Genomic DNA, 72,089 nt, shown 5'->3' with positions numbered 1-72,089 from the left:
GTGAGGGCAGGCCTCTGGTCTGTTTTGATCGCTGCTGGAACCTCAGTGTCTAGAACAGTAGTTCCTAGCACATAGCAAGCACGCAGTGTGTATTTATTGCTCAAGTGGCTGTGGCTCAATCTGTTGGTGACATATTTTTGCTTTGGCACACAAATTTTAAAAATCTATTTCAAGAGATAATAAGAAAAAATATCTGTGGATCATTTTTGAAACTACAAAGCCATTTGACATTTACCTATTTTATGTTTTACAGAAATCTTGTGATAAGGCTGAGGGAATATACTGTTAAATCTCCATTTTAGAAATGTGAAAACTGAGACTCAGTGGGCAATTAATTAGTCCAATTTCTTCACCTGAATTTGATTTCAGCTTCTCTTAAATTCTTAACTTACAGACTTTGCTTCATCTATAATCTCTCAGCTTTGTCTCTCATAACTGTCCTTTGCTTTCATTTTCCACCCTCTCAATACCTTACTATCTCTTGTCTGGACAACTGGGATTGTACCTTCCTGTTTCCAATCATACCGAAAATCTGTTTTAAAGTTCTGCTAGAATTATCTTCAAACTACAAATCTGAGGTCATTCCTTTCTTAAAAACTACTATTGCCCTCCCAGAAGATTTTATCCTTGACCAGACATCATAATACAGAAGCCAGAATGAAAGTTTCCACAATCCAGACTGAAGAGCAGAGAAAAATTAAGTTGGTATATACACAATTTTCAATTGGCCTTCAGGGAGTAGGTAGTACGATTTCAATCTTGAAAGTACTATGTTATTTCTCAGCATAATTCTTTAAAAGAGGCACACTTCAAATACCATTCCCTCAGTAGTTTATGGTTTACAAGCTTACCTCAGGAAACAAGAAAAATCTCAGATAAACAACTTAACCTTATACCTAAAGCAACTAGAGAAAGGAGAACAAACAAAACCCAACGTTAGGAGAAGGAAAGAAATCATATAGATCAGAGCAGAAATGATTGAAATAGAGACAGGAAAAACAATAGAAACGATCAGTGAAACTAAAAGCTGGTTCTTTGAAAAAAGTAAACAAAATTGATAAACCTTTAGCCAGACGCATCAAGAAGGGAGAGGAGCCAGATCAGTAAAATGAGAAATGAAAAAGGAGAAGTTACGACTGACATGACAGAAACACAAGGGATCATAGGAGACTATTAGGAACAACTCTATGCCTATAAATGGACAACTTAGAAGAAACGGACAAATTCTTAGGAAGGTACAACCTCCCAAGACTGAACCAGGAAGAAACAGAAAATATGAACAGACCAGTTACCAGTAATGAAATTGAATCGGTAATTTAAAAACTCTCAACAAACAAAAGTCCAGGGCCAGGTGGCTTCATGGGTGAATTCTACAAAACTAAACTCTTCTCTAAATGAGAAGAGCTAACACCTATCCTGAAACTATGCCAAAAATTTGCAGAGGAAGGAATACTTCTGAACTTTTTCTATGAGGCCAGCACCACTTTAATACCAAATCCAGACAAAGATATCACAAGTAGCATTCCCTTATATGTGTATAGAGGTATTAACGTAACAACAGCAAATACATCTGTCTATAAGATATAGTCGGTTTAGTTCTGGTGTGTCAGGCTAAAGGCAATAGTTCTTATTCAGTATTGTTCTTATATTAAAAATTAACATTCATCACACACACATTATGTGCTAGAATGGTCTTGGATGACCCATCAGGCTGAGCCACCTTCTAAATAATAATTCCTAGACCTCGTGGAAATAAAACTCAAATGTTTTATTCCTTCAGAGTCTGAAGTGAAGTTCTAGAGAAGCAGACTAACAGGAGTGGGGTCACAGCATTCCTTGACGCAACGTTAGCACACCGTGCTGAGTTCTCACCATGTTACTGCAAGGCCAGCGTGGCCCGTCCTGTCTCCTGTGAACTCACTGGGTCCAGCTGTCAAGGAACTCAAGCTTTGTAGGAGAGCCTTTTATTTAGCTTTACTATTTTATATTTAAAAACTCCATTCTCTTTTTCTGATAGACTTTTTAAAAACAGATAACTGGACATGGTAGTTTGAAGATAAATGCTGGGAACCCTCTTAACTAAGTTGATTCAGTTCAGCATTGTGCAAAATGCTATGTATTCCTGTTATTTTGGTAAACTTTTAAACTTCTAAGGACTCTTCCTAAAAGGAATGAGAATAAAAGATGTGAAGTCACTACCTGATGTTTTCTATTGATTACGGTGGCTTCGCTTCCAATTCAGGGACCTACTGAAACGCTGCTGGCTGCCAAAGTATTCAGCTTTACCAGGGCAAGATCGCAAGCTGGCTGTATGTCTGCTTAGAAACTCAATGCTCTGTAAACATGTGTGTTTGCACTTCCTGTGTGTTATGTTTAGAGAAAGATAAATGATTCTGCAATAGAACAAAAGCATCTATACAGGGCGGCGATGTCGAGCAGTTGACCTTCGTGGCATTTAATGAATACACTTTGCTCCTACACAGTGATAGCTGAGTACTGAGCAAGCTGTACTCGAGGCGAGGCAGGCAGAACACTTCATTCTTCCCCCACTGGCTCGTTAAGCCCTCTCTGTGGACTTGTTTCTCCTTGCTTCTTGGATGCAATCTTGGGCAGCTTCTAGAGCTTTTCTGGTCACTCTTAAGGCACTTAAACCTCCAGTTTAATAACTGAGTCTAACGCAGTGCAACGGTCAAAATCCAGACTCTCATCCAACCGGAAGTGCCTCCCCTTCCGGGACTCAGCCAGCTTCAGGTCTGCGGGTCTGCAGTGGGGTGGCAGAGGCCCGGGGGGGGGGGTGTGTCGCGCCCCTCCTCCTTTTCTCCCCCCGTCTCCCCAGCTTGCTGTGAACGTCTGTTTCTCTCCCCTCCGAGCCCGGGCCAGGGAGAGGGAGACCCCCCCCCCAAGGTGGGCAGCTGCGCTCTGCCATCAGGGCCCTCTGGACGGCGGATGTGAGGGGTTGACTCTTGCACTCACACTGCCTGAAGAAGCGGGCTCTGCCATCGGCTGCTGGGGTGGCTCTGAGGGCCTGCCAGCCAGATGCTCACGTCACCGAGCCGTTGGTCGGTGGGGCAGGCGGGAACAAGGGGCATGCTAGGTCCTGCCCTAGAATGTCCTGAGGGGCATCTGAATGCTCCTGTCCAGCAGCATGTCACTCATGACATGCTGTGTAAATCCATTCTTTATTATTTGGTGATACTTCTTAAAGTCTGCTATAAACCCTTCAACGGCAATTAACTCCAACTCCAGGGATTGTAGGTCAAACTCCTGAGTGGTCCCCGGGAAGCCTCTTTCCCGCCTAGAAACTGCACAGCACCCCAGTCACCCCCAAAGGACCCCCACTCTGGGGTACTTGGCTCCCTGCAACTCCTCGGGGCCCTGCTCCAAGCACCCCTGCTCCCCAGGCAGTAGTCCCTGCAGCTCCTGCCTCTTTCTCAGCAGCCTCAGCGCAACCCCTGAGAACGGAGTCCAGTTTACCACCCTGTGGCATGACTGCATTACAGAGAACACAGAAACTCAACCAAGAGGCAGTTAATAAGTTTACCTTTAAAGCACTGAGTAACTTAGTTTTATCCAACAAGGTAACTAACAAAAATGAGTCACTGATTAACTTAATTGCCAAAATTACTTTTGAAATGAGTTTTTTTTTAAGGTTAGTAACAGCATCCGAAAGAGTGTATCTTATTGATTCATCTTATTAAAAAAGTGATCAGATACTAGAAATTTAGGAAAACCAAAGTCATAGGAAAGCATGAAAATTGGTTGACACAAAAATATTACTAGGTATATGAAAAAGTAAACAAGGCGTTGGTCATTTGGGCAAGCACTGTTCATACACTACAAGTGTGAATGTATGAGTTGAGGTGAATTATAAGAATGGGTACCGGCAAACCAAGGGGTCAGAAAACTAAGGAAAACAATTAAATGAAGTGAGCTTGATGCAATAGCTTTGTTGAAGTTTAAGCCAGACGAATGTTGGCTAATCCGTCCTTGGTTTTGTTCATGTGGTGGACATTTGTTGATGCCCACGATGTGGATCCGAAAATTCAAATGTAAAGCGTATCTCGGTCCTCAGGGAGCTCACAGTCTAGTGGGAGAAACTGGCTGATGAACAGTGATACCACCACATGATGGGGGCTGAATCTGAGGTAACATAGTGCCAGCAATGGACCTTTGGCCCTGGGACTGAGCAGGCTATGCTCACTCTGCCAGGATGACAGGGACGCCACTGGAGAATGCTTGAGGGCAACACTGCTGACCTCAGAGAGCCCATTCTCATGGCATCGCTGTGCCCACTGCTGGGGAGAATGGCCACTGACCAACTGATCCCTGTGACTACACGTGACACTTATCCAGAGAAGCCGGCCCCAGTGTGAGTGAGCAACCTTCCTGTGATGGTGGAATATTCCGGTGGAATATAGGAGACACCACAATTGCTCAAGTGGCTTCATTCTTGGCTGGGGGTAACTGAGCTGACAACAGTGATAGCGATCTGTTAGCTGTGCTTAGCCAAAGAGCCAGTGAGATTTTCCAAGGCAGAAAGACCCAGCAGGTTGGCCTGCTTCCTTGGCCAGGGTGGTTCTGGATAAGAGGATCACTCCTGACATTGTGCTGTCTGCCTAAGGGTGTGCCTGTCTGCCCACTGGCCAGCACGTCATGCTGAATATGGATCGACCCAGCAGTGAGTTAGAACAGTCAGTCTCCCACCTGTAAGAATGAGAAGGACACTTGTTTCCGACGTTCCAGGGAACACCCTGGACAGGACTGGCTACGTTAGCTTGCGGCTGCAATGCAAAATAAAAATGTGGCGCCCCTGTGCAAAAACTATTAAAAATTTCAAGATAGTGACAACAGGGCATTAAATCAAGCTCGAGCCCCTATAAAAGCAATGGGACACAGGTGCCACAGCCATGATGCTGGCTCTGATCTTGTGACCTGTCTTCTTGCCTGGATCTGGACCTTACGGCCTCTAGTCTGTTCTGCAATGCCTCTTTAGAGTATGTCAAGGACTGGCGTCTCAGTCCTCGTGAGTGAAATGGCATGAGATGCTGATGGAACAAGGAATGAGGCAGCTTTTGGATGTAGGAAGGTGAACTGGGGTAGGGGTCAACCTATCCAGGACTCCACCTCTGCAGAATTGGCCTTTCAGAGATAGAGTTGGCTTTCCATGGAGACCACTGGGATCTTCAATCTGCGCTAAGGAAACTGGCCACAGCTGAGTGCTTAAGGCAGTGCAGTCAGTCCTGATGGAATGCCGAGTGGCAGATCAGAGCTGGAAATCACGGATCCACCACGTTATACAGCCGCAGCTATAAGGCCTGGATCTCAGACCCTGATCATGCTGGGGGAGGGCCTAATACTTACCCTATTATGCAACTGATCAGATGCATGTCGTAACACAGGGCTGAGGTTTCTCTCCTGGAGTCTAATTCCAGCCCTGCTCAATCCCTGTCAGCTCCCCGATTGTGATGGAGAATGGGGAAACTCTGCACTTCACTACTCCTGTTTCTAAGTTTTTCTCCCATAAGTACTATTCAGGCTGGTATGTGTGCTGCCAGAACGCTACAGTCCTAAGGCAGAGGCTTCATGAAGTGGGGACACTTTAGCTGAGTATTTAGGGATGAGAAGTTTGCTAAACAGGCAAATGGTGTGTGTGTATGTGTGCGCATGTGTGTGCGTGGCAGTGGTTGGGGGAGGTTTATAGGCAAGAGGAACAACACGTGCAAAAGCAGAGAAGCAAACCAGAGGAAATAAAAATCAGGAAATCATTAGTAATTTGATTTGGTGAGAACAAAGGGTTATGTGTGCGAGAGTCATGGGAAATGTGCCTGGAAAGATAGGAAGAGGCCAGATCACAGAGGGCCTGCATGTCCTATTAAGGAGTTTGGACTTTATACTTTGTACACTATGGTTAAGACAATGAAGGGTTTTCAGGAGGAAAGTGACACGATCAGATCTAAAGTTCTGATGGATTGCCAGACTAGAAGTGAGAGGACGCTAAGACTGAGGCAGGTGGTCGCAATGGTCTAGAAGAAAATGACGGGAGAGGGAACGCTGTCGAGTTGAATGACTGCACATGTGATTAAGCCAAAGAGACCCTGAAACCACAGGATTGTGGAGCCACAAAACAGGAACAGCCTGGATATTTGATTTACTTTTTTGTGAGGGAGATTCTCAGGAGAGTCGCCATCCCAGGAACATCTGAACTGGGTTTTACATAAAAGTAATGTAAAGTTTTATTGGGTTTAAGCCATTGAGATTTTTGGATTTCTTTTTAAGTATTTCAGCTTTCAGCCTATACTGATGTACAGAAGTAAGGAAATCAATGGTGGGTTGTACCATTAATTCAATACAGCGAAGACAGAAAGGAACCAATTCAGAAGATGATGATGAATTTCTTTAACTATGTCTTGCATTTGAGAGGCCGGTGTGAAAGCAAAATGGAACTTGTAAAGAAACAGTTCTCTGTGAGTCACCTGAGTTTCTGTGCATCCTGAGAGCAAGTCATGGACTGCCCTCTGTTTCAGACTCTATCTTTTCAGGGGTGTTTAGATAGCAAATAACCTTTGAAGAAAACCTGAACAACATTTTTTTTTTAAGATTTTTTTTTTTTATGTGGACTGTTCTGAATTTGTTACAATATTGCTTCTCTTTTATGGTTTGGGTTTTTGGCCGCAAGGCATGTGGGATCTTAGCTCCCCAAACAGGGATCAAACCTGCACCCCCTGCATTGGAAGGTGAAGTCCTAACCACTGAACTGCCAGGGAAGTCCCAAAACACTTGAACAACTTTTGAAGAAAATGATAGTGTCTCGTCTGGAGCAAAGAGCAGGCATGCTTGCTGCCCACTATAGAAGACTGGAGTTCTCTAAGCTCACGTTCCTCTCCCATAAGGCCACTCACCGCATGTGCAAGTTCCATCTGGCCTTCATTTTGCCTTGTGGGAACTAGAGCTCCAGAACCAGCACAAAAACGCTGATATTCTGGGTACAACTCTTGCTGTGGGTAACATATCACCCTATGTCTCCAACTCAGGAGTCTTATGTCAAAATTTACCAGCATCCATGAATCTCTGGCAGGCTAATTTGATAACTTGGAAGTAGTTCATAGTTCTGGACAGAGCTATCTAGAGATGGTTAGAGATATAGATTTGGAGCTTAGGCCCGAGGTCTCATCAGAGTGTAGGTGGGTTGAAGTCGTGGGTGTTGATGAGATTACCTGGGATTTGGGGAGTAGAAGCACTAAGTGAGAGATGAGAGAGAAGAGAACCTTGAAGAACACTGACTACTAGCAGAGAAAGGAAGGGAGAAGCGCACATGGGACAGACCAAGACAGAGACACATGGGAATTAGCTTCAGCTTCACACAGGAGGGTTTAGGAATGTTAATTATTGTGAAAGTCAGTAAAATAAGCAAGTCTGTATCTGAAACTTGAGAAATCACTGGAGACTTTAGGATGACCAGTTTCAGGGGAGTGATGAAGACAAAATCCAGATTGCCATGGGTTTGAAAACAGTAGGAGGTAAGAATGCGAGGACAAGTGCAGTCCCTGTTTCAGGAAGTGGGTGTGAAGGAAAGAGAGAGGATTGATTATACTAGTGAGGTGTCTAAGGTCTGGAAAAGTGCCTCTGATATGATTTTATATACATATATATATAAAATACACACACACACACACACACACACACACAGACACAGACACAGACACAGACACATGGCTATACCTTATACTTATATCCAAGCTTTTCCAGCCTGGCTCTAATTTACTTTTCTTTTTTCTTTTTTTTGGCGTGGCTTGCAGGATCTTAGTTCCCTGACCAGGGATTTGAACCTGCGTTCTCGGCAGTGAAAGCACAGAGTCCTAACCACTGGACAGCCAGGGGATTCCCTCCAATTTGCTTTTCTAAACCAATTTCATACTGGTTTCCACCATGAAATGCCAGTGTAAGTCTAGTAGGCTTCCTAACCCCATACTTCCTTCCCAAGTATTTTGCTTATTCCTACCTTAATGCCAATACAAACCCTAACCATTGTTCAAGGCCCTGTTAAAATCTCCCCCTCTTCATTAAAGGTTTCCCTGTTTCTCTGCAGTCCACATTGACCTCTCCTCCCACTAGCACTGCAGGCTCTGGTCTCTATCTCTCTTCTGGCATTTCGTATTTCCAGATGTGTCGCATACCTTATAGTCCAAATAGATGGGAGGCAGCTCCGTATAGGGAGTTGAGAGCCTGGGCTTGAGGATCAGGCAGAACTGGAATCAGGTACTGGCTCTGCTGTGAACGAGCAGGCCAGCCACAGGCAAGTCACCTAAGTTCTCACAGTCTCAGTTTCCTCTAATGTAAAATGGGAATTCTTATCTTATAGGACTGTTGTGATAATTAAATTGATGCATGCAAAAAGGCTTGATATGGTGCCTGGCATATATTAAGTATGCAATTTTGTTCTCAAAGGTACTCATAAACCTTTGCTGAGTAAACATTTAATTATTATCAAGGACAATTTTTATAATTTTTGCTTTAAACAGCTATAAGACTTATACTGTATAAAGAATTTAAAAGTGGAAAAAGCAAAAAGCTGTAAGATTTATACTGTATAAAGAATTTAAAAGTGGAAAATCATATTTTACATGTCTCAATATTTATCCTTTCTCATCCTCTTTATTATTTTTTGAGGATCCAACTTTCTATCTGGTATCATTTCCCTTCAGCCTGAAGAACTTCTGTTAGCATTTCTTGAAATGTAGGTTTCTTGGTGATAAATTGTCTTCTTTGGTCTAAAAATGTCTTTATTTCACCTTTATTCTTGAAGGGTATATATTTCCAGGTCATTTGTTTCTTTCACACTTTAAAGATGTTGGTCCATTCTCTTCTGGCCTGAATAGTTTCTGATTTGAACTCATTTGTTAATCAAATCATTTTTCCCCAGTATGTAATGTGTCATTTTCCTCTTATGACTTTCAACATTTGCTATTTATTTTTGGCTTTCAACAGTCTGACTATGATGTGCCCTGGTGTGAAATTTTTCCTGTTTATTCTGCTTGGTGTTCACTGACAATCTGATATCTTTCGCTTTTTTCTCTGTTCTTCACACTGAATAATTTCTATTGATTTCTCTTCAAGTATACTATTTATTCTGTCATCTCCATTTGTCTGATAAGTCCATCCAATAATTTAAAAACTTCAGAAATTGTATTTTTCAGTTCTAGAATGTCATTTTGTTCTTTCTTTAATCATTTCTACTTTTCTCCTGATATTTCCTAGGTTTTACTTACTGAAAGCATATTTTATTTTACTTCATTGAAGAAGACAGCAGTTTAAAATCACTGTCTTCTAGTCCCAGTATCTGGAACATCCTGGTGTTGGACTCAGTTGATTTTCTTTTACCTTGAGAATGTGTTCCATTCTCTTGGTTCTTTATATGACAAGTAGGTATCGACTGTATCCCAGTAATGATAAATACTAAATTGGGGAAATTCTGGATTCTTTTATTTTTCTCACATGATTGTTTCTTTTGTTTAAGCAGGCAACTATCTTGTCTGTGCTTGAATTGTAAAATCTATTTTTTGGGTGACAGTTCCAGTCTCAGTTCAGATATTTTGTCCTTAGATGAGCTGCTCAGTTTGGTTTATATATACATGGTTCAGAGGTCACTCAGATGTGAGTAGACACATTTGGTGGAACCCTTTCTTGCTCTTTCCCTTCCAAGATTCCTCTACTCTCTTCAGTGGCCATGATTCTCTGGCCAAAGAGATTGCTGTTTTCAATTAGCACCTCCTCCAAGACGATGCACTACTCATCGACCACGTTTAACCCCAGAATAGAAGCCATAAAACAGGGAACTTACTTTGTGCAGCTCCCTCCTCTCCTACTCTGAGCTTGTCCTTTCCACCAAATTCTGTCTGCTCTGTTCACTCTCCAATTCATTGAGATAGTTGCTTTTTGTATTATGTCTAGGGCTTACAGTTGCTTTCTGTGGGGAGTTCTCCAGTCAGGTTTTATTCTGTCATTACTGGAGGCTGAGATTCCTATTTGCCTTTTAGCTTAAAGGTGATTTATTTCAAGAAGGTAAAAATATAACATCCAAATTACACTGACCTTGATGGGAGGGTAAAAAGCTGGGGCAGGGCTTCCCTCGTGGCGCAGTGCTTGAGAGTCCGCCTGCCGATGCAGGGGACGCGGGTTTGTGCCCTGGTCCGGGAAGATCCCACATGTCGCGGAGCAGCTGGGCCCGTGAGCCATGGCCGCTGAGCCTGCGCGTCCGGAGCCTGTGCTCCGCAACGGGAGAGGCCACAACAGTGAGAGGCCTGCGTACCGCAAAAAAAAAAAAAAAAAAAAAGCTGGGGCAATCTTTCTGGAAAGCAGTTAACATCAATATGTATTGAGCCTAAAGTTCTTCAAGGACCAACAGTAGGACATCGTTAAACCAGTAATTGCACTTTAGGTACTGTTTGTAAAGAATACTGAATAAAGTGTGAAATGCAAAAGCGATTAAATGATAACAGCAGAAAATGAAACTATATTCAACATGATCCCAATTTGGTGGAATTATAAACATACACATTCATGTTAAAAAAAAAAAAGACTGGAAGAAAATATTACAGGTGATAACTCCTATTAGCTTTTGGTGGTGAGACTATAGGTGATCTTTTTCCTTTTTAGTAATGTTTAATAACTTCCAAATAGTCTCAATGAAATAAAATAATGGAATAAACAACAGCAAACTGGGGCTTCTCTGGTGGCGCAGTGGTTGGGAGTCTGCCTGCCGATGCGGGGTACGCGGGTTTGTGCCCCGGTCCGGGAGAATCCCACATGCCGCGGAGCAGCTGGGCCCGTGAGCCATGGCTGCTGGGCCTGCGCGTCCGGAGCCTGTGCTCCACAGTGGGAGGGGCTGCAGCCGTGAGAGGCCCATGTACCGCAAAACAAAACAAAACAAAACAAACAAACAAAAAAACCTCCCAGCTAACAAAAGTCCAGAACTGGATGGCTTCACAGGGGAATTCTACCAAACATATTAAGAAGAGCTAATACCTATCCCTCTCAAACTATTTCAAAATATTGAAGAGGAGGGAACATTCCCAAATTTATTCTATAAGGCCACCATTACTCTGATAACTAAAATCAGACAAAGACACAACAAAAAAAGAAAATTACAGATCAATATCTGTGATGAATACAGATGCAAAAATCTTCAACAAAATATTAGCAAACAGAATTCAACAAGATTTAAAAAGGATCATATACCATGATTAAGTGGGATTTAATTCCAGGGATGCAAGGATGGTTCAATATCCACAAATCAATTAATCTGACACACCATATGAACAAAATGAAGGATAAAAATCACAGGATCATCTCAATAGATGCAGAAAAAGCATTTGGTAAAATTCAACATTATAAAAATTCTTATCAAAGTTGGTATAGAGGGAACATATCTTAACATAATAAGGGCCATTTATGACAAATCCACAGCCAACATTGTACTCAATGGTGAAAAGCTGAAACCTTTTCTTCTAAAATCAAGAATAAGACAAGGATATCCACTCTTGCCACTTCTATTTGACATGTTATTGGAAGTCCTAGCCACAGTGCTCAGACAAGAAAAAGAAAAGTCATCCAGATTGGAAGGGAAGAAGTAAAACTGTCATGTATTTGCAGATGACATGATACCTTATATAGAAAACCCTGAAGTCTCCAAGTCTCCACCAAAAAACTATTAGAATTTAGTAAAGTTGCAGGATACAAAATTAATATACAGAAATCTGTTGCATTTCTGTACACTATAATGAACTATCAAAAAGAAAAAGCAATAAAATGATTCTGTTTAAAATTACATCAAAAAGAATAAAATACCTAGGAATAAACTTAACCAAGGAGGTGAAAGGCCTATACTCTGAAAACTACAAAACACTGATAAAGGAGACTGAAGATGATACAAAAAAATGGAAAGATATCCCATGTTTATGTATTGGAAGAATTAATATTGTTAAAATGTCCATACTACCCAAAGCAATCTACAGATTTAATGCAATCCCTATCAAACTTTTCATAGAACTAGAACAAATAATCCTAAAATTTATATGGAACCAGAAAAGATCCTGAAGAGACAAAGCAATCTTGAGAAAAAAGAACAAAGGTGGAGGTATCACATGCCCTGACTTCAGACTATACTACAAAGCAACAGTACTCAAAAAGTAATGGTACTGGCACAAAAACAGATATGCAGATCAATGAAACAAAATAGAGAGCTCAGAAATAAACCCACACAATTATGGTCAATTAACTCATGACAAAGGAGGCAAGAATATACAGTGGAGAAAAGACAGTCTCTTCAATAACTGGTGCTGGGGACACTGGAAAGTGAATGAAATTTGAACATTTTCTCACACCACATACAAAAATAAACTCAAAATGGATTAAAGACCTAAGTGTATGACCTGAAACCACAGAAGAAAACACAGGCAGAACACTCTTTAACATAACTCATAGCAATATCTTTCTGGATCTGTCTGCTCAGGCAAAGGAAACAAAAGCAAAAATAAACAAATAGGACCTAATTAAACTTAAAAACCTTTACACAGCAAAGGAAATCATTGACAAAATGAAAGACAACCTACGGAAAGGGGGAAAATATGAAAATATTTGCAAATGGTATGACTGATGAGGCGTTAATATCCAAAATATATAAACAGCTCATAAAACTCAATATAGAAAAAACAAACAACCCAATTAAAGAACAGGCAGAAGACCTTAATAGGCATTTTTCCAAAGAAGACATACTGATGGCCAATAGACACATGAAAAGATGCTCAACATCACTAATAACCAGGGAAAAGCAAATCAAAACCATAATGAATATCACCTCACACCCGTCAGAATGACTTTTGTCAAAAAGACCACATATAACAAATGTTGGCAAGGATGTGAAGAAAAGGGAACCCTAGTGCACTGTTGATGGGAATGCAAGTTGGTGCAGCCATTATAGAAAACAGTATGGAGGTTCCTTAAAAAACTAAAAATAGAGCTACCATATGACCTAGCAATTCCAATCCTGGGTATATATATCCAAAAACCCCACAAAAACACTAATTTGAAAAGATACATGCACCCCAATGTTCATAGAGCATTATTTACAATAGCCAAGATATGAAAGCAACCTAAGTGTCCATCAACAGATGACTGGATAAAGAAGATCTGGTATATATATGATGGAGTATTATTCCGACATAAAAAAGAATGAAATTTTGCCATTTGCAACAACATGGATGTACCTGGAGGGTATTATGCTTAGTGAAATAAGTCAGAGAAAGACAAATACTGTGTGTTATCACTTATATGTGGAATCTAAAAAATAAAACGAATGAACATACCACAACAGAAACAGACCCACAGATATAGAGAACTAATCAGTGGTTACCAGTGTGGAGAAGAATGGGGAGGGGAGGGGCAAGGTACGGATAGGGGATTAAGAGGTACGAACTGCTATGCATAAAATAAATAAGCTACAAGGACATATTGTACAGCACAGGGGATATAGCTAATATTTTATAATAACTTTAAATGAATTACAATCTATAAAAATATTGAATCATTACGTTGTACACCTGAAACTAATATAATATTGTAAATCAATTACATTTCAATAAAAAAGTCTATAGGGGCTTCCCTGGTGGCGCAGTGGTTGAGAGTCCACCTGCTGATGCAGGGGACACGGGTTTGTGACCCGGTCCGGGAAGATCCCACATGCCGCGGAGTGGCTAGGCCCGTGAGCCATGGCCGCTGAGCCTGCGCGTCCGGAGCCTGTGCTCCGCAACGGGAGAGGCCACAACAGTGAGAGGCCCGCGTACCACAAAAAAAAAAGTCTATAGATCTTGAAAGTGATAATAGAAAGTAAAATTTCAATCCTCCTCTAACTCCCAATAAAAAGAATTTTTGCTAGTTTCATTTATAGGATAGGAATTGTCATGAGTTATTAATATAGGTACCCTACTCAAGAGATGAGGGAGGTCTGGACAAATATTCCTACATTTTTAGATTCCACAAACTCATAACTTTTAAAAAACAAGTTTAAGAATGCACATGTAGAGGGAAAAATCCCAAGCAACTACCGTCTGTTACCTTTATTTCAATTTCTTTCATCATCCCCTTCCCAAATATAATCTCAGAATTAAAGATCTTTAAATAAAAAACTCATAGCATTGTCCTTATTTTTCGACGTTTGCCATGCTTAATGAAGAGTTTTTGTGGACTGAATCGAATTTTGAGATCCACAGGATTAGAAAGGTTCTCAAGTCTCTTTCTGTACTATGATTAGATGGTCTTCAACTCATTTTTAGGGCCTGAAATCCATACATAACCAATGTCCTGCCATAAATCATTAACTTTATTTGCTTGCTGAATTTTGATGGCTACGAAAATTCTTTCACCTTGAAATGCAGAAATTCTTCTGGTAGACTCACAGTGAACTCATAGTAGAATGGGTTAGAAACCATAATGTGGCAAGAAGGATTGACTTGTAAGTAAATTGGTATTGTATCTCAGCCATCTCTAGGGTTTAAAACTTTAAGTTTTTCTGGAATTTAAAAAATATTTACTATTCTGACAGTTGGAATTTCCTAATGGATTTAAATATTTCCTAAATGACTAAGATATAGTCATATACCCTAAGTCAGCAAAGAATATTTGCAAAAAAACAATTCCACTTGTAGAAAATTAAAAGCAGTATGTTTGCTGGGTTTTTCCCCTATGTATATTTTGTTGTTTTGAAGGGGAAAGCTTTTTAGTTATTGGTTACTTATTGGGTGGTGGAAACCTGCTCTTCTGAAATTCTTTCATGGAACTCTTTATCCTAAGATAGGTATATCTGAAGGAGCAACAATTCAAAAGACTGAGAATATGGTGCTCTTTCTTTGTGCGACAGCAAAAACTAGTTTATCTATAGGAAGCCTCAATTACTGAACATATTTGGGGCAGAAAAACAGTCTTTCATCTATCCAGGAAGACTGAAGAATAAATTATTGTGGACAGCAAAATTGTGCAGTTGTCTGATCTTCAATTTTTTTCTATAGAGCATTACACACTAAGAATCTTACATGGAATGCACTGAACATAATTTCACTAATTTTTTGATGCTTCAAGGTCATCTTTATAAACATTAACTTTTTTATGCCAGCTGTATGGAGACATAACTTACATATAATAAAACTCATCCATTTAAAGTGTACCACTCGGTGCAACTATGACCACTATTTGGAGCATTTTCATTACTTAATACCGATTAGCAGGCATTCCAGTTACACCCTCTACAGCCTCTGGCAACCATAAATTTACTTTCTGCCTCTAGGATTTGCCTATGCTGGACATTTCATATAAATAGAATGACATAATGCGACTTATGACTGGCTTCTTTCTGCAGTATAATTTATTTTCAACCTTTATCCATGTTATAGCATATAAATAGCACTTCATTCTTTTTACTGCCAAATAATATTGCATTGTTTGGATATACTACTTTTTGTTTATCTATTCATTGATGGATACTTAGATTCTTTCCATTTTTTGGCTTTTATGAAAAATGCTGCTATGGACATTCATGTACACATTTCTGTGTGGATATGTTTTTATTTCTCCTGGGTGGAGAAATGGAATACTTAGGAGTGGATTGCAGGGTCATACGTAACTCTATGTTTAACACTTTAAGAAACCGCCAGACTGTTTTCCAAAGTGGCTGCACCATGTTACAATTCCAGCAGCAAATGAGCTTTCCAATTTCTCTTTATCTTCATCATCTCTTGCTGTTGTCTGGCTTTGATTTTAGCCACCTTAGTGGGTATGAAGTAGTATAAAAATGTGATTTTGATTTGTATTTCCTTGTTGACTAATGACATTGAACCCCTTTCATGTGCTCATTGCTCATCTGTTTAAATTCTTTGGAAAAATGTCTAAGAGTTCTTCGTATATTTTGGATATAAGTTCCTTATTAGGTATACAGTTTGAACATGTTTTCTCCCATTCTGTGGTTTGTCTTTTTGCTTTCTTGATGGTGTCCTTTGAAGAACAACATTTAAAATTTTGATGAAATCAAATTTATCTATTTTTTTCTTCTGTCATTTATGCTTTTGATGTCATATATAAGAAACCATTTTCTAACCCATGGTCACACAATTATACTCCTATGTTTTATTCCAAGAGTTTTAAAGTTTTAGCTTTTTACATTTAGGTCTTTGAGCTAAATCCATATGAGTTCATCCATTTTGAGCTAATTTTTGCATATGGTGTGAAGTAGGGGTCAAACTTCATTCTTTTACATGTGGATATCCAGTTGTCCCAGCACTACTTGTTGAAAAGACTATTCTTTCTCCATTGAATAGTTTTGAACACTTGTTAAAATGAATTGGCCATAAATGTATGGGTTTATTTTGACTCTCTGTTGATCTATACATCTATCTTTATCCCACAGTACACTGTTTTCATTACTGTAGCTTTGTAGTAAGTTTTGAAATTGGGAAGTGTGAGTCCTATGACTTTGCTCTTCTTTTTCAAGATTGTTTAGGTTTTTTTTTTGGTTCTCCTGAAATTCCATATGAATTGTAGGATAGGCTTTTCCATTTCTGAAAAAAAGACTGTTGGGATTTTGACTGGTATTGCATTGAATTTGCGGCTCACTTTGGGGAGCACTGCCATCTTTCCAATATTGTCTTCCAACATGAACATACAATGCTTTCTATTTATTTAGGTCTTTAATTTCATCAGTTTTGTTGTTTTCATTATGTATGTTCTGCATCTCTTTGGTTAAGTTTATACTGGAGTATTTTATTCCTTTTGATGCTATTATAAATAAAATAGCTTTCTTAATTCCCTTTCAGATTGTTCACTGCTAGTGTATAGCAATACAATTGACTTTTGCCTACTATTGATTTCATAGGCTGAAAACTTGCTGAACTCATTTATTAGTTCTAGTAGTCTTTTCGTAGATTCCTTAAAATTTCTGTACACAAGACCATGTCTTCTGCAATTTGAGATAGTTTTACTTTTCCTTTCCAATCTGGATGCTAGATGCCTTTTATTTATTTTTTCCCGCCTAACTGCCATTGCCAGAACTTTCAGTACAATGTTGAATAGAAGCGGCAAGAGTAGACATTTTTGTCTTGCTCCTGATCTTAGGGGGAAAAAGCATTCAGTCTTTCACATTACATTATAATGTTAGCTGTGGGGTTTTCCTAAATGCCTTTTATAGGGCTGAGGGAGGTCTCCTCTATTCCCAGTATTGTTGGCTGCTTTAATTAAAAAAATTGAATTTTGTCAAATGCTGTTTCTGCATCTATAGAGATGATCAGGTTTTGTACTTTATTTTATTAATATGGTATATGACATCGATTGATTTTCAGATTTCACAACTTTGCATCCTTGGGATAAATCCCACTTGGTCATGATACATAATCCTTTTTTTTTTTTTTTTTTTTTTTTTTTGTGCGGTACGCGGGCATCTCATTGTTGTGGCCTCTCTCGTTGCGGAGCACAGGCTCCGGACGCGCAGCCTCAGTGGCCATGGCTCACGGGCCCAGCCACTCCGCAGCATGTGGGATCTTCCTGGACTGGGGCACGAACCTGTGTCCCCTGCATCGGCAGGCAGACTCTCAACCACTGCACCACCAGGGAAGCCCCATAATACTTTTTATATGTTGCTGGATTCAATTTGCTAGTATTTTGTTGAGGATTTTTGCAACTATGACTTTAAAGGATGTTGATCTGTAGTTTTCTTTTGACGTCTTTGGTATCAAGGTAAACTAGCCTCATACAATGAATTGGGAAGTATTCCCTCTTCTATGTTTTGAAGAGTTTGTGAGGGATTCGTATCACTTTTTCTTTAAATGCTTATTAGAATTCACCTGTAAAGCTACCCTAGCCTGGGTTTCTGTGAAAAGTTTTAAAAATTATCAGCTCAATCTTTTTATTTGTTATAGGTATATTCAGGTTTTCTATTTCTTAAGTCAGTTTTGGTAATCTGTGTCTTTCTGGGAATTTGTCCCTTTCACCAAAGGTTATTTAACTTTGTAGCATACAGCTGTTCATAACATTCTCATAATAATCCTTTCTATTACTGTAGAGTTGGTAGTGATATCCTCTCTTTCATTTGTAATTTTAGTAATTTGAGTCTTTTTGGTCAGTCTAGCTAAGGGTTGTCAATTTTGTTGATATTTGCAAAGAACCAACTTGTGGCTTTATTGATTCTATTGTTTTTCTATTCTCCGTTTATTTCTACTCCAACCTTTATTATTTTCTTCCTTCTGCTTCCTCTGAGTTTATTTCACTCTTCATCATCTAATTTCCTAGGTGAAGGTTAGGTTACTGACTTAAGATCTTTTAAACAAAGGGAAATCCCTGGTGGTCCAGTGGTTAGGACTCCACGCTTTCACTGCTGAGGGTACAGGTTCGATCCCTGGTTGGGGAACTAAGATCCCGTAAGCTGTGTAGCATGGCCCAAAACAAACAAACAAACAAACAAAAAAAGTAGGTGCATCCCATAAATTTTGGTAGTTTATATATATATATATATATATATATATATATATATATATATATATATATATATATATATATATATATAGTATGTGTGTGTGTGTGTGTGTGTGTGTATGTGGTACACGGGCCTCTCACTGTTGTGGCCTCTCCCGTTGTGGAGCACAGGCTCCGGACACACAGGCTCAGTGGCCATGGTTCACGGGCCCAGCCGCTCCGCAGCATGTGGGATCTTCCCAAACCAGGGCACAAACCCATGTCCCCTGCATCGGCAGGTGGACTCTCAACCACTGCACCACCAGGGAAGCCCCCTATAATTCTTTTTATACGTTGTTGAATTCAATTTGCTAATATTTTCCTGCAGATTTTTGCAACTAGGTTCATGAGAGATATTGGTCTGTAGTTTTCTTGTAATGTCTATGTCTGATTCTGGTATTAGAGTAATGCTGGTCTCATAGAGTAGGTTAGGAAATATTCCCTCTGCTTTTATTATGTGAAAGAAATTGTAGAGAATTGGTATAATGTGTTAAATGTTTGGTAGAATTCACCAGTGAACTCATGTGGGCCTGGTGTTTTGTTTTGTAAGGTTATTAACTATTGATTCAATTTATTTAATAGATATAGGCTTATTCAGATTGCCTACTTCCTCCACTTTTTTTTTTTTTTTTTTTTTTTGTGGTACGCAGGCCTCTCACTGTTGTGGCCTCTCCCGTTGAGGAGCACAGGCTCTGGATGTGCAGGCTCAGCGGCCATGGCTCACGGGCCCAGTCGCTCCGCGGCATGTGGGATCTTCCCGGATCGGGGCACGAACCCGTGTCCCCTGCATCAGCAGGCAGACTCCCAACCACTGCGCCACCAGGGAAGCCCCCTCCTTCATTTTTTAAGAGCAGTTTTGTTGGATATAAAATTCCTGAATGGCAGCCTTTTTCTTCTGGCACTTTTGAGTACATCATTCTACTGCTTTCTGACCTCCATGGTAACTGAATAAAAATAAGCTGTTAATATTGAGGAGCCCTTGTATATGATGAGTTATTTTTGTCTTTATGCTGTTAAGGCCCAGAGCATGCTGCCCCCAAATATGTCTCAGTGGCATATTGATTATTTTGAATTAAAGTTACTTGAGAAACAGTGAAAAAAATGATATAAAAAACCCACTATGGGGCTTCCCTGGCGGCGCTGTCTCAGAATTGTCTTTGTCTCTGTCTCTTGGCAGTTGGACTATGATGTGTGCAATTGTGGATCTCTTTGAGTTTATTATACATGGAGTTTACTGAGCTTCTTGGATGTAAATATTAACATTTTTTTTCCATCAAATTGAGGATGTTTTCAGCCATGGTTTCTTCAAGTGTTCTTTCTGCCCCTTTCTCTCTTCCCTCTCCTTCTGGGATTCCTACTATGTGTCTGTCAGCGTTCTTATAGTGTCCCACACGTCTCTGAGGCTCTATTCAGTTTTCTTCATTCATTTTTCTTTCTGTTCCTCAGAATGGATAATATCAATTGATTTAACTTCAATTTCATGGCTTCTTTCTTCTAACAGTTCACATCTGAGGCCCTCTGGTTAATTTTTCATTTCAGTTATTGTACTTTTCAACACCAGAATTTCTATTTGATTCCTTTTTATGATTTGTACCTCTTGATATTCACTCTTGGGTGAGAATCATTCTCATACTTTAAGTCTTTAGACATGGTTTCCTTTAGTTCTTTGAACATATTTATAATCGCTGATTAATGTCTTTGTTAAATAGGTTCAAAATTTGGACTTTCTCAGGGATAGTTTCTATCGACTGCTTTGTCTTTTCTTCTGCATGGGCCATACTTTCTTATTCTTTGCATGTCGTGTATTTTTTGTTGAAATTTGAACATTTTATTTTACTTATTTATCTTTGGCCGCGTTGGGTTTTTATTGCTGCGCGTGGGCTTCTCCCTAGTTGCGGTGAGCGGGGGCTACTCTTCGTTGCGGTGCGTGGGCTTCTCACTGCAGTGGCTTCTCTTGTTGCAGAGCATGGGCTCTAGGTGCACGGGCTTCAGTAGTTGTGGCATGCAGGCTCAGTAGTTGTGCTTCGTGGGCTTAGTTGTTCCACGGCACGTGGGATCTTCCCGGACCAGGGCTCGAACCTGTGTCCCCTGCATTGGCAGGTGGATTCTTAACCACTGTGCTACCAGAGAGGCCCTGAACATTTTAAAGAATTAAAATGTGGTAACTCTGGACATCAGATTCTTGCTCTACCCCTTCAACCTGGGTTTTTGGTTGGTGTTTGTCTGTTTAATGGCCTTCCTGAACAAATTCTGTAAAGTCTGTATTCTTTGTGTTGCCACTGAAGTCTGCTCAGTTAGCTTAGTGTCCAGCTAATGATTAGAGGGATTTCTTAAGTGCCCTGAACCAATAAGTCTTCCACCCTTTGCTGAGGAGCTCTGTGTGTGTCGAGACACACCCTCAGTATTTCAGCAGTTTACAACTCTGACTTAGCTTTTAACTCCTGCTTGTGTAGATCCTCAAGGTCAGCCAGGGATGAGAGATAAAGGCCTTCCCAGGTCTTTCCTGGGCATGCAAACGGCCCTACAAAGCACCCTATACATACAGATTCCCAGGAATATGTTGAAGCTTTTCAAAACCTCCTGTGGACGTCACATTCCTCAGATTTCCTTTTCAAGTTTTTTGGCCAGCCTCCTGTTTGCTCCAACTGGCATTTCCAGCTCAGGCAGCTGTGATGTTAGACAATTACTGCTGATTATTTATTTATTTTTAAACAAATGCCCTGGTGTTGGGACCTTCCTCACCGAGCAAGCTCTGAGTCAGGTCAAATAAAGATAAGCCCTGTAAAAGGACTTATCCAGGGAGCTAGCCCCCAGACAGGTCAAATACTGACAGTTTTCTGGGGATATGGCTTTTCCGGAGAGCTCTAGGGCATGTTTTGCTCCCTCCAGTGGCTGATAGGCTGCTTGTTTTCTCAGTTACCGTGGTTTTGAGTCTGTTGGTTTTCAAGGCTACTGTGGAGCTGGGAAGAATGAGATGGGAATAGGGCAAGTTAAAATGCCACAAAGCTTACTCTTCTGTGATTCAGCTACTTTTCTTGAATAAATACTCTTCATTGTTGCAAGCCTTTGGTTAATTTCCAGAGTTCTGAAAATGTTATTTTTTTGACCATTTTTGCCTGTGTTCTCATTGCTTTTATGGAGGAGCTGAGTTTCAGAGGTCCTTACTCCACCGTTCCAGAAGTGCTTCCTCCATAATCATTAATTTCTGTACCGTGCTGTAATGTAATCGTGTACTCAAGAGCTGATGAGGAATATTCAGTTTTGGCCCCAGACTGCTGTGCCTTTTGAGCTATCTATTGTTTCCTGCCTTTCTTCTACCTTTTTTTTCTTACAAATGTTAGCCCACGGTCTTCCCAGAGCAGTCCCTCTCTCCTTGTCAATATGCTACTTCTAATACGCTGTGGGGTTAATAAACAGCCAAATTGGGTAGCAGTGCTAGAATAGCTTTAGATGGTCCATGGCAAAATACGTGGACTCGGACACTGTGACTGATCAGAAGTCACTTTGGCTTTCTTTCTCTTATGCTCTAAAAATGAGGTTTCTAGATATATGAATTTAGAAGAAGGGAGTTGGTGATGTCCAAATCATAGGAGATAATAGTCCCACAATACTCCTTGCTGAGTCAGATTATATCTATAGTAGTATACCTAATTTTGGGAAACATGTTTTAAGATGACTTTGACCAAATAGGAATTTCAAGGTAACAGTAACCAGGATGGAGAGTGAGTAGTTCTAAAACTATGCCATACAAGGAATAATTGGGAACAGTGGTGGTACTTCATTGGGAGAAAGAAAAACTTGGAAAAAAGAAAAAACTATTGGAGTACAGGACAGTGCTGGTATGGTAATAAAATTATTCTGTCTCCCTCCACCATAATCATGACAATTGATTACAGGTTATAAACGAAAAAGAATAGGTTATAATGGGACAGATTTTGACTCAGTGTAGAAGAGATTTCTAATAATGAGAACTGTCAAACAATGTAATTGACTAAGTATTTACCATAGCTTGAGCCTGGGGAGACAAAACTAAATAAGATAGAATCACTATTCTAGGGCAGCTCATAATGGGAAAGCCCCATCCTTAGGGATTAAACAAAGACTAAGTGACCACCTGTTAAGGATGCTGTATTGGATAGAAGACTGGAGTACATACAGCTAACGTCCATTCTAACACTACCATTTTAAGGGTCTGAGGTACAGGGTGGAGTCTGCTGCAGTCCCTGCAGAGCTGGCAGATGACTTTAGGGCAAGATAAAATATTCAGTGTGAGTCTAGAGCAGCAGTCCCCAACTTTTTTGGCACCAGGGACTGGTTTCATGGAAGACAATTTTTCCAGGGATGGGGGAGGTGTGAGATGGTTCAGGCGGTAATGTGAGCTACGGGGAGCAGCAGATGAAGCTTTGCTTGCTGGCCCGCTGCCCACCTCCCGCTGTGCGGCCACCTCCTGACAGCCTGAGGACCGGTAGTGGTCCACGGCCCAGGAGTTGGGGACCCCTGGTCTAGAGTCTCCAAGGAGTACAATATATTTTTGAACTCTTTGTCTACCAAGGTCTCTTTAGGGTCATTAAATTATGTATGACGTTGGAGGCAAGTCAACTTTACTTTAGGGATTTACTGACACCTAGTGGTAAAAATAGACATCAATATAATCCAAAATGTTAGAAGACCATACACACAAGTTCATTATAAAAATGAAGATGTATAACAACAAAATGTATAATTTACAAAAATTATAAATGCACACTGTGATAAAAATGTATTAATGTTTCAAATTCTATTTTCAAAAAGAATTTTAAATTCTTTAAATGTTATATTTTTATACTGAAATTTCAAACTTCAATACCTTGATTGATTTTATTTATAAACAAACCTATAACACCATTACTGTATCTTTTAACTCACATATTTCATTTATGCTATTTTCATGGTTTATAAAAAACAGAAAAACATCACCTAAGCTATCAATTTATTAAATTTTAATCTGTAAGTTGAAAGCACTAAAACAGAAAGGTTAATATGCTCTAATTCAAAGGGAGAATTAGAGACATCAATCCAATACCATTAATAGTAGTTTTTCATGATAGTGACACCTGATCTGTAACATTTTTGTTTGGGTCTCTGTGAACAAACTTGGAGAAGCTTGGAGAAGGTTGGTTCTGGTTAGACCTAGGAGCTATGGCTAAAAAACAACAGGTGTTAATTGGGCTAAGGGGAAATCAAACCCATATTTGGGCCTCTTCAGAATGCCTTTATGCTAAATAAACTGAGATAAATGGCTATGGCTATTGAGCTATAGAATACATAATAAAACTTGCTGTGATTCACCTACAAACAAAAGAGAAAAGTAGAATGTAACAGATTTTGCCTAGTAAATAAAACATATGAAAACTAAAATTATAGATAAAAAATTTAGCTGATGTGGTTAATATGTTTTAACAACATGACAAGAAAATGAAAGTTTTTTAGGTTAGAAGAAATGAGTACCATTAACATTCGGATGGTTATGGTACCATAACATTTTGATATGATATGCAAAATGCCACTTCTCCCACGCCCATTATGAGTTTTAAAGGAACTATCATGTCCAAATACTTTTTCCTTTTGCAAAACCTCCACTCTCCTACATGTTTTCAAAATAAACCACAGTCTGATACAACAGTTCTCTTTCCCAACTACAGAGGCAAACCCCTCATGCATGGTGAAGAGCTCAGGACCAGGCAGTCCGGCTCTGGCATCTGCTTTCAGTCACCGCCGTGCAATGCTGAGCGACTTCTCAGCCCACGCCAATATTCCCCAGCTCGACGGAAGTCAGAATGGCTTAAACACCATGATACCTACACTAGAGAAAACCGCTTCTACCTTTTAGATCTATTTCGCTGATATGGGAATTTTTGTCAGGGATGACAATCTCTATAAAGTTATTACATATTATCCGTTTTATCACTATTTAGCTTCCGTTAGCTTAGTGTTGGTTGAAAATAGAAAGGAACAGAACTCGTAAGAAGAGTATTAGCAAATGTGAGCATAGCCAATTTAAAGTTTCCGTTCAGTATTTTTTTTCTACAGATAATATATAACCGGCTTCACGGGACAGTGCCCTAACTTCTCAACTATTTTTTTTTCTCTTTAGGATAGAACAGGATGGCAGTTAAGCTTAACCAACTTCAGTGTGGGGTCTACAGATGTAGGTATATTTAATAAACTGAATTAACTTATGGAATTATAGAGCTCAGAACTGGATGTTTAGCAAAACATCTGCAAAGTGTTTAACGGACTGGCTTACTATAAAGGAAGGTTAGAATTGTAGAAGATAATCAACCTCAAATCCATCTAGAAAGCATTCTTAAAATTGTGGGTGTTTAACAATCCATAATAAAAGTGATCCACAACAACCCCAATTAAAAAAAATTTCCTGGTCTTACTACCAAAATTAGTACTTTGTAAATTTTAGGAGTATCATAAAGACTGTTTAACAAGATGGAACTAACCCAGCAATGAATAACAGAAGTGATTCCAATTTTTAAAATGCTGTTAATGCAATAATTTATTTGAAGTTATTCTTTGCACCTCACAAAGGTTCAAGGTTGTTCAGAAGAAAGTATAGTAGATTAGAAGGAAGGAGATTTGGGCTCCAGCTTTCATCCCATTACTTACTAGGCTTGTCACTTAAGGCAAATCACTTAAAACCCCTGAGCTGTGGTTTCCTCATTTTACCCCTGCTTCACTCAGCTCCACTGCTAGGCTGTATCTGCAGCCTCCTCAAGGTGCTCCACACCCAGAAGGCACTCAGTGAATGTTTGCTGGCTGAACAAACCAAAGATTGATTGAAAATGAAAATAAAAATATTGTCACATACACTGCAGAAGTCGCTCTGAGGTTAAAATGATGTGGGGTTATAATATGTGGGCAATTAGCTTGAGAATCATGAAAAATGCTATAGAGACGTACAGTGCAGTTGTTTTTACAAATTGAGAAAGATGTTCTTATATATTTTTAATACCTAATTTAAAAAGAAACTAAGGTTGGGACTTCTCTGGCAGTCCAGTGGTTAAGACTTCGCTTTCCAATGCAAGGGGTGCAGGTTTGATCCCTTTTCGGGGAGCTAAGACGATACATGGTTTGTTGTCAAAAAACCAAAACACATAAAGCAGAAGCAATATTGTAACAAATTCAATAAAGACCTTAAAAATGGTCCACATCAAAAAAAATCTTTAGGGCTTCCCTGGTGGCGCAGTGGTTGAGAGTCCGCCTGCCGATGCAGGGGACATGGGTTCGTGCCCCGGTCCGGGAAGATCCCACATGCCGCGGCAGCGGCTGGGCCCGTGAGCCATGGCCGCTGAGCCTGCGCGTCCAGAGCCTGTGCTCCACAACGGGAGAGGCCACAGCAGTGAGAGGCCCGCGTATCGCAAAAAAAAAAAAAAAAAAAAAAAAAAAAATCTTTAAAAGGAAAAAGAAACTAAGGTAAGTGTGTTAATAACTGCAAGCTATTTCAAATAGCTTATATATTTATAAATATTTTTATATATTTATAAATATTATATATTTATAAATATTCGGAGAAAAACAGACTATATCTACCTAAAGCTTCAGAAGACTTCAGTGATTAAAGATTAACATAACTTCAGAAATAAAATATCTGTGATTTTCAATAGTGCAGGTAAATTCACCAGAGAAGTTCAGATTAAAAAGTCAAATGGTAATTCCCTATAACACAGTCATACTAGGTAATATCTTACCATATTTTAAAAAGAGATTTATATGTACTAATGTTGAAAGGTCTAAGATATACTGTTAGGTGAAAAATGCAAATAATACATTCCATATATTTCCAGGTGTTCAAATCTATATCTATAAAAATATCTTGAAAAAGGCCTGGAAGGTACACACCTGATGGATGACAGTGGTCGTCTCTGAGGAGGGACTTTTAGCTTTATTGGCATTGCCTGAAATTTTTTAATAGCAGGAATGTGAAAAACTAGATGAGAGCATATTACTAATTCATAGAATCCCTTGAGCATTACTTGAAGATTTAAGATTGAAGGGGTAACTATCTGTTTAATTTTATACAAATATGGGTATACTTCTTGGTCTTTGCAAGGAGAGAGCACGATAGCTTTCAGTTACCCAACATTTAGGGATTCTTGGTTAGAGTAAGTTAAACAGTTTTTCTGCAGAGAAGAAAAGCTCAATGGCTGACAGCACTGATATCTAACATTATATAGCATACTTACTAAAAAAACAACGAAACCACAAAACTAAGGAAAAATATATTAGCTATACATAGTGGTAATGGGAAGAGTAAGTAAAAATATATTAGTTACACAGTGGCGATGGAAGGGCTAAGGAAAAATACATTCATTAGTTATATATACTGGTAATGGGAAGCTTGTAATTAGACATAATTCTCATTAGAGTTATAATATAGCTTCTAAATAGTCTACTATTAAATAAAGTTTCATTTTAAAAATTAGTTTTATTATTTCAACGTATTTGATTTGCTCAGTCCATCAGACAAGAAGACACGTTGACTAAACACAACCTAGTGCCTAACCTGAGGGGACTCACGCATCGTTACCTGATTGCTCGCAAAGCTGACTGGCTGCTGATGGGTTCCACGGCTCCGAAGCTACCCTCTATTGCAACAGTTCTTCACTCCTGAAGGACTTCCTCATTTGTTTGCTCATCCTCTTCTTCCATAAGCTTCCTGTCTTGGGATGACACTCTCTCCATATACCTTGCATCATACGGTGTTCTTTGCAGGGAGTCTGTGTCTGGAAGTGGCCTCTGTGCCTGTGATGCACCGTGATCCTGGAACTCGTAGCCCACCGGTGGGTCTCTCATTCCTCCAGGACCACTGAGCCCATCCTCAGGTTTCAGAGAAGAGTGCCTGTCCTCCTTACGCTCATACAGACTCAGTCGTTTTCCAACCACCTCACGAATCAACACTGAGAAATTATAGGTGCAGAAATCACTGTGATTTTTCGTATTTCGGTAGTTATAATGCTGACTTACAGATGAGTACAAAATATTCACCAGCCCTCGTCCCTTCCCTGTATCATGACCTTTTATATAAAGTCAACATACTTACCTTCTGTGCCACTTAATGCGCTAAATATGCATTATATTCAATGCCCGTTTTAACAGAATATAATTTATAAAGTAATGACAGAAGATATTAATTCTGATCAAATTATAAAATAACCAAAATTAATATTGAGGGTAAAAATATGTACCTTTGTTAATATAATTGATATACTGAAAATTTAAGAACCAAAACTTTAAAATATCTTTCTTCTATATATTCTTTCTACTGAAAAATTTCAGAGATGACTTTCAAATAATAAAATAAAAGAACTTACTGTCAACCACTGTTCTTCCAACCATGCTGCACTCCATGGTTTTGTCAACTTCATTCATTAGCCATGGAAGGAATCCTACCTCAATATCTGTAATTTAAAAAGTTAACTTCATTAAGTGATTTTTAGGAATCATTATAGATTGGAAGAATCTGTGCTTTCCCCTAATGTTACAGACACATCAATATTGTTTTCTTATTATAAAATGTCAAATAGACTCATACAGCATCACTTTTGTTGTTACCACATTCTCTGTATATCTTCTGGTCTATTTCCGTTCAATTGCAGTAGAAACAGTATTTTTAGAACTATGAGGCCTTCCTTGGAGTCAAAGGTGTTAGAACTGACTTTATAGGTGCAACGTGAGATGAATCAAGGAGGCGGGGGGGGGGTGGAAGCAGGGGGTGTGGAACTGGGAGCAGAACTCCAATCCAAATGCAATGCAAAGCCAGGACTGAGCATTGCTGGCACCTCCATCTGAAGCTCAGCTGAAGCCTGGGGACGACAGAAGCTGACCAAGATTCAGAGGTAAGGGTCAGAGGGCATCTAAGAAGGCCATGTAGAAATGGGTCGGAAACGAGGTGTTTCCATTAGTGATAAATTTGTTCAAATTGAAATGGAAATCTACTCTATGGTGTAAGCCTTTAAAAAATATGGTCCCTGGGCTTCCCTGGTGGCGCAGTGGCTGAGAGTCTGCCTGCTGATGCAGGGGACGCGGGTTCGTGCCCCGGTCTGGGAAGATCCCACATGCCGCGGAGCGGCTGGGCCCGTGAGCCACAGCCGCTGAGCCTGCGCGTCCGGAGCCTGTGCTCCGCAACGGGAGAGGCCACAACAGTGAGAGGCCCGTGTACCGCAAAAAAAAAAAAAAAAGGCCCCTTACAATATACATTTTAATGTTTTAAAATGGCTTTTTGGGGGGACTTTTCTGGAGGTGCAGTGGTTAAGACTCTGCACTTAAACTGCAGGGGGCACAGGTTCGACCCCTGGTTGGGGAACTATGATCCCACATACCGTGCGGCATGGCCAAAAAAAAAGGCTTTTTTTGGGGGCAGGCACCTAATTATTTTTCAATGGGTGACAAGAGAGAGTGTGATAGAATATATATTCACTACTATAAATAGTCTTAATCTGAAGCATGAATCTCCTTTGCAAGCTTTTAAATGATCTATAACTGACTTTTCCAGCAACCCATGAACGCAGAAAAGGTTGCTGGCCTCTGTGACTAACAGCAAGAGGCCCAGCTGGACCCCGGGAAGCTGGCAACATGGCAAGGGCACTGGACGTGGAGTCAGAGTCCCAGTCAGTGCAGACCTAAGCACCCCCCGAGTGTCCAAGAGCAATTCAAGTTCTCTGAGCTTCAGTTTCTACTTCTGAAAAATGGGACTTAATCTGCCATACTCCCTCCCTCACAGCCCTTTCGGATGGGCCAAATGGTATCATGTGTGAAAAACACGACAAAAATTGCAAAGTACAATAGAAATGTAAACTAATAATATTTGTCTGTAACCTGACCCTTATGTATTGAATTCAGTGTGTCATCGGTGAAAACTGACATGGCTAATATCTGCCCTCAGACAGTATTAGCCATTTGAAATAGGACCTGTGTACAAAGCAACATGGATGTAAGTGCTTTTGAACCCGAGGAAGGAGGGCGGCAGTGAAAAAGTGCCAACTCTTCCCCTCCGTTTGGCCACACCAAGCTGAGGAGAGTGGCTCTGAGGGGATGCTGGGAGATGGCTAACAGGTGCGGGTTCTATCAAGGCCGAGATCAGGTTGATTTGGTTGTTGTTGAAGCCTCCAACACTTAATACAATGCCTGGGATAGTATAAACACCTCATTACATAACCTCACTAGCTGTCCCCAAAGAGATTTTGATTGGAATAGGAAGCCTACTGAGAAAAACTTAGCGACAACTACTTACACATATAGATTACATATACAACTGACCCTTGAAGGACATGGCGGTTGGGGCTGCTGACTGCAGGCACAGCCAAACATCTGCGTATGACTTCACAGGCAGACCTCTGTATCTGCAGGTCTGCATCTGCGGCTTCAACCAACCACGGGCTGTACTATGCTGTAGTACGTATTGGGTGAAAAAGTCCGCGTTTAGGTTTTATTTACATTAAGACGTTTAGCTCCTAAATAATCCTCGTGTCACACAGGAGGAGACTGAAGGTCATAGAGCTTAGTTAATGATAAAACAGGGATTCAAGCTCAAGTTTTTGACATCAAGTCCGTATTTCTTTCTACTATCCAATGTTGTTTCTCAATGAAAGTAAACATCCTAAAATCAAGATCTTTATAATGCACCGCTTACTAGTGACAGTTCTTTCTTAAAACAACTGTAATTGATTTTAAAATTTGTTTCAGACATAGAAAGATTCCAATTCAAAATAAAAATGGGCACGCGATAAATCTGAACCATGAAGAGGATGCTTATTGTTAGACAGTTAATCTAACGAAGACCTCCACAGACCTCTTTCAACAGGATCATAAAAGTAGCCTCCATCCCTGAGGCTGCTGAAAACAGAAGGGAGAAGGTCGGCCAGGTAACGCTGTGCAAACGCTTGGGCGGCGATTTTCTGTGCAGTCTCATTGTGCTTGTGAACCACCTGCCACTGCTGCTGCTTACGACGTTCCTGCCCAGAGAAAAACGCCGCCACAGGTGGTTATTCAGCTATTACGTCTTCCCCAAATGCTGACTCTAGTGAGCGGAAGAATTTGGACTCATATTTGTATCCAAAAATGAACAGAGAGGTGTCTATTACCAGTTCATGTTTTTCATCAAGATTTGAATGAATTTCAACAGCTAGGTAGGTACTGAATTCAGAGGAGATGACGCTTAAGGTAAAATTTGTTTCCTGATCCATTTTCAAGTAAAATAATTTCAAGATATACATGTTTGACTGTGTGGCTGATATCAAAGAATAATAATAGTTATATGTATTTTTAATTAGTATTTTAAAGTATTGCTGATATGAAAATTACAGTTGCTTAGATATCTTTGATTAAAAACTTGGGCCAATAAATTATCTCATTTGTAATGATTCTTTGAGTTCATAAAGTTCAGAAAATTATAAAACCTCTTTTTGTTGTTGTTGCTTCTTGTAGCTCATATGAAACCTGTGAAGCTAATGAACTATTCTCTACTCCTATGTACAAGTGGGAACATTAATATATTTTCTAATTAAATCTATTTTCAAAGTTTAAGCAAATATAAATCTAGATGATTTGTAGACTTCATTTTTAAAAATATATTTCCTAACAGTAAATAAACAAATTTAACTTTTTTTTGATAGTCTTCGCCAATTATTTCAACAAAGCTAATTCTGTCGGTGTTCATTTTGTAATTGTGAACAAATAATCGTGCATTTGCACAATCTTTACCATCAGCCCTATGCTCTTTACACAATTAATTATTCACGTTGGAGGAGAACTGAAAGTCCATTTGACTAGGTTTTGGGTAGAATGTCCCGACAACTAAGCTATTCTGAGTGGTAAGCTAGACTCTTTGAGCCCTTTCAGGTGTTTGGGAACTCCTTCCTCATTTATCCAGCCAGTGTTTAATACAGGGTGACAGTTATTGCCAAACCCAGACAGACTCTTATCTAAAGATTACCGAGCCTCGTGCTTCCTAACTAGAGGTTTCTGGCATATTTTAAAAATTGGATTCTAAAACTTTTCTTATTAAAGGTTCTAAAAACCTATAATCTAGAGAAATATTCTATAAAGACCCAAGTATAAATATTTTATAAAGACCCAAGTAGTAGACTCTACAGATGTGGAGCAAGGCTCACCACAGAGAAGAAGATGCAGAATTCTAGGCAGATCTTCTGCTTCTTACCACCCACCTACCCAAAGATACTCCACTTTTTCCTGCCACCTTCTCTGCCACTGACTTGGGGCAAATTGACGTTATTTCTTTCTCTAGCATTCTTGATATTTAAGAGTGCCTTTCACTGGAACATATGTAATTTAAATTCTTACATTTAGGAACTTTGGGAACTCCGTGTAGGTACATTTATGTAAACTGGAATTTAAAAACGTAATTCAGTCCAGGAAAGATCTGTGATCTACAGGAGAGACCTAAGCAACAGTTACTACAGGTCTTTTCTATATGTTTGCAAAGATCTTGAGCTCTGTTCATACTACATGTGATTTTGAACATAGTCTATTAAATAACCAAAATCTAAGAGAGAAACTAAAATTCTATACCTTTTCCTCTCGGTGTCGCCTCTCCCGCTCTTCAAGTCGCTGAACTTCCGCAAGCTCGACGTGGCGTAACTCCTCACGTGCGCGCTGATGGGCCCGCAGGTTCGCCAACTCTTCTTCTTCCATTACTTCCAGAAGAGACTGCTCGATGGTCTTTCCCACCAAAACTTCTAACATTGGTTTAACTTCAAGATCAAAGTCAAAGAGCTTAAACACACAAAACAAAGCAAGTTTAAAATTGTAATCATGAACCAAAGGCTCAGTGAAAAAATATCCGGAAGAGTAGCAATAACAGGATACTATTTATTGAGTGTCTTCTGTGTGCCAGACACCGTGCTGGTGTTTTATTTATGGTTTCTGATCCTCAAAATAGCCTGAAGGGCACACAGGCTGTTTACAAGCAAAAAATGATTGAGTCTAAGTTATAAAAAGACCTATGCAATCATCAGAATGAACCTCGATACTCAACAATTTTCAGATAAAACTCTGAAACCCAAGGGAAATATCCGTCTTTCTTGTTCTCTGCCTTTTCTGCTCAGTTTTTACTGGTCGTTTTGATAACGGTTCGAAGAACAAAGGAACAAGAATAATGGATATTTTGGTGATTCATCTCTAGGATTTTGAGGCAAATATACCCTTCTATGTAGATTATGAAAACTTACTTTATTTCCCAATTTCAACGACAGTACTTTCAAATTCCTTCGAATCTTAAATCTCACTGAAGTCATTATGTACATAAGGATTGCCTTCTCATCTTCAATTTCATAAACTGGCCTATTTATGCATTCCACACTGATATGAAAATGTAATTATTTTAGGATTATTTTCCTAACATAGATTATCTTCATAAAATTTATGTAATCTACAAGGAACTAACAGTGGAACTTTTTATACCAGAGATATTACTTTTATTTGGTACAAATCTACCTTATATTAATATATTAAGCAAGTATGCAAACACACAAAAATTAAATATGTAAATATTCTAAAAACATTTCTAAAAATTTTTATTTCTGAACAGCAAAGAGGGAAAATGAGATCATGGTATTTAAAAACATGCAGACCTACTAGAGAATGGACTTGAGGATACGGGAAGGGGGAAGGGTAACCTGGGACAAAGCGAGAGAGTGGCATGGACATATATACACTACCAAACGTAGAATAGATAGCTAGTGGGAAGCAGCCGCATAGCACAGGGAGATCAGCTCAGTGCTTTGTGACCACCTAGAGGGGTAGGATAGGGAGGGTGGGAGGGAGGGAGATGCAAGAAGGGGTAGGATTGGGAGGGAGATGCAAGAAGAGATATGGGGACATATGTATATGTATAACTGATTCACTTTGTTATAAAGCAGAAACTGACACACCATTGTAAAGCAATTATACTCTAAAAAAGATGTTAAAAAATAATTAAAAAAAAACATTTCTGGGTAGCTCAGGATAAAACTATTATAGATAAATTTGGAAAGAAATGCAGTAAGTAGAATCTTCTTGACTGTGAAGTGGTTTGTATTCATGTTAAGCTTTTAAGTAAACCTAACTTTAACTATTTATAAAGAAGATAGAGGGAAGTCCAATAATGTACTATACCTCTCCTTCTAGAATTTGGGTGGCCACATCTTTGCCAGTTTTGGCAGGAATAAAGAGCGGTGTTGGTGGTTTGTCCAAAAATGCATCTGTTTGGCATTCCATATCAACTTCTATTATGCGGTCAGCAATTTCTTCAAGGTATAATTCTAAGAGAACACCATATACATTGAGTTTGAAATTCTGGTCTATTTCAAGTATTTGAAACTACAGTCCCTTCAAAATAGAATTGAATGCATCAGAAAACAAGTCTTGGAATAAAAGTACTCAAATGTGGGGTTCAATTCACATAGTGTACTAAGCGTTTTTATAATATTTGGAAGACTATAGAGTCACTCAGGCTAGAACATTAATTAAATGTTGAGAAAGCACTGTGCTTTGTATTTCAAAACAGAACTAAAGAAGAGCATGAAACCATAGATGTACGTAAGACACAAAGTATAACACAGGATGCAAAGTTAACAATCCATTTATTTAACGAATCCTAAGATAGTCAACTTACAAAGATTTGAAAATTCCTGGATATTTAAAAAAGCTATGCACCATGTCACTGTGTTACCTAATGTTCCCTCTAGCCTACATATTATAAACAGACATATGAAACCAAATTTCACCTTAGGAATAATTTATATGAGGCAAGGGCAGTATGGTATCACACAAAGAACATGAGAATCGGAGTCAGATGTTGAACACAGAACCTAGCCAAATTACACCCTCTTTGGGCCTCAGTTTCTTTATGCGTAAAAGGGATCATAATTATCAGTCACATGGAGTCTTTGTAATAATAAAGGAGATACATAGGAAAAGGACCTGGTATAGTCTCTGAGATATAAGAAATACTCAACAAAAAGTACCTGCTATTCCATCACTTAATATTCTGATGGTATAAATAAACACTAAAATTTAGCTCTCTCAGAATTACAACTATGTTGGCTAATCACAGACATATACGCATTCTAGACTTGGCCTCAACGTAGGGAAAAAACACGGAATGGTCCTCTTCCTTTCATCCTTATTATCCAGAAGTATCTCAGATGAATCCACTCACCATCTTGGCAGGGTACAAGGTGAATGCCGAGTAGTTACACTGGTCCAAGGAGAACACCAAGTACTGTTTGACTATCAAGATTCTGTCAACAACACAGCTAGACCCTATAGGTATAGGTAAGCCTCCACAGCTGACAACAGTCAAACAAGCAGGAAAAGCCTGGCACTAGCCTAGGAGAGCCCAAATGGCCCTGGGGAGTATGCAAAGCGAATGGAGAACAAAAGGAGAGACAAGAAGAGGCCATGGTGAGAGAAGTGGGGGACTCAGATCTAAATGGGTTTACTCCCCTCAAAAGACAAAACACCAAAATAAAACTAGATTGCTGTCCTCTCCTATTGGTCTAACACTGATTCATGCTGGGCTATAAAAAGTAAGAAATAATGCCAGTTTGAGAATAGAATATGTGAAAAGGGCTAAGAGAGAACTTAATTTGGTCATTAAATTCTTTTTTCAAAAACCCCATCTCATACTTTCAGCCATACCCAATATAATAATAATATATAGTCTATGAGTTTGTTTAATGAAGGGACTTCTCCTACCATGTGACTGGGGAAGTACTGGACAGCATAACAGATACATAAATAATATAAAGGCCAAATAAAATGAACTGACTTAGAAAACCAAGCACACCCAGGAGCCACCATGCCAATGGCGGGCCCACATACCTGTCTGTACATCTACATGCTTTCTGCCTTCCACGGGTTCGGGCGTTCGTGGTCTGAGCTGTTCTTGGGCTCGTTTTTTGGCAAGAGCCCTCCTCTTAGCCTCCTGCTGTCTCTGAATCTCTGCAGGATCGGGCTGCCCAGGCTGAGTGACAGAAAAGGCTTCTAAAATTTAGAAAATATTTCTCAAAACATATAGGACTGCTTTTCCAAAAGTGATTCCTGGATGGTATAAAAGCCTCTGTCATAGAATGCCTCCTGATTACCATCAGTGACTTGATGATTAAAAATTTATTTGAACTTTGTCTGGTAATTACAAAGGTATGTGACAAAACATATAAAGTAACTTCAATTTATGACTGTTAATTAAAATGGGTGCAGAATCCCATCTAATAAATTGCTTTTCCTCATTCAAGGATTTTTACCATGAACTCCTCTGGGGCCTAGTAAACCGATACAACCATTCAGTCACAGTAAATTTCAATGTGTAGTTAAGAAATTGAAAAGCGCTCGAATTTTTTAAAAATCTGATTTCATGGACAGAATTTCCTTAAAAAATATATTAGCTCACAAAGAAAATATCCTCAGTCCAAACGAAGCCTGTCCAAGTGCACAAAATAATAGCTGACTAAGGGATTAAAAGTATAATTATTCACAGTAGTCCTGCAACATGTGGCGGTCCTTGATTTCATATTCATATCTAATTTTGCAGTCCTTCTCTATAGCTAACTTGTCTTATCTCAAGGTAAATATGAAAAGAAAAGGAGAAATATAAAAGTACTTTACATGAAAATTTTTAATATTTAAAATTAGACTTCTAAAAATATTTTAATTGAAATTGTAGTTTTTTTAAAAAGAAAAAAGAAAATTACCTATAATCCCATCTTCCTAATACAATGGCTATTGCTATTTAAATGCACAGTGTTTTTGAAGGTGTGGTGATACCATACATTTTATACTGTTTTCCTAACTTAACACTACCTATCGTAAATGTTCCCCATATTCACGTTATATAGTGGAAAGAAGAGCATTGGCTCTGAAGCTCAAATTCCAACTCCTTAATTTATTAATTACTAGGATTAGTAAAGCTTGGACTAATAACCCACATTTTCAGATATTCAGTTTTCTCATCTGTACAATGGGAATAACATCTGTTAAGTTTTAGATTATAAGGAACAAATCGGACGGTAATGTAACAAGTCTAACACAATACCTGTCATAGAATAGCTCTTCCCTTACATAGTTATCATTTCCTTTTATTATAAAATAACCACCAAAAAGAAAGAAATACCTTTACCAAAAAGAAAGAAATATCACCTACAGTTTTGTTTTTCTAATACAATTACTAATATCATTTTGGGATTCTTCAATGGAGGGCTTTTCCTTTGTATAATGTGTATATTCTACATTATTATAAATATCATGCTTGATTTATTTCTATTTTTTAATGTAATAGAATTATAAATGTCAGCCTTAAAAGATTTAGGGTAACAGAAATACAACAAGTTCATTTTAGAAATGCATTGCCTAACTTAACTGTTTCAGATCTAGTTATAATCTCTTTTTAAAAAAGTTTTATTTGGAAATAATTCACAGAAATTTGCAAAAACTGTACATAGCATCCTGTGTATGCTTCACTCAGCTTCTTTCAATGGTGACATTTTATATAATTATAACAAAATCAGGAAATTAACATGTAAGATATTAACAGATCTTACTCGGTTTTCACGATTTTTACAGGCATTGATTTGTGTCTGTGTATATTATTCTATGTGATTTTATATGTAGATTTGTGTAACCACTACCACAATAAGGATAGAGACCTATCTCATTGCCCCAAAGAAGCCTCTTTTATATTTCTCCAAGTCCCACCTTCAATTCTGTTCTCCATCTCTAGATTTTGTCTTTTTAAGAATGTTATATACAAGGAATCATTCAGAATGTAACCTTTTGAGATTGCCTTTTTTTCACTAAGCATAATGTCCTTGAGGTCCGCCCAGGTTGTTACCTGATCAATAGTTCATTCGTTTTTTTAAAAAATTTATGTATTTAATTTATTTATTTTTGGCTGGGTTAGGTCTTCACTGCTGCACTCTGGCTTTCTCTGGTTGCTGCGAGCAGGGGCTACTCTTTGTTGTGGTGCACAGGCTTCTCATTGCGGTGGCTTCTCTTGTTGCAGAGCATGGGCTCTAGGCGCATGGGCTTCGGTAGTTGCAGCACATGGGCTCAGTCGTTGTGGCTCACGGGCTCTAGAGCGCAGGCTCAGTAGTTGTGGTGCACGGGCTTAGTTGCTCTGCGGTATGTGGGACCTTCCCAGACCAGGGCTTGAACCTGTGTCCCCTGCATTGGCAGGATTCTTAACCACTGCACCACCAGGGAAGCCCTCATGGCTTTTTGTTAGTAGTACTTGATTGCATGGATGTACCAGGTTTGTTTAACCATTTACCTATTGAAAGACACTTGGTATTTTTCAGTTTTTTGGCTATTATGAATAAAGCTGCTATGAATGTTCATTTGTGAACAGGTTAATATGTGAACATATGTTCCCATTTCTCTGGGATAAATGTCTAAAAGCTAAATTGTGGACTTGAATGGTAAGTGCTTGTTAGTTTTTATAAGCAGCCACTTAACAATTTTCTAGGGTCAATGTACCATTTTACATTTCAAACTGCAATCTACCAGAGTTCCAGTTGCTCTACATCCTCACAAGCACTTCATCTTACTATTATTTTAAAATTTTAGCTTTTCTAACAGGTGTGTAGTTACATCATTGTGGTTTTAATTTGTATTTCTCTAATTTGTATTTCCCTAATCTTGGTTTCAAGACTTTTTTTGTTTTTTGCTTTTGGAAGTTTGATTTTGATGTGTCTTGGTGAAAATTTGTAGGTTTATGCCTTTTGTCAAACTTGTGGAATTTTCAGGCACTATTTCTTTGAGTATTTTTTCAAATCCCATACTTTTCCTCCTTTCCTGGGACTGAATTTAGATATTTTGTTATTGTTCCTCAGATCTCTGAGGCTTTTTTGGGGGCAGGGGTCTATTTTCTACCTGTTCTTCAGACCAGGTAATTCCATTGATTTGTTTCTGTATTGACTGATTGTTTCCTATGTCATCTCCAATAAGTCTTATCTGAGAGGTTTTTATTTTGGTTACTGTATTTTTCAGTTCTATATTTTCCATTTGGTTCATTTTAATCTTGTCTGTTTCTTTGCAAAGGTTTTCTATTTTTTTCCATGTTTCAAGAAAGTTCATAATTGTTCATTTTTGATTGAAGCATTTTTATGATGACTGCTTTAAAAGTCTTGTCTGGTTACTCCTACATCTGAGACATCTTGGTGTTATCATCTCTTGATTGATTTTTCTCATTCAAGTTGTGACTGTCCTGGTTCTTGGTACAATTGAGTGAGTTTTAAATTGTATTCTGGACATGTTGGGTATTATGTTGTGAGACTATGGGTCTTAATCGTATTAGCAGGAAGTCATCCCTTTTGTTTTAGTGCACAGGTGTGAGTGGAGAGGGAAGTTTACCACCATGCAGTGAAAGCAGGGTGCCAACCTGCATCACCTCACTGGTGCCAGGTGGGGGTGACAGTTCAGCTCCTTGCTATGCTCCACTGACACTAGCGTTGGAGTGTAGGGGAGTTGAGTTCTGGCTAGCACTGCCTCTTACTACCTTGTTCCTCCTTGTTGCTGTCAGGTAGGGTTGAAAATTCAGCTCCCTCCTGGCTCGGCTGATGCCACCCCAGAAAAAGTAGGAGATCCATTTATACCATCTCTTACCACCTCACTGCCCCTGGGTGAGGGTGGCACTTCAGCCTCCTGTTCTGCCCTTGTTGACACCAACTCCATGGATAAATCAGAGGACTGATTCGTATTGTTGCTGTCACGTGGAGATCACGTGATGTTAAAAGGTCCAGCTCTCCACCTTAGCCTCACCAATGGTCATGCGGAGGGGCAGGGCGGTTTATCCATTGGTGTGTGGCTGGAGGAGGGCTACTATGGTAAGAAGGTTTCTGTTTCACGAGGCCACCCTCTACCTTTGGATAGAGGGAGCAGGCTTTTCTTAGGGTGTGCCAGGTTCCAGGGTGCTCATGGTTGCAGGTTGCAGCCTTTTCTGGCACTCTGGGATAAGTGAGAGGCAAAAAAAACCCCCATGGACTCATTGCCATGTTGTTCAAGTCCAGAGGTCCCTAGCCAGTCCACTTTCTTCTTTCCACCTTTCAGAATCTTCCTTTGTTTGTTTGTGATGCTACATCCAGGGTTTTTTAGTTGTAAGAGGAGGAATAGGAAGGAACTGGTGAATTCCTACTTGTCTGGAACTGGAAGTCTGAGTATACTTTTAAAGTGAGGTGTTGATGAACTGACTAAAGAACTAAAAAAAGTGTACCAAATCATCATAATATTAATTTTTTTAAAAAGGACTAAAAAAGCAGTGATTCTTCATTCTACTCTTGTTTGAGGTCTGGCAGTACTCATTGCTACTGCCACAAGAAAATGCTGGAACATGTCTGTATCACATGTTTGAGCTATTGTTTCTAAATGCTGGCCCCTGAACTGGCTGTACCAGAATGGCCCAGGGAAGTTTATTGATACTACATACCCCTGTGTCCAACTTTTGGAGGTTCTAATGCAGTAGATGCATGGTATGCTGAAGCATATATATATTTGAGTTTTCTAGGTGATCTTGATATATGCTGATTCAGAATGTCTAACATCCCATACATCCCATGTGGTGTTAAGCATTTATATGTCAAATAGTGTTTACAAGTTAACTATACTTTATTTCTGTGCCGAGAAATTATTTTTTTAAATTTAATTTTTTAATACAGCACGTTCTTATTAGTTATCTATTTTATACATATTAGTGCACATATGTCAATCCCCAAGAAATCATTTTAATATCACACTACATCTTACTCATCTCTGTATCCTACATACCCAGCACAGGACTTAAAACTCAATAAATATTTGTTGAGTGAACTAAAGAAAAGAAGCATAATTCAGATTTTTTGATTAAATAATGATAACAGTATTGGAGCATGAGATAATTTAAACAAACCTAAATATATTAGACCAGTGTTACTGAAAGTGGTCCTCAGACTCGTGTTGTCTGTGAGCTATTTGAACTGGTCTATAACAATTTAATTACAGAAATTGAGAGTAAACATTTGCAAACTTTTAGAATAGATCTCCACAGTTCTATTAACCTAGTAAAATACTGGGGTTTGGGCTTCCCTGGTGGGGCGGTGGTTGGGAGTCCGCCTGCCGATGCGGGGGACGCGGGTTTGTGCCCCGGTGCGGGAAGATCCCACATGCCGCGGAGCGGCTGGGCCCGTGAGCCATGGCCGTTGAGCCTGCGCGTCCGGAGCCTGTGCGCCGCAACGGGAGAGGCCACAACAGTGAGGGCCCTGGGTACCGCAAAAAAAAAAAAAAAAAAAAAAAAAAAAATTGGGGTTTGTATTTTTTAAAATATTCTAATTGTGGTAAAATACAAATAACATAAAATTTACCATCTTAACCATTTTTTTTTTTTTGGTACGCGGGCCTCTCACTGTTGTGGCCTCTCCCGTTGCGGAGCACAGGATCTAGACGCGCAGGTTCAGCGGCCATGGCTCACGCGACTAGCTGCTCCGCGGCATGTGGGATCTTCCCGGACTGGGGCACGAACTCGTGTCCCCTGCATCGGCAGGCATACTCTCAACCACTGCGCCACCAGGGAAGCCCCATCTTAACCATTTTTAAGTGCACAGTTCAGTGGCATTTAACTACATTCACATTGTGCAACCGTCACCACCATCCATCTCCAGAACTCTTTTCATCTTGTAAAACTGAAACTCCATACCCAGTAAATAACTACTCCCTATTCCCCCATCCCTGGCAACCACTATCTGGCTTGTATTTTGCATGTCTTTGTTGTTTTTTTCATTTCATTTTTCTGGCAATTCATCTTTATTTCATAAATGTGTTAGTCTATAACAGATTAGAAATTAAAAGAAACAAAAATTGGTCCTTCACCACATGAACGCTCTGTGTTAGACTATTCAAATTATACTTACCAGTGGTACTGTCTGCAGAGCATAAGTGTTGCCTCGGATCACCCTTCTGTCATACATTATGTTTCCGTAACACATAGGTTCTTCAGCTCTGTAAAAAAGCCAATTCTAAATAATGACTGTAATAGAGTATTGGTATCTATGAAGTCAATTCATTTTTTAAAATTGAAGTATGCTTGATTTACAGTGTTGTGTTAGTTTCAGGTGTACAGCAAAGTGATTCAATTATACATATATATTTTTCAGATTCTTTTCCATCATAAGGTATTACAAGATATTGAATGTAGTTCCCTGTGCTATATAGTAGGGCCTTGTTGTTTATCTATTTTATATATAGTAATGTGTATCTGTTAACCCCAAATCCCCAATTTATTCCTCTCCCCCCTTTCCCCGTTGGTAATCATAAGTTTGTTTTCTATGTCTGTGAGTCTATTTCTGTTCTGTTAATAAGCTCAATTATATCACTTCTTTAGATTCCACATATAAGTGATGTCATATTTGTCTTTCTCTGTCTGAAGTCAACTCATTTTTAATAGGATTTAGAAATGAAAACATTTTCATTTCAGATGAAAATATTTTAATTGATTTTTTTTTTTAGCACAGTCCATAAAGTAAGGAGACAAACGGCTGCCATTTATGGAATGTTTATTATAAAGCCAGGCGCTTCCCAGATATTATTTATTGCTCACAATAAGCTTCAAATTGGGAATGGTGGTTGCCATTTGACTGAAGAGGAAGCGGACCCAGAAAGGAATCTGACCAAGGTTACCTAGCTAGTGGGAGGTGGAGCTAGATTTAGGATGTAAATCTGTTGGACTACTTAACAAACCTGAGAAGAGCCCAGGTGAAATGGGGCTTGCTCTAAAGGACTGAAACAATTTTGATTCCAGAACTGAAAAGTTACATTAGTAGAATCAGGCTTAAAAATAAGTTAAATTTATTATTGTTCTTTAACCTCAAAGATATTTTAAAATGATACTTTAAAAATATTAATAAAATTTTAACTTCAGAGGTCAGAATGATCAATAGTGAAAAATACACAGCTGATATTTTCATTTGAAATTCTTTGAACGATATGCCATTTGTGGCTATGAAACCAAATAGCTACCTGTACCAATAACAGTACTCTCTCAGAAATGATTCTGTTAGGGGTAGTAAATCGCTTGTTTATCACATACTGAAACCACTACCGGATAGCCTGGCATGATATTACTCAAAACCCAGACATGCTTCACTGCTCATCTTACTCGACTCCTGGACAGTGCTCGGCTCAGCCGGCCACTTCCCCGCTGAAGTGCTCTCCATCCCAGGCCTCCCTGATACCACCATATTATTCTGAATGCTCTTCTGCTTTTTCTCTGACTCCTTTCTCAGCCAGGTGTTTCCTAGTTCCCCCCACTGAAGGATCTCCTCATGATTCAGCCTTCTCTTGTCTGAGTTGACCTCATCCACCCTCAAGGCTTCACTTAATGTCCATATACCTAAAACGCCCAATTTTATCTTTAGCTCAGAACTCTCCTCTGAGCTCCAGACTGTACAGCCAGTTGACATGCCTGATGACATCTCACTCAAATGTCTCAAAGGCAACCTCAAAATTGAACTAATTATCATTTTCCCACTCCAACTTGTTACTTCTGTAGTGTTCTCTATTTCGTTAAATGGTACTACTAACCACCCAATTGGTTTAGAAGCCTGGGAGTCACCCATGACTCTTTCCTCTTCCCCATTTTCTACAACCATCAAATCCTATTGATTCTACCCCCCAAATCTTTCTGGCATCCATCCACTGCTCACTGCCACCACTATCGTTTACTGGGACTGTTGCAGAAGTCTCTTAGTCTCTTAACTGTGTGGAACAACATTTCTTTCCAACATTTCTATCCACTGTAGCCAGTGATCTTTCAGAACGGAAAAATCCAAACATAATGCTTACTTGATTAAAGCCTCCTAGTGCTAATTAAAAGTGATAGTGAGGAAAAATTTTGGTTTTGTTTTTATGATATCAAAGACAAAAAGAAAAAAAATCTGTAACACCTATTGCTGGAGAGGATGTGGGAAAAACGATACGTTTAAACATTTCTGGAGGAAAGATATTTTGTTCTATTTGTCTGTATTAGAAAAACACATGACTTAACAATCCCACCCTGGGAATCTGCCTCATAGATATAAAAAAGCCAGTACATAAGGCTATTTACTGAAACTTCCTTCTTTGTGGTAAAAACTTGAAGTGAACTGAATATCTATCAATAGTGGAAAATTTTAATAACATATGGCATCAGGGGATATCATGCTGCTATTAAAAATAATTGGAGGAATTTCCACAAAGAATTAAGTGAGTGAAGAAAGATGCTGAGAATTGTGTATGTTACCATTGCTATGAAGTAAAGCCCTTGTAGCTGTGTATGTGTATGTATATATTTATACACGTGTACATAAACATGTGAGCCTGGAGAAAAGTACAAAAGTATTCATTCAAAATCATTAACATGGTTTGGGGGCAGGAGAGGGAGAGTAGGTTTGCAAGGGAAGGGGCTGGGGAATAAGGCTGTACTAAGAAAACCCACAGGCATGAGTGATAGGATAATTATTAAAAGATTAGATATGTATGTGCATGTATACATAAAGAAATTAGGGAAAAAAGGAATCAGAGCTTATAAAATGGGGGGAGCCAACTGCAGATCAATATGTGTAGTATGATTCTACTTTGGAAATAAACCTTCTATACATATGTGCATATGCTCCTGTATGTGTGAACAAGCAAGGAGGCGTGAAAGAATACGATTTTTTTTTTTTTTTTTGCGGTACGCAGGCCTCTCACTGAAGTGGCCTCTCGCGTTGCGGAGCACAGGCTCCGGACGCGCAGGCTCAGTAGCCTTGGCTCACGGGCCCAGCCGCTCCGCGTCATGTGGGATCCTCCCGGACCAGGGCACGAACCCGTGTCCCCTGCATCGGCAAGCGGACTCTCAACCACTGCGCCACCAGGGAAGCCCCGATTTTTAAAAAATTTATTTATTTTGGCTGCATTGGGTCTTCTTTGCTGTGCGCGGGCTTTCTCTAGTTGTGGCGAGCGGGGGCTACTCTTCGTTGCAGTGCGTGGGCTTCTCGTTACAGTGGCTTCTCTTGCTGCGGAGCACGGGCTCTAGGCGCGCAGGATTCAGTAGTTGTGGTGTGTGGGCTCAGCAGTTGTGGCTCATGGGCTCTAGAGCGCAGGCTCAGTAGTTGTGGCGCATGGGCTTACCTGCTATGCGGCATGTGGGATCTTCCCGGACCAGGGGAAAATCGAACCCATGTCCCCTGCGTTGGCAGGCGGATTCTTAACCACTGCGCCACCAGGGAAGCCCAAGATTGTTAAATTTGGTTACAACAGGAAAGTGGGAGTAGAGGTCGGTGGGAGATAATTAACTCTGCCTTTATTCCCCCTTATTTTGTATTCTTCATTTGCTTCAACAAGCATATATTACTTTTATAAATTGAAAATCACCAATAAGGATAATTTTAAACTGAAAAATCAAAGGCATAATATAAAAGTACTCCTTCCAAAGGCTTGAATCAACAGATTACTTGAATATACCAATCAACTAACTCTATGAAAAAAAAGAAATTGTTCCTAATGAACCACCATTGATTCTTATTTCAACTGTTGGTGTGATTTAATAGGAAGGATTTGTAAGCAACCGCTTAAAGGTACCACGAAGTATTTCTCAAAGGAGTCCCTTTTAAAATGGAATCCTTTTATAATATAAATAATTTACATTTAAATTTTCTTGTTTTGGCTTTCTTAAAGTGGTAGACATTTCTTATAAAAGAAGTCTTGGGCTTCCCTGGTGGCGCAGTGGTTGGGAGTCCGCCTGCCAATGCAGGGGACGCGGGTTCGTGCCCCGGTCCAGGAAGATCCCACGTGCCGCGGAGTGGCTGGGCCCGTGAGCCATGGCCACTGAGCCTGCGCGTCTGGAGCCTGTGCTCCGCAACGCGAGAGGCCACAACACTGAGAGGCCCGCGTACAGCAAAAAAGAAAAAAAAAAAAAAAAAAGCAGTCTTTATTGTCAGAACAAGATAATTATGAATTTAGACTCTGTTTGAAATAAGCATCAAGAGCTACACTGCTCCTGTTCAGTCATTAATTCAACAATTTGTGTTGAGTGCTATGTGTCAGGCAGAGTCTTAAGTGAACAAAAGTCACAAAGGTTCCTGCTTGCACGGAGCCTGAATTCTTGGAAAGTTCTGCTGATTCCAAAATTTGAGGCTTATGGCAAGAACTTTAAGAGACCCGTAACATTTAACGCCCTTTCCAAATATGGATATTTGAATATTTGCAAATACTGATGAATGTAAAAGTACAATTTGGGGTCCAGCATGTTAGGATAACCCGATTCCTGTCCAAAGACTGCTGTGGAAACAGCTTTAGTTGGCTCCCACTTTGGACACGCTATTGTGTGTGACACCTTTTTATTTTTTTCGCTGTACGCGGGCCTCTCGCTGTTGTGGTCTCTCCCGTTGCGGAGCACAGGCTCCGGACACGCAGGCTCAGCGGCCATGGCTCACGGGCCCAGCCGCTCCGCAGCACGTGGGACCCTCCCGGACCGGGGCACGAACCCGTGTCCCCTGCATCGGCAGGTGGATTCTCAACCACTGCGCCACCAGGGAAATCCTGTGTGACACCTTTTTACCTCAGTTTCTTCACTTGCATAATGGAGTTATAGACCAAGTTCACAGCACTGGGGACTACGCAAGAAAATGTCTGTAAATGCCCCTAGAAGGTGCTTGCGTGGCACATAGTCGGCCAACAGTAAACATCACTTGACTCAAACTTAGTGAAATAAGTCGGTTCCGTCCACATGTTATCAATCATGCCAGCATCATCATAAGACTTAACTAATGCCCTGTCTTGCTTCAGTTCTCCACACCATGGGAGAGTTCTTTAGGGGAGGAAATTTTATATTTCGCAGAATGTAGAGAAGGGAAAGCAGCATAGGCAGGTTTTGCCAGGGCGAAGGGGCCAGGACCCCGCGGCCCCGGGACGTGGCGGGGGTGGGGGTGGAGACCACAGAGGGGTTGGTTGGCTCACTCACCGCTGCATCTGGTCGTCCCGGTAACGGCGGCGCCGGCAAGGCAGGGCCCGGGGCCGGCTGGTGTAGGTGTAGGTGTCCATGGCCGGAGAGGCGCGGTCCGTCAACGTGCAGGCCACGCCCAGGGTCAGACCGCTTCGCTTTCGGTGAAGCTTGGCTTCGAAGCAGGTGGCCACGAAAGTGTCGTGGGAGCCGAAGAGGTGCACGCAGTGCCAAGGACAGGGATTCCGCGACGCAAGGAGAGGAGGCAAGAAGGGAAGCGGGCGGGACGGGAAGTCGCCAGGGCAGGAGGTGGGAGCTACACTCGGCTTACTCGGTGCAGCACTGAGCCCGCCGGCGCCACCCGCACCGGTTGCCCAGCAACCCGGCGTTCCGGCTGGAAGCGGGACCTCAGGGAAGTTCCTGCTGGCGGGTTTCGGGGGAAGACCAGTGCGCCAGGGCACTTCCGGCTTTTGACTCCGCCCACCCAAGTCTACCAGGGAGATGCACCTGCGCGTGAAGGACTCGGGCGTGGCGGACCTCCGCGGAGGATTGAGGACGGCGGCGGTCCCCGGCCCCACTTTTGAGTGTGGCTTTGCGGGGCCTGTGTTGGCGCCGTTCTCCCAGGCCTCGTTCCTCGGGGGCCGCCCTCGGCTGCTTCTCCCGGCACTGACGCCGCGCCTCTACTTCGGGCTGTCCACCTACGGTCGCACACGCGTGGCACCCAGGCTCCTAGCTCTGTTACGTGCCAGGGCCGGGCCAGGGCTTCCCTGGTGCCTCCCAGCACCGCCACCTCTCCCGCCCCAGGGGCCGCCTGCCGCCGTCCTCCGCAGCTGGTCTGCATTTTCCGCCTTCTCTGCTTACCGCTCTGTTGCTAGTCCTACAAGGGACCCTCGGGCGCACGGAGCGTGAAGGCCTGCCCCACCGACGTCTCATTTTGGGAAAGGGTAGGCACTTCCTTGAGTCTTTTAGGCCACTTTTGCCGTGAAGAATGAAGCATCATGGGATGAGTCTGCCCTTAGAAACGCAATGGATTGGTTTTAGTACTGGCAATGTAAGAATATTGGTTTGTGTAAGTGAAGTTTAGGCATCCCTGAGCGATCGGTTATTTGCATTTGCGTTTGCGTTCTTCAATTCAGTTAAGTGCTGTGTGGATTTAAATCCAGGTTCTGCAACGTACTAGCCCTGTAACCTCCGGCAAGGTAATGTTTTTGTGCTTCATCTTGCTAATTTGCAAAATAGGGGGAATAGAATTTATCTCTTAAGAGTTTGTCATGAGGATTAAAAGAGTTAAGAGTAAAATACGTAGAACTGTATCTGGTAAATGATAAGGCATTCCATTAAGATCGAGATCCCTCCTGTGCTTTGAAGCTTATGGTCTAAAGCAGATGTAGGCATTGTATAAACACTAACATAAAGGTATATGGTAAATGCTAGAGGTAAAAACACTGAATGAAGATTTTAGGTCTGATCTCTTAATTTTGAGGTGGTTTCTGAATGGGCCAGAGGAGAAAGTGACATTTAAATTGTTTGATGTGCGTAGAAACAGAGGGACTAGAAGTGGGGGGCTAGAGAAAGAAACGAGTTAAAGATCACTCTAAGGGTTTTGATTAAATGTTGGGCATTGTGTAGAAAAAAATGCAGAGACGTTCTGGCTTATGTTGTTTTTCTTCGGAGGATTTAATTTTATTCAGCTGGCAGAGTTGACATTTAATAAAGGATTCAGGCTTTGGGAGGACCGATAGATTTCTGGTTTGCCCTTATTCCAGACCATAGGCCTTTAAGAATCTCAACAGAAAACCTAGCATTTTAACAGGTCCCCATCTTGGGGGGCCTTGAACGCTGTAAGTTTGTATTCCCAGCTCTGTGAGATTGTGGAAAGGTCTAGTAGCTTTTTGACCACTTAGCACCTGCTTGGTATCTTGATTTCTATCCAGTGTCCTTGCAGCTTAGAATTAACCAAATGTCTCAAGGATAAAAGGAAATTAAGCAAATTGTCCGATTTACTTCTCTGTGGTCCCCCTATCTCTGGGGTCTTGTCCCTTCAAGACCTGTCTAAAGTTCTCAACTCTAACTTTTATCTTCCCAGATCTGAAAGACTCCTGACACTTCTGGGTCACTGCTTTCTGCCTGCACTAAGTGCTGTGCTCAGAAACTCAGTAAATGCCCCAGGAGAAAAAGCAATGGAGAAGTTCTCTATCACTATGTATTTTTCTTCTCCCTGGGATCCCAATCCCTTATGTCCTCACTGGCTTGGTTGCTCTCCAGTGCCTTCAAATCGCCTGTGTGATTTTTGTCTTGTTTTGTTTTTTCAGCTTTTCTTGGTTTTTGTTTTACTCTTATCCTTTGGTTTTATTTTTCTTTCAGCAACAGATATTCCTAATTCCTATAGAAGTGTTGGTTTGATTCAAGCTACTAAGTCATAGCTAGAAGTTATATGCCAAGAATGAAGTTTCTGTTTACTGATACAGGGAACACTGGGAAGGAGCAGATTTGGGGGGCAGCATTGGAAGCTCAGTTTTGGGCACATTAAGCTTGAGAGACATGTTAGTCATCTGAATGTAGAGATGTTGAGTAGGAGTTGGATATGGGAGTCTAGGGTTTCAGGGGATTGGTCCAGAGTAGAGATGTGGATTTTTGACTCAATAGCATATAGGTGGCATTTAAAGCCATGAGGCTTGATGAGATTATCAAGGGAGTATAGAGAGATGAGCCTTGAGCATATTTAGAGGTTGGAAAGTTAAGGAATAAGCAAAGGAGACTGAAAAAGGTGATCAGAGGGATGGAGGAAATTGCAGACAGTTTGGTCACCTGGGAGTCGAGTGATGAAAGTGTTTCAAGGAGAAGGGAGTAGTCAGCGATGTCTGATCCTATTCAGAAGTTAAGCAAGATGTGAACATTGGATCTAGCAACATAGAGGTGATCTGGGAAAGCACACCTTCAGTAGAGTTACGGAGAAGAAAGGTCAGTTATAATGGATTCAGAAGAGAATGGGAGGAGAGAAATTTGTGACTCAAGGAGGTTTGCCACAAAGGAAAAGAAGGAACTAAGGTGGTAGCTAAAAGGAAGTTGGGTCAAGAGAAGGTTTTCTATTTTTTAATGGGAGAATTAACTGTATATGTGTTTATTTAAAGGAGTGATTCAGTAGAGAGGGCAGAATGGATGATGTAGGAGAGAGAGGGAATGGATGTAAGGATGTAGGCAAGAAGGGATGGGCTCTTACCCACAAGTAGAGGGATTGGCCTTGTCTAGAAGCATGGACAGTTCATCCATAGCATTGGAGAAAAAGTAGGTATATGATCACAGATTCAGGTAGGTTGGTAATACAGATGGTCCCCAACGACAATGGTTCGACTTATGATTTTTTGGCTTTACAATGTTGTGAAAGCAATAGCATCCAGTAGAAACCTTACTTTGAATTTAGATCTCTTCCCAGGCTAGCAGTATGTGGGACCATCCTCTCTCACGATGCTGGGCAGAGACAGTGACCCACAGCTCCCCGTGAGGCATGATAGGAGAGTCAACAACTGATACAGTTACAACCATTCTGTTTTTTACTTCCAGTAAGGTGTTCCACAGCTTACATGAAGTTTTCAATACTTTATTGTAACATAGGCTTTGTGTGAGATGGTTTTGCCCAACTGTAGGCTAATGTAGGTGTTATGAGCACGTTTAAGGTGGGCGAGGCTAAGCTGTGGTGTTTGTTAGGTTATGCATTTTCGACTTATGATATTTTCAACTTACGATGGGTTTCTTGAGACATAACCCCATTGTAAGTAGAGGAGGATCTGTAATTTTAAAACCCCGTAACAATTCATGGAGGTTTCTGATATAGCAGGTGCTATGCCAAGCACTTTGCATACATGATTTCATACAATGACCCTTTGAGGTTAGTTGTCATATTGTTTCTATTTAACTTACAAGGAAATTGAAGCTTAAGGATGTTAATGTCATACAGCAAGTAAGTGACCGAACCAAGATTTAAACCCTTATCTGTCTGACTGTAGAACCTGTGCACTAACATATTAGCTTAGGGTGGTTGTTCTCTTCCCATCCCTCCACCTCTTTTGCTGTGTATCTCTCTCTCTCTCATATATATATATGTATCTCCCAAGTAATCACCAAGCCGTGCCCATTTTACCTCCTAAATGCTTCTTGATTCTGAGTCCTCTTCTTTGCATTCTTACTATTCTTACCAGCCTTTGACGAGACCCATACAGCCTAAGTTGTATCTTCTGTGCAATCAGAGAATGGTCTATCTGAAGTGCACCTCTGACCGTGCTAGTTCCCTCCTCAAATATTTCTGTCACCACTTTGCCCTATGAGTTCAAACTCCTTAAACATGCTGAGCCTTCACTGTCTGGTTACTGCCTGTTTTTCCAGTCTCAAATATTGTTAGACTCTCCATAGTCCTCAAGCAATTTCTATCTTTTACTTATCAAGTGATATTCATAATGATGTGTTGACATGTTTGCCTCCACAACTAGGCCATGAATTCCTTGAGGGTAGGGATTGTATCCTATTTGTGTTTGTAATGTTTGTCTATAATAGTTTGTTGAGTGAATGCGTGAATGAATGAATGAATAGCACAGTTGTATAATTTTTCCAAGGAAAAGAAAAGGAAGCATCTTATCCTTTTAGAGTTTTTAAAAAATGAGTGAATGGCTGTGGTTTCTGAAATTTTCTGAGCATAGGTAAGAGAATGCAAGAGAGAACTTATGACAGTTCATTATTCAAGACACATCAAGCAACTTCCTTGTACCAGGCACTTTAGTGGGAGCTAGGGATAGGTAGAGGCAGATAACAGGCAAGTAAACCAAAAAAGAAAGAAAGAAGAAAATTTGGGGGGAATGATAAAAGCTGCGATGGAAACAAAGCAGGGTGTTATGATAAGGAGTGCCTGAGCAGCTGCTTTAGATTAGCTCGAAGACAAGGCCTGAGGAGGTAATACTTACCTTGAGACCCGTATGACATAAGAAGGAAGCAACCACATGGAGTTTGGGGGACAGCAGCACAGGCAGAGGGGAGGAGCTGGTGCACGGTCCCGTCCTGAAGGCGGAAGAGAGCTTGGCAGTGAGTTTTTAGAGGTAGTGAGGAGTCAAAGCCCGTTAGGGCCTTGTAGGATGGGGGAGGACTTTGGATTATGGGGAGCTGTTCAAAGGTTTTAAGGTGGGAGGATGACCCGATCTGAGTTAGCGGGTACACAGGTCACCCATCGCTCTGTGAAGAAAGGATTGTAAGAGGTAAGGGTACGAAATGAGTCAGGAAGGTGTTGCACGTTAGAGAGAGGGTGTGGCTTGAGTCAGGGTGATGGCGGGGAAGGTGGAGAGAAGGGGTGCATTTGGGATACTTTGGAGGATGAATTTAGGTAACTTACTGATGGATTAGATGGAGGGGAGGAACAAAGGAGCAAAGGGTGACTGCTAAGGTTTTGGCTTGAGCAAAATGACGTGATAATCACGTCATTTACAGAGACGCAGCCGACTGGGTGGAAGGAGTAGGAAATCAGGAGTTCTGTTTTGGGCATGTTCATTCTGAAATGCTTTGGGCATCAAAGGGATGTATCACAGGAGTAGGCTAGAGATGTGAGCCTGGAGTTTGGTGGAAAGGTTGGGGCTAGAGATAAGAATTTGGTACTCAGGAACATTTAGAGGCTTTAGAGACTTTAGAAGTTAAAAAGAAACAGTGCGGTCTTGCTGAAACCAAAAGTTTCAGGACCGGTGGGGTCAGCCTGGTCAAATATGAGAAGTTAAGTAAGATGAGAACTGAGAAGTAACCATTGGGTTTGCCAACATGGAAGTTGTCTGTGAACTTGACAAAAATAGCAGTTTCCGTGAAGTGGTGGGAACTGAGCCCAAGTGGAACAAGGGGAGGACAGTTTTAGTTGTGAGAAGCAGAGTCTACAACCGTAGATTACTCTCTCCCGAAGTTTTGCTGTTGTCTTAACTATTTAGTGAAGGGCATAAGGCCTTTGGACAAGTCTCTCAACTGAAAATGGATGGTAGTAGCTCACAAATTAATGTGTTTTTGCCACAAGGTGTCACTAATTCTTTATTATCTTCTGGTAAGTAAAATTACTGCAGCACAAGCATACCTGGTATTAAGGAAATACTGTTTTGTTTTGTTTTTCTTAAATCACACTTACAAAATAGGCCAATTAGAAGGTAGTTGTTTACACTGGGGAAGGGTTTCCTTTCAAGAGCCAGTCTCTCTAGAATATTCAACATCTGTGCACAGGCATAAAGGGACACATTGAACATGAGGCTGGGAATCAGAGGGCCAGGATTCTGGACTTAGAGCACTGGATTGAGAGTTCGAAGACTGGGGTGCAACTCCAGTTTTGCGCTCACTAGCCGTGTGACCTCAGGCAAAATTTAAATGATTCTTTGTCGTATTGATTTTTTTATCTTTCATTATTATTTTAAAATAACAGAGTAGAGGCTCCTTTACCCATCTCACCCAATTATTTTTACACGTCAAAAGAGATGTGTATAACAGAGATGCTTAGAAAATGGTGAAGTGCAATGTGAATACAAGATTTAAAACAATTTTTATAAAAGTCATTTATGCCCAACTTTATAGCAATGTAGGTATAACGTTAGGCAGTTATATTAGTGAAGACTCTTGATGGCAAGTGGTAGAAACCCAGTTTGAACTTGCTTGGCAAGCAGGGTATGCTTTGATGTTTCTAAGGGCAGTTCACGTGACTTCCGGAATGGCAGCGCTGCGGGGATGGGACGGCTTCGGGCGTCGCTGGAATCAGGGATTTGAATGACAGCAACGTGGGCACCCCTACTTTCCTCTTTCCTTCTGTATGATGTCTTTATCGCTTTGGTTCCAGCTTGCTTCCTCCACCTAATAGGGAGCATGTTGATATTATGAAGGTTGTGGGACATCCACATGACAACATCCCGTAGGTTGAGAAGACAGAGCTGAAGAAGTAGATGCTATAAATTACCTTGATTTTGGTGAAGAGAATGTGAATTTCAAATTTATGGAAGCCATTGTCAATACTGACTTTCAAATTAAAAAAAATAAAAACCAAATGTTCTGAAACAGTCTAGTATCTTTGGGTCTGCATGTCTTTATTTTAAAAAGTTAGACAGTCTTTATTATCTTCAATAAGTTCATATTATAAAGAGTTAAGATAACGGGATCAATGTACCTAATTTAAAGAAAGCAAAGTTTTTTTAAAAATTACCCAAAAAAGAGGTATAATTTTTTTAAAAGAAATCTTCATTTTAAACATTTCAGAATGGTATTCTTTTAAAAGGCATTCTGATCTGGAATATGTTAATTAAAACCTATTTTTACATAACTCTTCAGGAACATATGTATCACAATTTTATGAGGTGTATTTGCTAGTCATGTATGATGTATTTAATTTCTTTTAAACCCCCCAAGTATGCCAATTCCTTTTAACCAAAAAATCTTAAGAACTATTACTGAATTTTTTCCCTGCATATGCATTAATTAATCAAAAGTCACTTTAGTTATCCATGAGATTTTATCTGAAAATAAATTCTGAGCTGAATTCCCTTGGCAGAAGCAGAAGCAAGTTTTATAAACTTTCTTATATTGAATGGATGGAATCTCTCTTCCCAGCCCTGAGATTATATTGAAATCCAGGAAATGCAGACACTAGCACTTAAGTCCCCTGTTTTGAGGGAAACATCTCAAAAGCAAAGACCATTCCCTTTCCTGGGAGACTGGTGTCTCCCTGCTCTCCATACAGCTCACCCAAACATTGACAACATTGGTAGAATTGTGCTTTATTGTATATATGCCCCAGCTGTTTATGAATATTGTTAAATATTTAGATCTGTATAAGAAACTCTAATACAGCATAGAGCATAACTAGGTCTTCTAAACTGTGTTCAAGGATATTTCCCAAAATTATAACATCCTTGTCCCTGAGATTTGTTTTAAAAGGACAGGGTTGGGGACTCTTGGTTTAAAATGGCATTGAATGAAGTGGGAATTTCTTCCAAGTACTAGCTACATATCTGTGGCAGCAGTGATAGGGTTTGTCCATTTCTGTTTAGAAGAGCTCAGTAGATGTAAGCAAGGGGCAGGGGGTAGAAGTTGTGCATAACAGTCTGTTTCAGCTTGAGAAGGAGATTTAAAAGGCACCCAGGTAGACAATGAGTGAGGCCGGGGGGCAATTATGATGCTGTTTGTTGGCAAAGCACCAAGTCTGGATTTATTCCCTTGCTGGAAGGTAAGAGGAGGAAGAGGAGAAACATGGAGCTTCTGGAAAAAGTGCTGTCAGACAGGGGAAAGGAAGTATGTATTTGGACAGTCAGAGGAAGATGCATCTCTAGAAGTGAGACAGTTTGGCATCCCTAAAGACATTGGCACCGCCCATGAATAAAAGCAGGAAGCCACAAGAAAAAGAATGCTTGAAAGACAATTAGATGCGATTGAAAGGGAGTGATATTATAGGCAAAAATACTTTCTGAATGCCAGGGATTGTGCTGGGGGCTGAGATTAGGATGATGAATAGAATTGCCATGGTTCTTGCCCTCACGACTCTAGTGGGGTAACCAGGGGAACAGAAATGTCCAATCCCGTGTGATATGAGTGATACCAGGGTGGGACAGGGTGCAATAGAAGCACGAGGACCCCTAACCCATGCTGGGGGTCATGGCAGGCTTCCTGTGTGACGTGATGCTGGAGATCAGGCCGAATGAAATTGTAGGAGTTTGCCAGATGAAATGAGGGGGAAAGAACACCAGGTGTGAAGCCCAAGAGGTGAGAGAATGCCTAGAATCTTGAGGATCTGAGAGCTCAACGCGTCTGAATCAGAATATGAGGCAGGGGGTGTTAAAAATATGTGATTAAAAGGAGGTTAAACCTGCAGTTACAGAATTCGAATCCACATTATGGAGAATGTTGTTGAACGTCAAATCAGTGATTTAAAGAACCATCCTGAGAAATGTTCCCAGAACTAGAGGAAAGGATTAAAATATTGACCCAGCATGGGAGATGATAGGTATTGATATATAGGAGAGCAGATAACAATTCAACCTAAAACTCATATTCCTATGGGACCACAGAAGTAACAATGAAACATGTAATTTAACAAGTGTTCCCTGAGTTGAAAAAGTACTTGAATACACAGATCAAGATGGCTCTCCACAATCCAAGAAAAACGAATGGCAACATTTTTATACTACAGGGATATAGAAAACAGATCTTACGAGCATTCAGGCAAAAAGAAGCAAATTACCTTGCAAGAATGAAAATCGCACTGACCTTAGGCTTTTCTGCAACAAGATCAGAAGACAATTTAACAACATCTAATAGTGTTTTCAGGGAAAATGTTGGGAACAACGTCACCCTCAAAAATTCCATTATTTTTCAAGGCAATAGCATTTACTTTCAGACTTGCAAAGCCTTGCACCATAGACCATTCCTGTCCCTCATTAAAAAATACTCACAAAAGAGCAGTCAAAATGAAGAACTCAGTAATGAGGAAATTATGATTCACAAGGACTTGTGAGACCAACCTTACTCATTTTGGACCAAAATACAGCTACTTGGTTGACCTCCCTGTGGTCTGGTCGGTTCTGGGGACTGAGGGTGAAACGTGGCCTGCAGACCTTCCCTGAGCTATTCCACCTGAAGCAACTCTCATGTCCCAGAAAATGTATTTTTTTTTTTTTTTCGCGGTACGTGGGCCTCTCACTGTCGCGGCCTCTCCCGTTGCGGAGCACAGGCTCCGGACGCGCAGGCTCAGCGGCCACGGCTCACGGGCCCAGCTGCTCTGCGGCATGTGGGATCTTCCCGGACCGGGGCACGAACCCGCGTCCCCTGCATCGGCAGGCGGAGTCTCAACCACTGCGCCACCAGGGAAGCCCCAGAAAATGTATTTCTTGCCTCACATGCTTTACCCCTTGTTTCAGAAGGAATGTCATGTTTGATGACCGCTTAAAACTGATTTCGTTTCCAACGTCTGCTAATATTGCCTTAGCTACTTACCTGGTTGAGATACAATGTCGAGAAGAACTAAACACTCCCCTTTTCTCAGAACAGAGTCGTGTAGCTTATTGATCATTTTCATGTCCAAGAGCTTGCGGTTCTTTTAATTGGGCAAGACTAGTAAACTGTGGATTAGCAGCCGTTGAGTCCTGAATCTTCGCCTTATCTCATCTGGGACTTGTGAATGTCCCTGTGTTACCTATGGTTGGAACCAGCATGTTCATTATATACATATGATGCTGACGTTTCGAAATGTAGCTTATATCTTTTTCTGTTTCTTACAGAAAATCTCAGAAGCAGATACACAATTTATCATTTCCTTTTGATCAAGGAAGTTAGTGACTCATTTTAGTAAGACATATATTCTTAAAGGCACAGGAAAAAACCTGAAAATCATAACATTTCTAGTTACTATTGCTGTGTAGCTAGTTCCCCCAGAAATGAGTGGCTTCAGTAATAACCATTGTCTCATGCTCTCAGATTTTGTGGGTCAGAAATTGGAACAGGATGCGGTGGGGATGGTTTGTCTTTACTCCGTGAGGTCTGGGACCTCAGCTAGTAAGACTCAAACTAGAGATGACTTGACAGCTAGGGGCTGGAAACATCTGGAAGCTCTTCCACTCTCCTGTCTGGTGCCTGGGTTGTGATGACTTGAATACCAGGACCACTGAGCAAAATAGTTGCCAACTTGCCGAGACTCAAGGAAAGGGGACGTAGATCCCACTTTCAGTGGGAGGAGTGTCAAAAAATTTGTGGCTCTATTTTAGAAACTACCTGATAATAAATTGCTAACATTGGTTTTCTTTGGCTCACAGGTTTTGGAATGGTGCTATGGGTTGAATTGTGTCTCCCCACAAATTCATCTGTTAAAGTCCTAACCTTCAGTACTTTGGAAATAGGGTCTTTGCAGATACAATTAGTTTATTTAGAATGATGTCATACTGGAGTGGGGTGGGCTCCTAGTCCAACATGATTGGGGTCCTTTTAAGAAGGGGAGTTTGAACACAACCCCCCCCCCCCCGCCCACACACAGGGAGAAACCCTGTGAAGCTAAAGACAGAGATTGTTATGGTGCTGCTACAAGCCAAGGGATGCCAAAGACTTCCAGGGAGCTACCAGAAGCTAGGGGAGAGGACTGGGATAGACTCCTTCACAGCCCTCAGAAGGAACCAACCTGAGTAACACCATGAACACCATGATCTTGGACTTCTAGCCTCCGCAGCTATGAGACAATAAACTCCTGGTATTTAAGCCAATCGATTTGTTACAGCAGCCCTAGAAAACTAACACAGATGGTTTTTAGTTTCTTTATATTTTTCAGTATTTTTCATATTTTTGACAAGGAACATATGTTTCTTTAAAAGTGAGGGAAATAGATTTATTTAATATAATAATTTCAATTTCTAGTTTCCATAAAACATGGAAATATACTTTGGTTGTATCTGGGTAATGCAACTATAGGTAATTTTTTTTTTTAATTCCTTCTACTTCTCTATACTGAAAGTGTTTTCTGTCATAAGTGTGTGTCATTTTATTATGGGAGGGAAAAGAGACCGCAGGAAGCAGCCATTGAAAGTAGAAAGAGTAAGGGCTTCAGGGAGATGACCCTGGGTCCTGCTCTGCTACTTAGTAATTCTGAGCCTGTTTCCTAATCTGAACATGGGAGGACTGTTTCTCAGTGTTGCTGTGAGATGTCAATGAACGAACACATCTGAAATCACCTAACCTGATGCCTCATAAGCTTCGCCTTTACTCTCTACAGTTTAACTGACAACCTCCATGACTGTGATTATGGGGGTGGGTGGAAGACTGAAGTAATTTAAGAGCTCATGCATGATTTTCCCTGATGGTTAGTGGGAGACTAAGGGCGTGAAAAGCTAGGGAGCCTAGAGGTGGCTTTTACTGTGAAGCAAAGGCCGCTTGAGCTAATAGTCTCTACTTACCCAGCTCCCTCCTAAGGCTTTGGGAAGGGTCAAGGTCAAAAATGGATCAAATGGTCATGTGGCTTTGAAAAAATCTGCAAAAGGTATTTTAACTGCAATCAGTTAGGACTGCGGTCTCCTTCCACTCTGACCCTCTGCCCCGACCCCCAGCCACTTGGATGGCCTTGGAGTGGCCATGGGGATTTGGGGCCTGGGCTAAGGGAAAGTTGACTTATGGATACATTGAATTGGGGTTCAGTGAGATGTATTTATGTGGTTTGCAGCCACCTCCTTGAATATGTAAGCTGTTAATAGCTAATCTGGGGTTCAAGGGCCTTGCTGAGGTATTCCCACTGGCCACTGTGCCTACTCACCCAGCTTTTGAGACGAATAAGAACACATATAAGGGGCTTTCCTGGTGGCGCAGTGGCTAAGAATACGCCTGCCAGTGCAGGGGACACGGGTTCAAGCCCTGATTCAGGAAGATCCCACATGCCGCGGAGCGACTAAGTGCTTGCGCCACCTCAATGAGAAGTCCGTACACTGCAACGAAGACCCAATGCAGCCAAAAATAAACAAATGTTAAAATATATATTTAATATGTTTAAAAAAACACATGTAAGAACACTTTTTACAGAGCCTAGCACTGATGCAGTATGTGGGTACTGGAGGAGAAAAAAGGTTTGAGATATATGGAGCCAGAAAGTTGCCTGTGGAAAAAATTTCCAGATTTTACAGCTTCTGTATGAAAGAAACTTGATAGAAATTTCTCCAAGTTTCACAACAGTCTTAAAAATTTAAATGACATTACCAATAACGAGTTGAGAAGCTGAAAAAATTATTCTAAACCATTAATGTTGACGAGAACACCATTTGAATCAAGTAAGCTAAAAAAAATCAGATATAAGGTTTTTTCTTTCTACACAAAGTGTTATAAAACCTTTATAGGAAGAAGTGATTTAAAAGGGTATGCGGAAAAAATCTTATTAAAAAGTGATTTAAAAACTACAATGAGGTATCACCTCACACCAGTCAGAATGGCCATCATCAAAAAATCTACAAACAGTAAATGCTGGAGAGGGTGTGGAGAAAAGGGAACCCTCCTGCACTGTTGGTGGGAATGTAAATTGATACAGCCACTATGGAGAACCGTATGGAGGTTCCTTAAAAAACTAAAAATAGAACTACCATATGACCCAGCAATCCCACTACTGGGCATATACCCTGAGAAAACCATAATTCAAAAAGAGTCATGTACCAAAATGTTCATTGCAGCTCTATTTACAATAGCCAGGACATGGAAGCAACCTAAGTGTCCATGGACAGATGAATGGATAAAGAAGATGTGGCACATATATACAATGGAATATTACTCAGCCATAAAAAGAAGTGGAGTTATGTGTAGTGAGGTGGATGGACCTTGAGTGTGTCACACAGAGTGAACTAAGTCAGAAAGAGAAAAACAAATACCATATGCTAACACATATATGTGGAATCTTAAAAAGAAAAATGTTCTGAAGAACCTAGGGGCAGGACAGGAATAAAGACGCAGACATAGAGAATGAACTTGACATGGGGAGGGGGAAGGGTAAGCTGGGACGAACTGAGAGAGTGGCGTGGACATACATACACTACCAAATGTAAAATAGATAGCTAGTGGGAAGCAGCCGCATAGCACAGGGAGATTATCTCGGTGCTTTGTGACCACCTAGAGGGGTGGGATAGGGAGGGCGGGAGGGAGACACAAGAGGGAGGAGATATGGGGATATAAGTATATGTATAGCTGATTCACTTTGTTATAAAGCAATTATACTTCAATAAAGATGTTAAAAAAAGTGATTAAAAAGTATGCAGAAAAAGGAGCATTAATGAAATGTGTCTAGAGGTTGTTAATCAAAATACTAATATTTGAGGGGGGATTTTATTGTCAAACCACTGCTTCATTAAATTTATAATTTATCTAATATGAACATTAAATTTATAATTTGTGATTTGTTTCTCTATATAAATATTTGTATTCATTTTAAAATTTGTATTTGTAAGTTTGCATCCTTTTTCTCCAGAATGACAGAAGGCCCCTCACTACCTGGGTCTGGCTTAAAAGAGCCCAAGTTTCGGATTAATCCTTGTTCTTCTGCAAAGTTGTACTTGAATCTGATGCTAATATTTAGCATTGTAGCTTCTGCTTTTCCATTTCCTACAGCAGAACTGAAAACTGGAGGAGCTATTTACCGATCATTTCCTTTTGATCTAAAAGGTTTCAGCGGCTCTGTCTAGTAAGAGTTTGAGGATGCTGTTCACCTAGTCAGAGTAAAACCATGACTCAGAGTGTGAGAAAATGGCTCTCATCTTCCCAGGAAGCTTTAAATATAAAAACATGTTGTGCTTTTGAATAAAAAGTACAATTTAAAGCCAGTGGATGGAAATTTCTTGGAAGAAGATATCAAAACCCCCTCACTCTTCCTATTCTTAAAAATAAGAGTTATTTTTGTCACAGGAGCTGAGACCTGAATACATTTTTGGAAATGAATTTGGCAGATTGTGATAAGGCCCATGAGTCTGTACATCTTTCCTTGGGGCAGCCCCTCCACTACCCCCCTTTTGCACCCACTGTGCCACGGTGTCTTGCTGTTTCAAAACACAGGAAAAATGGACTTGCATAATAAAATTACTTTTGCACATATATGATTTTAATTTAAAGCCAGGAACTACTCTGTTGTTTTAAAAATATTTCAGGTCTGTGAAGCTCTATTACAGATTTATTTATAGCAGATTTATTACAGAAAGAACATAAAACCAGTATCCAGCCTCGAGTATGGTCCTTAACCCCTATGCCAGTATGGAGAAAAAGAGCGCATCTTCAGAATATCCATGTTCAAATGCCAACTTCATTATGGGGCAAGTTACTAAATTTTCTCATCTATAAAACATAGATATTAATATTCACCCACAAAGTTGTGAGAATTAAATGAGACAGAGGTAAAAAATTTTTAAAAACCTTTCCCATCTAGTCCCCTGGCACCAAGAAGGAGCTAAGTAAATGCTTAAAGGAAGAGAAAGGTAATGTCTTAAATCTCCTTCCAAAGAGTTTGGGATCTAGAATATAGCAGAAAAGAAGGATCAAAGGAAAAGGATTAAATCATGGAGCCCTCGAAGTTGATGAATATTGAAGGAAGTTGTAGAAAGATGAGTGATTATAGTTTGGAGAAATTCTACTAAGATGTAAGCAGATAAATTATGTGTAAGGAACCACTGTTTGATTTTCCTGGTTGAATTAAAGTTTTCACATTCATTTATTTGTTTGTTCTTTCATTAACTCAACAAACATGTAACGAACATTATAACATATGCCAGGAAGGTTTTTGGACGGGGAATACAAAGAGAAACGCAACCCGTTTTTGCCCTCAGAGAAGTTACAGTCTACATGGGGGAGAGTAACGTGACGAAAATAAGGACTTTAAAATGTGGGGTACAGAAGAGGAAGGATCAGTTTTACATCAGAAAGGAGGCGGGCTCAGCGAGGGCTTCATGGCAGAGGTGATTCTTGAGACGAGAAAGTGTCTGCACAGCTGAGGAGGTGAGGAGGGTGGACGGTGTAGGGCGCACGCAGAGGAGCCGGAGTGAGCAAAGGCGCAGGCATGAATCAGCTTTGCACGCGTGTGGGAGGGGCAGGTGGGGTGACGGCAAGCGGTGCAGGGGCGCCAGGAGCCGTGGGCTGGAGAAAGAGGCAGGGTCAGATGGTGGAGAGCCTCACCCGCTATGCTTTGTGGCAGGGCCATGAGGGGCCCCATTAGGGGGTAACGACAGTGGCGATGGAGGGGACTCCAAGAACAAAGAGACCACCTCTAGTGGGCCAGGCAGGAGAGAGGAATGTGAAGGTTTTGATAAACACGATGAAGTGAGGTTTGGAAGGTGAGGCTTCCCATCACTGCTCGCTGTATCAGTTGCAGGGGGAGCACAACTGAGGCGTTGAGCAAAAAGCTGAGCACAAAATTAAGCACAAAACTGAGCATTTCGGCCCGGAAGACAGCCTCTAAGATCGCTCTAAGGGATGGCTCCCAAGAGGTAAGGGAGGAGCCAGGATATAGAGGAGGTTTTGCAAGAAAGACCAGGTATTCAGAACATCAAAAGATTACTGTTAATTAAAGAAAACGTGCTTTTCTATATATGGGAAGATGCAGGAGTCTGGGCTTATTGAAATCCTTCCTTTGATAGGTACCTTAGGACCAGTATCCTGCTTTTCTCCAGCCTGAATCCCTTCAGGGTGCACAGCTGGGGGCAGCTGCAGTGGCTACTGGCTGGATGGCCACAACATCCTTTGTATAATGATACGTCAGGCAAAATTTTTTCATCAACAGAGGCAAGGATATTAAATAAGATGACATTTTTAAAGCCTGGGCATTTGATGATACAGTCTACTGTAGACTACAGTAGACTGTAGTTTAAATTTTGTCTAATTTCTAACTCTTTGATTTCTAAGAATGGCTGGAAAATTTGAAAAATGACTATCTCTGCCATGGGGTTGCATAGTCAGATACCAATGTTCACAAATTAGATCTGAAACATGACTCAAACAATTTGTTTAAAAAATGATGTAACAAGAGGAACTGCGCGCATGCAAATGAACACCTGTGAAAATTCTTAGGCAAGAACTGCTAAGTTTAGCTATCAGTTTAGCAATTTGAGAGAAGGAATCTCTTTTGGGGCCAAATGCCCAGTTTTACAGATTGCTTTGCTTCTTGGCTCTGCTGGAATGTTTGTTGAACACACAATTCCTGTCTTTAAAGGAGTTATTGAATTTTATAATTAATAATCCTGGAAGGAATACATTTAGATCGTGTGCATCTCATTGTGTTCTGAGGCCTGCAGATGTCTGCTGTACCTTTCAGGATTTAGACATATAAACCTCGCCGTATAAAATTTTTCTTAGCAACTAAGTGCATGCAATTCAAGTGTTGTGTTACCTACAAGTCTGCCAGAAACCAAGCTACACTTTTTCTTATTTCCAATACAATGAAAACCCCATCACTTTTTGCTACAGATTCACAGATTAAAAATAATTGGGCTCACGAATGAAATGCCCAGGTGACTTCCCTGTCACTCTACAGAGAGAGCCCCCACTTGACATGTTTCTGGTTCCTTAAGACTTTAAAATATTTTTCTTTCTTTTTTTCATACTTTCCTAAAACTAAAAAAAGAAAAAGAAAACATGGAAAGAAAAAAATAGAAGATATATACCAAGAAAATATTAACCAAAATAAAGCTGATATTGACACTGTTAATATTATACAAAATAACATCAAGAAAAAGCAGCATTAAGGACATTATAAAATGATTAAAGATTCAATTCATCGAGAAGTTATAACAATTCTGAACTTGTATTCTTTTTTTATTTAAAAAAATTTTTTTGATTACCAAAGCAAAGACACTGATAAAGCAAATACAATCTGCAATAATAAATACATCTGCAATAGATGCTAAATATCATTAAATTATTATATAATTTAGACAGTAAACATGGTCTATTTTTGCTTCTTTCCAATAGAATACATTGATCACTTTTTTTTTATACAGCAGGTTCTTATTAGTCATCCATTTTATATACATCAGTGTACACATGTCAATCCCAATCTCCCAATTCATCACACACACCCCCCACCCCCCCACCACTTTCCCCCCTTGGTGTCCATACGTTTGTTCTCTACATCTGTGTCTCAGCTTCTACCCTGCAAACCGGATCATCTGTACCATTTTTCTAGGTTCCACATATGTGCATTAATATACGATATTTGTTTTTCTCTTTCTGACTTACTTCACCCTGTATGACAGTCTCTAGATCCATCCACGTCTCTACAAATGACCCAATTTTGTTCTTTTTTAATGGCTGAGTAATATTCCATTGTATATATGTACCACATCTTCTTTATCCATTCATCTGTCGATAGGCATTTAAGTTGCTTCCATGACCTGGCTATTGTACATAGTGCTGCAATGAACATAGGGGTACATGTGTCTTTTTGAATTGTGGTTTTCTCTGGGTATATGCCCAGTAATGGGATTACTGGGTCATATGGTAATTTTATTTTTAGTTTTTTAAGGAACCTCCATACTGTTCTCCATAGTGGCTGTATCAGTTTACATTCCCACCAACAGTGCGAGAGGGTTCCCTTTTCTCCACACCCTCTCCAGCATTTGTTGTTTGTAGATTTTCTGATGATGCCCATTCTAACTGTTGTGTGGTGATACCTCATTGTAGTTTTGATTTGCATTTCTCTAATAATTAGTGTTGTTGAGCAGCTTTTCATGTGCTTCTTGGCCATCGGTATGTCTTCTTTGGAGAAATGTCTATTTAGGTCTTCTGCCCATTTTTGGATTGGGTTCTTTGTTTTTTTAATATTGAGCTGCATGAGCTGTTTATATATTTTGGAGATTAATCCTTTGTCCGTTGATTCATTTGCAAATATTTTCTCCCATTCTGAGGGCTGTCTTTTTGTTTTGTTTATGGTTTCCTTTGCTGTGCAAAAGCTTTTAAGTTTCATTAGGTCCCATTTGTTTATTTTTGTTTTTATTTCCATTACTCTAGGAGGTGGATCAAAAAAGATCTTGCTGTGATTTATGCCAAAGAGTGTTCTTCCTATGTTTTCCTCTAAGAGTTTTATAGTGTCTGGCCTTACATTTAGGTCTCTAATCCATTTTGAGTTTACTTTTGTGTATGGTGTTAGGGAGTGTTCTAATTTCATTCTTTTACATGTAACTGTCCAGTTTTCCCAGCACCACTTATTGAAGAGACTGTTTTTTCTCCATTGTATATCCTTGCCTCCTTTGTCATAGATTAGTTGACCATAGGTGCGTGGGTTTACCCCTGAGCTTTGTATCTTGTTCCATTGATCTATGTTTCTGTTTTTGTGCCAGTACTATATTGTCTTGATTACTGTAGTTTTGTAGTATAGTCTGAAGTCAGGGAGTCTGATTCCTCCAGCTCCGTTTTTTTCCCTCAAGACTGCTTTGGCTATTCGGGGTCTTTTGTGTCTCCAGGCAAATTTTAAGATTTTTTTTGTTCTAGTTCTGTAAAAAATGCCATTGGTAATTTGATAGAGATTGCATTGAATCTGTAGATTGCTTTGGGTAGTATAGTCATTTTCACAATATTGATTCTTCCAATCCAAGAACATGGTATATCTCTCCATCTGTTTATATCATCTTTAATTTCTTTCATCAGTGTCTTATAGTTTTCTGCATACAGGTCTTTTGTCTCCCTAGGTAGGTTTATTCCTAGGTATTTTATTCTTTTTGTTGCAGTGGTAATTGGGAGTGTTTCCTTAATTTCTCGTTCAGATTTTTCATCATTAGTGTATAGGAATGCAAGAGATTTCTGTGCATTAATTTTGTATCCTGAACTTTACCAGATTCATTGATTAGCTCTAGTAGTTTTCTGGTGGCATCTTTAGGATTCTCTATGTATAGTATCATGTCATCGGCAAAGAGTGACAGTTTTACTTCTTTTCCAATTTGTATTCCTTTTATTTCTTTTTCTTCTCTGATTGCCGCAGCTAGGACTTCCAAAACTATGTTGAATAATAGTGGTGAGAGTGGACATCCTTGTCTTGTTCCTGATCTTTGACAAAATGCTTTCAGTTTTTCACCATTGAGAATGATGTTTGCTGTGGGTTTGTCTTATATGGCCTTTATTATGTTGAGGTAGGTTCCCTCTATGCCCACTTTCTGGAGAGTTTTGATCATAAATTGGTGTTGAATTTTGTCAAAAGCTTTTTCTGCATCTATCGAGATGATCATATAGTTTTTGTTCTTCAATTTGTTAATATGGTGTATCACATTGATTGATTTGTGTATATTGAAGAATCCTTGCATCCCTGGGATAAATCCCACTTGATCATGGTGTATGATCCTTTTAATGTGTTGCTGGATTGTGTTTGCTAGTATTTTGTTGAGGATTTTTGCATCTATATTCATGAGTGATATTGGTCTGTAATTTTCTTTTTTTGTAGTGTCTTTGTCTGGTTTTGGTATCAAGGTGATGGTGGCCTCATAGAATGAGTTTGGGAGGGTTCCTTCTGCAATTTTTGGAAGAGTTTGAGAAGGATGGGTGTCAGCTCTTCTCTAAAGGTTTGAGAGAATTCACCTGTGAAGCCATCTGGTCCTGGACTTTTGTTTGTTGGAAGATTTTTAATCACAGTTTCAATTTCATTACCTGTGATTGGTCTGTTCATATTTTCTGTTTCTTCCTGGTTCAATCTTGGAAGGTTATACCTTTCTAAGAATTTGTCCATTTCTTCCAGGTTGTCCATTTTATTGGCATAGAGTTGCTTGTAGTAGTGTTTTAGGATGCTTTGTATTTCTGCGGTGTCTGTTGTAACTTCTTCTTTTGCATTTCTAATTTTATTGATTTGAGTCCTCTCCCTCTTTTTCTTGATGAGTCTGGCTAATGGTTTATCAATTTTGTTTATCTTCTCAAAGAACCAACTTTTAGCTTTATTGATCTTTGCTATTGTTTTCTTTGTTTCTGTTTCATTTATTTCTGCTCTGATCTTTATGATTTCTTTCCTTCTGCTAACTTTGGGTTTTGTTTGTTCTTCTTTCTCTAGTTCCTTTAGGTGTAAGGTTAGCTTATTTATTTGAGATTTTTCTTGTTCTTGAGGTAGGCTTGTATAGCTATAAACTTCCCTCTTAGAACTGCTTTTGCTGTATCCCATAGGTTTTGGATTGTCATGTTTTCATTGTCATTTGTCTCTAGGTATTTTTTGATTTCCTCTTTGATTTCTTCAGTGATCTCTTGGTTATTTAGTAACGTATTGTTTAGCCTCCATGTGTTTGTGTTTTTCACGTTTTTTCCCCTGTAATTCATTTCTAATCTCATAGTGTTGTCGTCAGAAAAGATGCTTGATATGATTTCAATTTTCTTAAATTTCCTGAGGCTTGAATTGTGACCCAAGATGTGATCCATCCTGGAGAATGTTCCGTGCACACTTGAGAAGAAAGTGTGATCTGTTTTTGGATGGAATGTCCTATAAATATCTATTAAATCTATCTGGTCTGTTGTGTCATTTAAAGCTTCTGTTTCCTTATTTATTTTCATTTTGGATGATCTGTCCATTGGTGTAAGTGAGGTGTTAAAGTGCCCCCCTAGGGCTTCCCTGGTGGTGCAGTGGTTGAGAGTCTGCCTGCCGATGCAGGGGACACGGGTTCGTGCCCCGGTCCGGGAAGTTCCCATATGCCGTGGAGCGGCTGGGCCCGTGAGCCATGAGGCTCATGAGCCTGTGCGTCCGGAGCCTGTGCAGCAGTGAGAGGCCTGCATACCGCAAAAATAAATAAATAAAAATTAACAAAGTGCCCCCCTATTACTGTGTTACTGTCGATTTCCTCTTTTATACCTGTTAGCAGTTGCCTTATGTATTGAGGTGCTCCTATGTTGGGTGCATATATACTTAAAATTGTTATATCTTCTTCTTGGATTGATCCCTTGATCATTATGTAGTGTCCTTCCTTGTCTCTTATAACATTCTTTAAAGTCTGTTCTACCTGATATGAGTATTGCTACTCCAGCTTTCTTTTGATTTCCATTTGCATGGAATATCTTTTTCCATCCCCTCACTTTCAGTCTGTATGTGTCCCTAGGTCTGAAGTGGGTCTCTTTTTTTTTTTTTTTTTAGGTTAAGTGGCTTCATTTTCCTCAGGTCAAACCCAAGGTTTATTTTCCCTATGAACAGGGTGTGCTTAATTTGATAAAATGACTCAAAATCAGCTTATGGAAAAGTTAAAAATGTAGTGTACTGAAAGATATGTATCCTTACAAAAAGCAATAGCAAACAATCCAATCTAGAAGTTTAAATAAAAGTAGATGATTTTAAAACTAACGATATATATATATATATATATATATATATATATATATATATATATATATATATAAAGCTGAAGTCACTGCCTTGGATAATTTATACACTGCATCCAGTATTTTATGTAGAACATTCATTCTTAAGGCAGAAAAATTGAATTTGACATGTAATGACTTGGCTCTTACATCCAAGGGTCAAACTGGGAGTAGACTTGAGCAGACAGATTCCTTGCTAATGAGGACTTATCTGTGGTGACAATTTCATTCTTCGAGTAGGTTATGTAAGAGACATACATTTGAGAGAAAGAAAAAGATGAATAAGACACATAAATATGAGTTTTCCACAAGAGGTCAATGAGACTAAGCTTTCTATTATGAGGTGAAACTACTCCCATAACAAACTAACAAACTGCAACATACTCTTTCTGGTACGGTACATAAAGTGTTTAAAATATCAAAGTATTAACTTTTTGGAGAGTGTTACTTTAGACTCTAGTTTTCAAGGTGTGGTATAAAAGGTAGCCTGAAGACTTAAAAGCAGTTGAATGTCAACTCACACTGCTACTCAGAAGGCTACCACTTAGGATATTCCTGCCCCACAAACAAAATCCCCTGCAGGGAGGATATCAATATATATTAAAATAAAAATGAAGCCCCCAACACATGTGCAAAAACACTTGTTACTTGTAAGAATACCTTTAACGAAAAACATCTTACTTATAGAATCAGAGGCATCAAAGCCAGACTGACATGGGAGTATACCACCCCATGGAGGTGGCCAGATATTTGGGATGAAAGCCACCGTTCGGTGGGAACCTCAGGAGATGTACCACTTGGAGTGGAGGGAGTGCTGGGTGCCCAGGGTCGGGCGCCTCTCACGCAGATGGAGGTCCCAAGCCCTCAGGGCTGTGTGTGCTCCTTCACCTCTGTGCACCCTGGTACCAAAATGGTAACAAACACAAACCTAAAAGACAATTCTTAAGCAGGTGATGGTGACTATAACTGTGTAAGTACCTTCTTGTGTGCCTATTATTTATGCCGAAGCTCGGGCAATTGTCAGAAGTGTACAAAGATTACCTGCCTAATTTTTGAAGACATGAAGGTTTTCTTCTTTCATGGTGGCAGGAGTCCATGCAAGATTTGTAAACAGCGATACAAAATACTGTAAACATAACTTAACAGAGCTTATATAAAACAGAAGTAAATCCAAATTTACAAGTGGGTAAAAAAGACAGAGGGCAGCTTCATACAAAGTTCTCCCTCCTGCGCCAAGTGATTTTTTTTTTTTTGATTACAAATATAATCCTGAGCTGAAAAACTGGGATTTGGGGGAGAGCCATCTTTGCATACAAAATATCCAGAGGACATTTACTCTTTTACTCTTCTCTAGTGATATTCAACTGCCAGAGACAGTTCTGAATGCGTGACTTTGGAGACATTTACAGTTTAGTGTGGCGCCCGGGTCTGGAGCCTGCGGCAGTGCTGGCCATGGAAGCGGAGGCTGCAGCATCCTCCGCTTCCTCCAGTTCGTCCTGGAGCTCTTGGCTGACGCTAGACTGCAGGGCTGCGGGAGTGAGCCACTCCTTTGGGAGGCAACTCTGGAGAAAGGGTATACAGGAGCTGAAGTAGGCAAGCCGGTTGATCCAGCGAGGAATCTCTTTCCCACAAAGAATCTCTGATAAAGCCGAAGAAAAGTGGTTGCAGTTTTTATGCATCAAATGGTAAGCGTTGCCTTTGTATTCTTTTCCCAATTCTTCTACAATTTTTTCTATATCATCTTCCAGGAAGTCGGTGCTCCCTAAAACAACAGTTAAATTTAAATGTTTCTCCTAGTTCAGAAGCATTTCCTGGGGAAATTTCAAATATTCCAGAAAAGGGGTAAGGATGGCCACCATAAGCAAATTCTCTGCCATATACTTCAATTCCTGAATGAAAAACTCCAATTCCGATGGATGAGGTATATTCGTTCATCCAATACATGTCGTACACGTTGAGCACCACTAACTGGTTAGCCCCCATCCTCCTCCCGGCGGCCGCCACCTCGCCCTCCAGCTGCTTCGTCTCCGCGGGGCCGAGGCCGCTCTCACCGCCCCCCGGACGCCTCAGGGGGCCGGAGCCGGGCACTAAGCGGCAGCCGGGGCGGGAACATCGGGAAGCGACTCGCTCCCGGGCGCCGCCAACTACACCCTCTGCGCCGACCGGGCCGGACCGCAGGCTGAAGTGGGTCTCTTGTAGACAGCATATATATGGGTCTTGTTTTTCTATCCATTCAGCAAACCTGTGTCTTTTGGTTGGAGCATTTAATCCATTCACGTTTAAGGTAATTATCGATATGTATGTTCCTGTAACCATTTTCTTAATTGTTTTGGGTTTGTTTTTGTAGATCCTTTTCTTCTCTTGTGTTTCCCACTTAGAGAAGTTTCTTTAGCATTTGTTGTAGAGCTGGTTTGGTGGTGCTGACTTCTCTTAGCTTTTGCTTGTCTGTAAAGCTTTTGATTTCTCCATCGAATCTGAATGAGATCCTTGCCAGGTAGGGTAATCTTGACTGTAGGTTCTTCCCTGTCATTACTTTACGTATATCATGCCACTCCCTTCTGGCTTGTAGAGTTTCTGCTGAGAAATCAGCTGTTAACCTTATGGGAGTTCCCTTGTATGTTATTTGTCATTTTTCCCTTGCTGCTTTCAATAATTTTTCTTTGTCTTAATTTTTGCCAATTTGATTACTATGTGTATTGGTGTGTTTCTCCTTGGGTTTATCCTATGTGGGACTTGCTGCGCTTCCTGGACTTGAGTGGCTATTTCCTTTGCCATGTTAGGGAAGTTTTGTCTATAATCTCTTCAGATATTTTCTCGGGTCCTTTCCCTCTCTCTTCTCCTTCTGGGACCCTATAATGCAATGTTGTTGCATTTAATGTTGTTCCAGAGGTTTCTTAGGCTGTCTTCATTTCTCTTCATTCTTTTTTCTTTATTCTGTTCTGCAGCAGTGAATTCCACCATTCTGTCTTCCAGGTCACTTATCCATTCTTCTGCCTCAGTTATTCTGCTATTGACTCCTTCTAGTGTAGTTTTCATTTCAGTTATTGTATTGTTCATCTCTGTTTGTTTGTTCTTTACTTCTTCTAGGTCTTTGTTAAACATTTCTTGCATCTTCTCGATCTTTGCCTCCATTCTTTTTCCGAGGTCCTGGATCATCTTCACTATCATTATTCTGAATTCTTTTTCTGGAAGGTTGCCTATCTCCACTTCATTTAGTTGTTTTTCTGGGGTTTTATCTTGTTCCTTCATCTGGTACATAACCATCTGCCTTTTCATCTTGTCTATCTTTCTGTGAATGTGGTTTTTGTTCCACAGGCTGCAGGATTGTAGTTCTTCTTGCTTCTGCTGTCTGCCCTCTAAAATATTTTTCTTAATGTTTGTTTGGGTTGTATTTGCAGTTTTGGAAACTGGTCAATTTTTACATACGTCTAAATGCCTCCTATACTTTAAGTACACTTAACACACCAAAAGAATTTTCCAAGATATGATCACCTCTTATCCTTTCAATAAGCCTACTGGGGTGGGGGGTTGTTAGGGATACCAGCCCAAGGCTGAGAGCTCTTTACTAGGTATTGCATACACAGTGGAGAAGATGTATGTCCAGCGGTACAGTGGAGTGGGCGCCTAATAGACCAAACCTCCCACAAATTACAACTATAAACTCCAGACAAACCACAAAAATCAATGAAGGGATCTGGAGAGTGAACAAAAGCAGGCAGAGGGGAGTTGAATGTTGGAGGAGGGTGTGTGTTTCCTGGCATCAGCTTTGACCGGAGGATGG

General features: G+C 40.2%; 1 protein-coding gene and 1 pseudogene across 1 annotated transcript; both read right to left on the bottom strand.

Moving 5' to 3' along the window:
* Window positions 1-27,002: 27,002 nt before the first annotated feature.
* Window positions 27,003-47,357, bottom strand: RSPH3 (radial spoke head 3). Its single transcript, XM_065889211.1, has 9 exons — window positions 47,259-47,357; window positions 46,538-47,196; window positions 41,472-41,559; window positions 35,419-35,560; window positions 33,709-33,854; window positions 32,125-32,328; window positions 30,386-30,548; window positions 27,909-27,995; window positions 27,003-27,494 (listed from the first exon to the last, which is right to left on the bottom strand). The coding sequence occupies exons 1-9, from the start codon at window positions 47,355-47,357 to the stop codon at window positions 27,199-27,201; spliced, it is 1,884 nt and encodes a 627-aa protein (XP_065745283.1). The 3' UTR covers window positions 27,003-27,198.
* Window positions 47,358-69,711: 22,354 nt separating this feature from the next.
* On the bottom strand, window positions 69,712-70,394 carry LOC136132229 (deubiquitinase DESI2 pseudogene; annotated as a pseudogene).
* Window positions 70,395-72,089: the final 1,695 nt, after the last annotated feature.

Source organism: Phocoena phocoena, chromosome 12 (assembly GCF_963924675.1).
Source record: "Phocoena phocoena chromosome 12, mPhoPho1.1, whole genome shotgun sequence".
NCBI lineage: Eukaryota > Metazoa > Chordata > Mammalia > Artiodactyla > Phocoenidae > Phocoena > Phocoena phocoena.
Note: the sequence above shows the minus strand (reverse complement) of the source record. Positions and strands in the feature narration are given on the sequence as shown.

Excerpts from the sequence above, each read along its gene's own strand:
- RSPH3 (XM_065889211.1), bottom strand. The coding sequence starts at position 47,357 with ATGCAGACCAGCTGCGGAGGACGGCGGCAGGCGGCCCCTGGGGCGGGA. Across the intron at positions 35,561-41,471 it reads CTCTGCAGACAGTACCACTG|CCTGGGCAGCCCGATCCTGC; the intron begins GTAAGTATAATT and ends TCTGTCACTCAG. Across the intron at positions 27,996-30,385 it reads TTATGATCCTGTTGAAAGAG|ATATTGAGGTAGGATTCCTT; the intron begins GTCTGTGGAGGT and ends TTTAAATTACAG.